The sequence below is a fragment of the Arctopsyche grandis genome, chromosome 9, assembly GCF_051622035.1.
Source record: "Arctopsyche grandis isolate Sample6627 chromosome 9, ASM5162203v2, whole genome shotgun sequence".
NCBI classification, from domain to species: Eukaryota; Metazoa; Arthropoda; class Insecta; order Trichoptera; family Hydropsychidae; genus Arctopsyche; species Arctopsyche grandis.
This window is the reverse complement of record NC_135363.1, coordinates 28,031,044-28,103,132: the sequence shown is the minus strand read 5'-3', so window position 1 is coordinate 28,103,132 and position 72,089 is coordinate 28,031,044. Positions and strand designations below refer to the sequence as shown.

The window sequence follows — 72,089 nt, the reverse complement described above, 5'->3', positions numbered from 1 at the left end:
AGAAACTTGTCGAATAAAAAACCCCTGCGGATTTTTCACCACAAGAGGCCAAGAACATGCCCGTGCCATTTGATTCAGTATGTTTTTGCCTTTACAGAGACGTCACCCTATGAAATAGGTTAAAGGACTTAGTTCACAGAGGTCATATATGAACTGAGCCCTTTAAAATTATTATTGCCCTATTTTATACTCTTTCGTGTTTTGTAATATTTCTTAAATAAATACGTATTCGGCTATTTGAGGTTTAGAAAACTTAAATAAATGTCGTTTTTTTAACATAGACTTAAGTAGTTGATTTTATTGTTTAAAAACAGCAATAAATAACGTCATTTTAAAGCAATAAATAATTGATTATGTATTAATCCAATTAAAATATATTCTAAAGTGCCAAATTAATACAGGATTAAAATGCACTTGCACTTTTTCCCCTCGTTCAGATGTGAAGATATTAAGTGATATCCACATTCAAAAGTCCCGTTCGACAAATGAAAAGAGAACACCGTAAATTAATGGTCGTGCAAAAAGAGAAAGCACTGCAAATATGAACGTCCGGGAAAAATGATAACCGGGAAAAAGGAAAAATCCGACGAAATGTTGAGCTTTACAGTCGCGTTGGCACAGAACAAAAGAGAACGGGCCAAGTTAATTGCTATGGAGCCTGGCGGGTGTATCTGCGTGCAGCATTTCCCAAAGTTTTTCACGCTTTTCAATTCGAACGTTAAAATGTCAAAACACATTCATAACTTTTACTTTCGTTTTTAGAAATATGTAAGTACATATGTATGTTCATTGTAGTTCAATTACAAAATGTTTCGCCATTGAAAAGAGCGATCGAAAGACATTTTTTCATTTTAAAATCAGCGAAGATGATTACATATTGTTACGTACACCGCGGATTAACCGAATAGAATCCCAGAGACTGTGTGACCGTTCAAGGATTATCTGTTAACGGATTAACTAAGTGCATACCGTGGGAAGACATATCCGAATACGCGACTATACAATAGGTAAACAGATTAGACGTCCTGAGAGATCAACCCCTTATAAGGCGGTACGTAGGCGATATCATGTCATTCTGGACTGAACACTACCAGTGCGTGTATCTCCTTAATCATCAATAAATGCTGTGAAACGACTTTGGCCTTTTACTTGGATCCTCCACCCACCCCTACGCAACAATATTTTATAAATTTAGTGATACTATCATTAAAAAAATTAAACAACCAATAATAATTCAAACACTGGATAAAGTTTAAGATAAATAAAGATTTTAAATATATGTATGTTCATATGTTCATACGAACTGATGAAAACCTCTATGATGTCACCGTTTCATTTCATCAATATTTTTCATAATACGAATCACCTGAAAAGTGATAAAATATATGTCACAAGCATATTTCTAATAAAAGTCCTGGTGTAAAAATAATAGCTGAGGTATCATCGACAAGTTACTACTTGAACATAACTAGAGGTTGGACCGGAAGTGTGCTTTTACCAGGAAACAGGGCGTTTTGGGTCTATTTTCCAGGAAACAGGGCAAACTAAAAAAGCTAGAGAGCATAAAAAAGGCTCATCATAAAAATGAATAAAGCACGGCGAACAATGAACAATAAACTGCGCAAAGTTGGTCCACTCTTTACTCATTGCATTCTGCTCTCGCAGACGTGAGTAAGGGTGAAAGCACACTGAGAGGTATACGGCACGTGTTTTTACTTTATCTGTATACGTATGTAGTAACAATAGATGAAGTTTTGAAATCATGCGAAAATTTGACCTCGAGATTTTGACTGATACGAACTCAGAATCGATCACTGATCACGTTTTCATGATCTAGAAAAAAATGTGTGTGTGTGTGTGTGTGTGTGTGTGTGTCTGTGTGTTTGTGTGTCTGTGGATTTTGGGGATTTTGTGTCTGTGTATTTTGGAGAGCACCGTTAGTGTTATCAAACTGAAACTTGGTATCGGTTACTAAAATTATAATCGATACGACGTAAATTTTTAATTCGACTGGAAATGGTACCTCCCCTTATAGGTGTCCTCTTTTTTTAAGTATTTGAATTAAATTATCTCCCAAACCGCTAACTGAATCATACTGAAATTATTTTACATGTAATACAATTTTTTATTTTTTTCTCAGAAACCTTTGGGTTTATTGAAATGAAATTTTATATCTAGAAGTTTAAGCTTAATACCAAAGTTATCTATAAAATTTGGAAAGCTTCCGTCAACCAAAAGTGGCAATTTACTCTTGTTCGATTTTTCTTCCACTATATTTTCGGGTTAAAGGCCGTGCGACAAAAACAGAGAGATTTTTACGGTACGCCTCTGATATATTATTTATACATATACAGGAAACAAAAAATTGTATATTAAAACATTATAAGTGAGCAACAATTGTAAAAATCTGATATATTGAGTACATTGACAGAGTTTTTCAAGCAGGAAAAGGACTTCTTAATACATTACCTGGAGATAAAAACACTTTATAGTACACACACATTTGTTTTAATTCCATCAGTTTATGCACCTTAGGTTCTGTACATTATTTTTTTCACATTCTCTTGGGGACTATTCCAGTATCAAAGATTCAAATGATATCCAAAAGTATTTCACAGCTCTGTTCCAAATATTAACGCCATCAAGCAATTCTACAAATATAAATATCTAAGAATGCAAATTAGAATACTAGCTTCATATAAAAAAATGTTAATTAATTCTACTGAATTTTAATCATAACTCGTTTTCTATTAGGCTGTTGTTGTTTTTTTCTGTCGTATTATTATATATTAAGTGGGTATGCGCTTTCCATTTTTTTGGATTATTTTGTCGGCAAATTCGAAAACTTGTTGCCGGAAAAACGTGTTACCGACAGATGGAAACATTTTACAACCGCAACACGAATATTAAAACGGCGCGCCATAAATCCACTCCTGCCCCGGGAAAATCCACTGCCGCACTCGGCAGCATTTTAATTTTCTTTTTTTTCACCCACCCAGTTTAGTTGCCGATATCTGCCGGAAAACTCGGGAAAGGGGACGTCGACTGAAAAAAAAATTACGACAAAAACTCGAATTCCCCGCAACAGGACTCTGGCAATAGGAAAAACTTGGAACGTGTTCCGGACCATTTCATGCACTACATTATTGAACTTTATCACGTCTTTATCATAACAGATGTTGCATGAAATATAATACATACATACATACATACATATATTTATGCAGTGATATTCTGCTTAAATTCTATCAACCGGCTCGCACTTTGGCAACCACCCCTCCCCCTCATTTTTATATAAATTAGAAAGGAAAAACTACAATTTATATATATTTTTATCATACATTACAAAATTATTTATTTACATTACATAAATTAATTCCAAATATGTAGTGTTTTGATTTTCATTCAAGACTTTAACCGTGACGGGTCTTATTCGTCTATCGTCTGCTGTGTGATGGTGACTTCTTAGCCATGATATAACGAATGGTGTAGAATCCCATGAAGTCAGTGGCAAACCTATCAAATGAATGGTCATTAAGTCTGATATGTGTCTTATACTTAAATTTTCCCTCTTTTCTGAACAAATGGTATTCATGAGCGAAAATCCTCGTTCCGCCTCTACAGACCTTATCTCAATTGGATTAATAATATTTTTAGCTTATCTGAAGTTCATCGCGACTATCTCTTGAAATATTATCAATATGATCTCTGAAATCATTTACATTTATTTTGAACTTAATAATTTCAATTAGAATCCTAATATTCTCTAAATAAAAAATAATAATTTAAAAAAAAATCCGTATTTTAAGAACCAGCTCTCCAAACCAAAATTATTTTAGCAACCGGCTCAAGAGAGCCGGTGCGAACCCATAGCAGCACATCACTGTATGTATGTATTGTATACAGCATAATATTTGTAGTAAATAGTGTTAAATTTCCATAAGAATACAATTCAATTACTAATACCTACATACATATACTATGATGGTTTTTATTGAATAATAAAACAATTAATTAAACGTCATTTTTTTACAATTCAGAATAATTCATAATCATATTGGATCGAAACATCGAGATTCTGCCGTAAGATGCCGTAATTTGTTAAAGTTTCAATGGTTCTGGAACATCTACAAGTAAATCCATTTGTCTACATATACTGCTCTACGGGCGAACTCAATTGAATTCGACGTCCGCCATAAGCAACATATTGCGAATAATGAAATAAAGAAGTAGAAATAACGAAACGTATGAAATTAGAGTGCATTTGGACGAATGAATGCCGTTAGTCATCAAAAATGCCACTGCCTCAAGACAAAGATCTTCGATCAATGTGTTTTGCCAGAGATGACGTATGGATGTTAGACTTGAACATTGAATGCCAAAATGCTGCATTAAGTCCAATGCACCCAAAGAAGCATGAATCTCTGTATCCTTGGCATGACGACAGGAAGACAGGAAGCGGAATATATGGGTGAGAAGTATGTACATATGACAAGGGTTGTGGATATAGTTAGGGCCGGGCCGCACCGTGCAACTTTGTCGGCCGACTAGTCGCGCGACACGAAAAAATGTATGGAAATGTGTGCGACAAACAAGTTTACGGGTGTGGCATGTACCATCTACCTGCATGCATTGGTCTGGTCGCCCTCAATCAAGTTGTTCGCGAGTTGAGCGGTGCGGCCCGTCCCTTAATAGAGTGAAGAGATTGAAATGGCAATGGGCGGGCCACGTAGCTAGAAGAATGGACGAAAGCTGGACAAAATAAGTACTAGAATGGTACCCCAGATAATGCAAAAGGGTAAAAGGAAGACCGCAGGGAAGGTGGGTAGACAAAATTATGAAAATGTGTGGGGTGCGATGGATGAGAGTTGCGCAAAACAGAGACGAGTGGAAGCATGTTGTAGAGCCCTTCATCCACCAGTCGATGGTGAATAGCTGTAGATGATAAAGATAAGTATATTGATAGCGTTTTCTAATAGTTTACCATATAGACATTTTTCACTGCTGTCAAAAACTAGCACAAAGATCATCGGGTTCGGGTGTTTTAAATCTTTAAAGCAACTAATTAAATCAGCTTCTTTTCATTTAAGAATCCTTTTTTATTAATGACTAATTGTATTTTCATACTAATATTTTAGAAATCGATCCACTTTTGTAGATACAAAATAAAAATACTCAAGTACAGATTTTTAGGCCCCTTTTTACAAGGATTTTTATTATTATTACTAGCCTCTTCTTACTTCACTTCTGACGAAATTTGGGTCCGTATCCGATCGTTTTCAAACTTTGCCATTTTGCTCGGTTTGGTCATCAATATACATATGTATGTGGAAATGACGTCCGCCATTACGATGGTGAAAAATAATCGTAATAGACACGTTTGAAAATACTCCATCATCTTTTTCGGTGACGTCTATCGTCCACATTATCGCATTTGTCCACACTGTTCCTATCGTTTTTCCCCTTTTCGCCACCATCTCGCTATTTCAGATTTTAATTGTTTAAACGCCTACATTTTTCTTTTTTCACTCTATATATATTTTTTGAGTTCACTCACAGTGTTATGGCCAAGCGCACCCGTCCGCTAACGGTATATATCAAATATTCAGTCGGATTTTTCAACTATTCGTTGTTTTTTATTAGTTGCAGTCACTCAAAAGTTCAAATATCGACCAATATTGTACCAACAATCTTCCCAATGTTGAGCCCATCGTGTAATATAAAAGTTCCCGAGCTTTTTGGTCACACTTCGCCCAGTCGAATGCTACAACGACATTGCTAAAAATTGGGTAATCGTCCAGGCCACAATGACTCACAACGACATCATAATCGTCATTACTCAATTGCACCACCAATTGATGCGACATAAAACTCGACGACACAAACAAACCGAGATGAGAAAAAATAGAGAGTAGAGGAGAGGGGGTGGGACGAATGGTTACAGGGTTGAATTGTGGCGATAGTGGCCATAAACTGGAATCCTAGAGTCTCGCAGATCGACAATAAAACGCGGTCGACGTGGCAAAACCGAACCGGGTGGGCGGCCGGGGGGTGGGACGGAAAAATGAGTAATAAAAAAAATGGTCGGGGCCGTTAGGGAGACCCCGGTTCGGGCCGGTTCAAGGGGTGGTTCGACTACTTGTTGCTGCCTCGAAGGGGTGAGGGGGAGGTCACCCCTTCCCAGCTCCCACCCACCAGACCGCGGTGCTCTTTAATACACATCCCATTGTGCGGAGTCCCGGTCGGCGTCTCTGTCGGCTCGGGGAATCGGCGTAATCCATTTATTTGTTTGTGACACGGATAAAGCGGTGCTTGTCGCGTACCTATCTCGATTTTATTTGCGGAACAGTGAACCAAGTCGAATATACTCCGAATGCATCAAATTTTACATCAATGGAAACTTAATTCGGTAAGGTAGGGTAAATTTATTCGGACGTCACTGAAAGTGAAACGATACACGTCACGCACTTACACATACGTGTCGGATTTAGTTTTCAAACCCAGAAAAGTGTAAGTTGGAATGTTTAGGTCTTGTGTATATTATCAAAATAAAAAAGAACGATACCGGTAATTTCGGAATTGTTTTGTAATTAATTAATTTTTAATAATAAAAAAATGCTTCCGATATCCCAAGCATCAGCGTTTCAACGTGTTTATTGAAAAATACGGGACTATCCACGTTTCTTAATGTATTATTATGAATTTGAATTAAAATACTAAACCAACAAAAATATAATATTGAAATTTTTAAGAAAAGGTATTCTGAAGGTATAAACGCGGCGATTTTTCCCAGAGTAAAAATGTTAACTCCTAAATATATTTTGTTTTGTTGTTTGTCTTACCTTTAAAGATATTTGTAAAACTCGTTTATCCTACGAAACAAATTGTTGAATAGGATTGCCTTTCTGTTACTTTCATAACCAAATTTCTTAATAGATTTTTTAAAATTATTTTATTATTAATTTTATTGATAAAAATATATAAATAAATAAATTATTTAAAGAAATTGTGATATTGAATGTCATATTTTCCACCTAGGGGAGCGTAGATTATCGGATGTTATTTTAACATATTTATCTGGTAACCTGCGCTCATCATTACTTTCTCAATTTGAATGTGATGTATGAGTGGAATCTTAATCTACTCTCTTCCATTTGGGCCTCGCTGTGATTTTATTTTATATTCATATTTTGTTGATTTATTTTACTTTTTCTTTCTCCTTTGTACATTTTTATGTACTATTTTAATTGTATTATTATTTTCCTTCTGTTACTTTTTTATTATTATTTTTACCATGTGTTCTGCTTTAATTTTTCTGTTTTTTACTTGTATTATCTTTGTTAAATGTAGGCCATTGTGGAGCATTAGGTTCTTCCTGTAATGCCACAATGGTCGAAAACTATTAATAAATAAATAAAATAATAAAATGCACCCCCCCACCCCCCGTAGAAAGTCATACCGTACTGGAAAAAAAATTTGCGAAATGACGTTCCTGCTCAAGAGTGAAGATTCACCACTGAGTTTGTCTCAATATTAAACGAAGTTAACTCTCGATTACCAATTCTCTTGAAATTATTTTAATAAGCTGCTATAGGAAAAAACTTGTAAATGAAGGGGACAAGAACACCATGTGGGTGGCCGATCCCCTTGGGATGGGTCTGGTCGAGTGTACGCTTAACACTTGCTGCACTGTGATGGATAGCGAGTGACCAAGACTTTTATTTTATTTTATTTCTCCAAATATACTGAATTCAGAGTCTTCATATTTTATGTATTCCCCGTCCAAACCTCTATGATTCGAATTATTTCATTACGAAATAAAAACACTGATAAATATCAACAGATTTTTTTTTTCTCGGGTAGCCCCTTGTATACGTGCGAGACAGAGAGAGGGGGAATTCAGTACGCCGCGCTCAACGGTCAATGTGAGAATTATATCCGCCTTGCAATGACTTGCTTCAGCCGTAATTTTTTTCATTTCTAGCACTTCTTTTATATGGATACCATTTATTGGCCCGGAAAAATAGCCCTATTTCCAGACAAATTGGGTATTTGTCACGACATTATATGTGAATGACCATGTCTAAAATATTTCGCCCTGCAAATAAAAAGTCAAATTTCCAGTAATCACCGAACCCTCTAAAATAAATCCAACTTCAAATGGGTTGCCAGTAACAAAAGTAAAATTTTAAAAAACTAAATACCGACCCTAACAACCTAATCTTAAATTAATAAAACCAACCATAACTTAACCTAACCTAACCTAACCCTTAAATAAATAGGTGTTGGCTGCTAAGATATTACGATGTGTTTGGATGGATATTACGATGTGTGGACCAAGAGGAGAGTAGGAATGGACAGGAGCGGGGCGATGTCCTATCATCCAACTGTCAAAAATGATAATTTCACTGATAGTGGTCAGAGAAAATGTAATTGGATATGATTTCACTGAACTATACCCAGTGAAAATGTAACTGGTTATGATATCACTGAAACGACAAGTTTTATTTTTGTTACTGGCAACCCATTTGACGTTGGATTTATTTTAGAGATATCAATTAGACATTAAATGTCGTTTTGACATATGTCGTGTAATTTATTTTACAGCCGTGCCAAAAATACTATGATAAAATGTTTTTTATAGTTAATTACAATAATTAAACTCGCAGATTTTGCAATATTTTAACTTAAAACACACAATTTCAACTGAACGCTTGGCATCCAGCACAGTGACAATTGCATTAAATGAACACCATTGTGATCTTAAGACGAAATATTCAATCTTGATGTATAATATGCAAGTATTTTTTAACAAATGTGTGTGCACGTATATAGCCTGATTTTGTATTCATTTGAATGATATCTTTGCAAATTTTTGTTCCCGTTAATTATTTCAATATTATAATCAGCGACTGGTTTCTACTGCTTAAAAATATCCGGTTGAATTAAAACCCGTTAACGATTGTTGCTAAATTGATTGCATAAATTAGTTTTTTTTTTACTATTTAAACAACCACAAACACACACACCCATATATAATATGAAGGTATATAAAAAAATAATCGTCTTGAATATTCATGAGTTGATTTTGAACAGATGTATGTAAAATGTATGTACATATAATATAAAAAGTCATCAAATAAAGTATGAACTCCCTGCTTATATGACAGTTATGATTGTTATGAAGCTGGGAACATTTCGGTGAAGATCAAAAAGCTCCAAGACTATTTATACGTATTAGCCACTTATGTACATACATATACATATGTATGTATAATACGTTTACTTCAGCAAAAACGTATTGCATAAGCTATACATATATGTAACACGCTGTTCGTTCAAAAAGTGGGAAGTCCTCACACACGGTTTTCGCACAATTCGATGAGTCATTTCGTAACGAACACTCAATTAAATACGATCAATCATGATAAAACACCTGTACTTTTGGGGTTGTCATTTCAAGAGCTTCTCAAATTGAATCAATGATTTTTAATAGCACACGGTAATGTGAAACATAATTTAGCAATTGTAGAGACCAACTACCTAAAATATTTGTATCATAGCTGGTGATTTTATTGCACTGAATTGAGAGATAAATCGCCCAACTTGGGTTGGACAAAATTTGTCGATTTAAAATTATTTAATCATATGCTGAGATCGAATCGACGAAGGCAAAAGGCGCTAACCGTATTAAATTTTTAAAATTTGACCCACTATTTAATAATCATATCTTTACAAGATTGGCTGCCTGCTATTAATTTGTTGGTTAGCACGAATTTTACAAGTTAGAACGATATACTATGTTGAGAAGTTGTACAATTTGTTGAAATAAGAATTGCATCATCCGTATTCCCGAAAAGATAATGTGAAACCACATATGAAAAAAACAGAACTGGATAATATATATGTATTTTTTTTATTTTTATAAGACATCAATTAATCAAGTATACTTTGTAAAGATAATGCAAACATGAAACCGCAAATCTTCTATCAACTTTATATAAAATTTTTCAAGAAAGTCCCTTAAATTTATACTGACTAACTGACTAATAATTCCGACTCCAACTTCATTGTATGATTCAACTACGACGCCGACTCCGACTACGACTCCAAATTCCGACCATATCACTAAAAATTGACATGTAACCCAATTTATTGAATTATTGGTACATATGTAGGTATAAATAAAAAGTAAGTCCATTCACAGTGTACAATATGTATGAATTTTTCGTCCACAAAAAAATCAATTTAATAAAAAAATAAGAGAAAAATGAAAATAAAAAATATATGACGGAGGAAACAATCTGTTTTGGCCACAACACATCAAAATGTGTGAAATTAGACTGTTTTATTCATATTGTAATTTAAATTCATGATTTTTATACGGAAATTACTAAATTTCAATTTATTAATGAAGTTGACACTACCGTAATACTATTAATTAAAGAAAATAATAAAAAAAGGAGTCGGAGTCAGTTGATTTTTTACGACTCTGGCTCCGCTTGAAATGCTCCTACTCCACAACTCCAGCTCTGACTTCACGGCCCTGACAAAAACCACAGAATAGTAAAAACAGTACTTTTATGGACAATTTTCCATGTTTGCATTTTTGTCTTCGGTTTTTTCGGGTGCGATTTTATTCGATCGCCATTGTACATAATTAATATTCCGCAGTTTTTGACAGACTTTGAAAGGAATCCGCAAACTAGATCGAAATTAGATTGGAAGTGGTACTTTGGAGAACGGTTTTGGAGAATCATCTTTAAAAAAAAACCATCTCAGCCATCCTGAATTTATAATGGGAATAATACTGTAAAATTTATGTACTCTCCAGTGCCACTAGTTTGGCGTACGCTTTCCAAGAATTAATTTCAGAATTTCAGTCGCCTAGGGCGAAACACACACACACACACTGTGCAAAGTTTGCAGCACGCATGAGTGGGTAAATGGGGGGTGCTTGAGGGGGAGGGTGGGTGAAACACGTAGAGTACACTACCCCTGGAGTGCTGTGTCAACATCGAACCGAATTGTAGAATCGGTTCGCGAAACTTAATCAGAACCTAATCAGCATCAACCCCTGTCGTTTGCTGATAAAACGCTTGTAAAAATATTGCTCTGGGGTTGATATCAATATTGCATTGATATCGGCCGAATTGAAGTGTCTGCTTGTGTTGACCGAGCAGAGCTGGGTTTGTGTTAGATATGAAAACTTACATACATACATATCTACATATGTGTATACATATATATTCACAATAAATCATTCCAAATAAATTCATATTAACATATGTATGATATGAATATGTGGGATTCGATCGGTGAAGGGAAACGTGTTATGTATATATAATATTTCAGTGAGACTCTTCTAGGTTTGATATATAATACATGATAAGTCCTACAGAAATGTATGTATGTATATACATTCATATATCTATGTACATGTCTACGTACATTTACTATGTGTTTCTAAACACTAAACTTTAACGATTTTCTTTATTTTTCATTTCTAGACAGACTCAAGGTTGTTTTATAATTTGGGTTAATATAAACATAAGCCATTAAAACATGATCAGGGATCGATATTGAGTACAAGTCTGATAAAAACACTAAAACAACGGATTTTGGCATGCTTGGGTCAAGCGTATGTGCATATATGTAAGTTCATTTCGAGTTATAAACATGGTTCAAATCGTTAAACGGGGTCTCGTTGGCTTATATGAGACTCCGTTTAATAAATATTGATTTTAAATTTGGAAGATAATATTTAAATACACTAACCCTAATTTTCCATATATTCTAAAAACAACAAAAAGCTTATAAAAAGTTTCGCTTCCCCCCCTCCCCCTTAAAGTAATCCTAACTACAACCGTGCATATTGTCACGTTTCAATGAAAGATTAAATAATTTTTCTTTTTTAAATCTACTTGGTTAACTAACCAAGATTTCTTTATTATTATTAAAGCGTTACATATATCTTATTGGTAGAATTAAATTATGGAACGGAGAATTTAAATGAGATACGTAGAACTGTTTCACTTAAACTTTGCTTCACTATAACTTTGTTCTGCTGCTGATGTGTTGACTGCTACTCTTGGAGTCTCGATGGTGATGACTACCACTCTCGGAGTCTTGATGGTGATGACAAACTTAAACTCTAACCGTAATGAATTTATATACTCTTCTTTATAACAATGAAGTGTTGAATACACGTGTCTTACAATTTTGGTTAGTCAGCGTTTAAGGTGTGCTATAAATCAATGGTGTTACTTATTAAATTAGGTGTGCCACAAATCAATGGTGTGTCTTATCCCTACTGGTTAGTCGACTACATTGATAAGAGAGGTACATAACAATATATGTATATTTAAATATTGATGGCTTAGTGCAAAGATATTGTATGTCCATTTTTGATTTTGTATCGACTTTTTAGTTTGTACATTCTGTTTGTAGATATGTACATTGTGTGATTTTCACAAGCACGGAACTTGTGAATTTGTCCTCTCTCGCCATCCGATTCTTCGACATTTTAACGATATGCGAGTGAGCGATTTGGCGGAGTTGATGCCACAATTATATTTCAAATCTCGAAAGGAATTTTTGTTTTAAAAAAGAAAAACTTGCTTCTTTCTTTCTTCAATTTTTTTATTGTGACTTCCACCATTATACTTTTTTTTCTCGGGTATCGGGATCTCGGGATCTTCGGACGCCTGTATGTATGTACATATAGTCAGGGCTATGAGCTATGTATTTAATCCGATGAAAGAAACCTTGCAAATTTCTAGCCACGATGAACTTTCGCGCGGTCAAAATGAAAACGTGCCACTGTCTGCCTAATTGGCTTTTATTAGAACAATTAAAAGCCTCTGTTCGGTAATTAGCGCGACGCGTTCAATTAAAAAGTTTACGGACTGCAACTTATACTTACTTATTATATGTCAGACTAATTTATTTTATTTCTTTTTCCACGCACTACTTCCGAACTCGCAGCGGAAAGGGACTCCAGCACGTTTTCTTTTCCGAAGAAAATGTTATTATAATTACACTTGTACAGCATAAGGTTGTTAATTATTGCCAACAGCTGTGATAGAATAGTATGCGAATTTTGCACACTCTTATAAATTTGAAAACAGCCCAACTCAGTAGTTAGCACATTCGGCGGTTGATTAATGTACATATAATAGATAGTAGCAGGAACGTCTCGTGGGCATACATAGACGAGTAAAGCAACACCTAGGGGCGGCACACTTTGACGGGGGCAAATTATGTTGGATTTTTATTATTAAGTACAATTAAGCCCGTATAGTAATCATTGACATTGAAAATATATTTAAATAATTTGCCATTGAAAAATGAGAGAGAGCCAAATCAATACTTACTTAATGTGACCCACTGAATTAAATATGAAAATGATTTTTGTAAGCTTGCTCTCGTTTATGAAATATGAATATTTAAAATATTGCAAATTTGTAATTATTTTTTTTTTTGTAGTCCTTGACTCTAATATTACATACTGGGCCAAAATTGAGTATTGGAATCAATAGTCGGATATTTTTGTATTGATTTCGAATTTTAATTTCTTTCAAATACCCATAATTAATTATTTAGTGGATTTTCAAAGTCAAAACTATATTTTTTTACACATAATTTGCTAGATAATTAATTACAAGTAGTTTAAAGTAATTAAAAACATCTGACTATTTATTTCAATTCTCACTTTTGGCACAGCAAATACTAGATAAAAAAACTGTAAAGACTGCGCACTTTTTTAAACGCTCATGTAATATATTTCGAAAGAGTATCTGATAAACGAGTGCAAGCCAGCAAAAATCATTATCAAATTTGAGTTTAGTGGATCAAACTCGGGCAATTTTTTATGTTGCTCAATGCTATCAATCGATTTAGATGAATGCATCCTAATTACTTCCATTAAAATTTCCTTACTTCGATTTTGAAAGATTTGGAAACAGAGCATTCCCCCTCAAAAATGTTTGTGGCAAACGCAGATATTACACTTTTAGTTTTGATTAAATGTAATTGCTCCAAATTAGTTTCGTTAAATTTGGTAAATAAGTCAGTCATATAAGCTATGTCAATTTTTGAATTAATTAAAATGAGCCGCAAATTATTGTCTTTACTTTCCAGGAATTCCAACACTGAAAAAAAAAGTGCATATAAACGATCCAAACATGCACTTTCAGACAACTAACGAACTTCGGTGCTAAATAGTAAACGAGCATAGTCTTCATTATTTTCATAATAAAGTTATTATTATGAAATAACAAACAATCTCACAGCTCCTTTTAATTTTATTAACTGCTCTAATGACATAATCTAATGAGCTATGCAAGCTTTCACTACGATTTTTGGGGACTAAATGGAGTCGACGAATGACACAATGTACAGATATTTTTGTCACAAATATTTTTTTTTATATTAAACCTTTCGCGGACCCCCAAATTATTTTTAATTTGCCACAGACCAACTTAGTGGTCACATGGGGGATCCACAGAAACCACTTTGGGAACCACTGATATACATATACTATTATAATTATGAAAAAATAACGTGCAATTTATACATTAAATATATTTAGCAAATTTTTTACAGATTTTATACAGCGTTTTATACAGATGGATCGCCCCCTGTTAAGTTTTGCCTATTAAATGTAACGGTGTACATTTTTACTTTCAAGAAGGCAACGGGAAAGCACTTGATAAAAATCTCTTCCAATGATACTTCATTGTGTGTATAGAAAATTCTAGAATATTAACAACTATGCTCAAAATACGAGCGTGAAATTTAATAAATTAATGAAAAAAATATTTAAAAAATATTAAGTTATAAAGATTATTATTTCAATTACATGTAAAAAAATTTCAGTCCGATTCAGTTAGCGGCTTGGGAGATGATCGAATTCAAAAACTTAAAAAACAAGAGGACGCCTATAAGGGGAGGTACCAGTTCCGGTCAACTTAAAAATTTGAAAAAAATTGATGTCGTATCAATACGAATTTCAGTAACCGATGCTAAGTTTCAGTTCGATAAGACTAACGGTGTTCAAAAAATCCCCAAAATACACAGACACACACACATTTTTTCAAGATTATGAAAACGTGATCAGTAATCGATTCTGAGTTGGAATCAATCAAAATCTCGAGTTCGAATTTACGCATGATCACAAAACTTCATCTATTGTTACTACGTACATACTCGTAGATAAAGTAAAAAGGAGATGATAGCATAACCCAAGACTGTAGAGCTAAAGTCGTCAAAATATTAAAATTTGGTATTACAATACATCTCAAATGTGTCTAGATACTCATAAAAGACTTTCGGGGTGCTTTGTGGCTCATACTTTTTGTATTATTTCGAAAGTCCAACTTTAGTGAAGGTAGGTTGTTCAGACTGGACCAAAGGGATTTTTTGTCATTTCGTTCTTGGCTGTAGTTCCTCCGGCTCTAAAACTGCGGGGGAGTCCCTTTTGTTTGGTGCCCGAAACTCGGCACATTTCTCTTCGTACAGGGGAGGCTGTGAAGGGGATTTCTCAACCCACTCCACCCCCTTAGCAGTGTGTCGACCCGAGTACGCGCACGTCCCCTTCTATGTATGTCCGAGACCGGGGTCCAGTATCGAGCGGACATTCAGAACTGGAAACCAGATCTGGTTTTCAACTCGAGTCCCACTGGGTGCCACTCGAAATGAGTTTTAAATATACAAATACCCTAATTTTGTTCGAACGATACTGTTGTCGTATGAGTATTAAATAATTTTCTTAGAGAGCTACTCAACCATTGATGTATAATACACTAGATGGGCCCAGACGTGTTATTTTGGTCGGAGATCTTGTCTTCACTAACTGAGGGGTGCGGGGGGTTTAACTACCGGGGAAGTTGGGTTTTTTTCCCTACGACGCAGCGGTACCTTCCTACCTACTTAGAGAAACTGTGCATGCGCCATGTATTTTGCATGCGCCAAAAGGGAGACAAGTATAACACGTGAGGGTGGATCTAGTATATACTAGATCTATGTACTCAACTCTCGAAAAAACAAGACTTATCCCAGAACTTGTTATCCTCAAACAAGTTGTGTGTAAAATGATTGAATATCCCTGACTGCTGTATAATATAATTAATAACAATAAGGAATTCATGATAGTGTTTACAAACAATTTCCTTCTCTACGTGTAAGTATACATATTTAAAAACTTGTTTGTCATCTTCATATATTCATCATTTATTATATACAGCATGCATCCAGTTAATAAGGAGTGACCATTATCCAATTATGAAGATTATATGAATCTTTACGGTTTTTATTGAAACCAGCATTATTATATGGTGGCCGATATCGTAATTACAGTGTTCTTAAATATAAATGTTTTATGTAAAGGTAATTCATATAAGAAACACTGAGCGTTTTAAAAATCAAGCGTCATCGATTAATATTTTTAAGACTATAATTTATTGATATAACAATATCATTTCTTTACAGATACATTACCTTGAAATTGAAACGCAGGTTTTGTTTCATAATTTATTACGAGTATATACATACACATCCACAAACATATATACTGTCTAGGTAATTAATTAATTTGTTTCATAACTATGGCATACGATGTGATGGCTTCGATAAATCCATATAAATATTCGAAATCACAATTGAAGAAATTGTATATTGACAAATCAATCGATTTTCGAGACAAATACATAATTTGATATTTTTGTTATTTCAGTTGCATTCTCAGTATCTAAAAATAATTGTCAAGTTAAAAATGTATTGTGTCGTTTATTATGTTATGTGTTTAACATTTATTTTTTATTTCGTAATTACTTATCGCACCCATTCTCAGTGTTGTCTATTCACTAGACGAAATGACACTGTGTACGCTTAATTCTGGATTAATTTAACACTAATTCAATTAATTCATTTCATTACAATTATTTTTTAATGACATTGTGTACCAGAATTATCATATAAATTCCATAAACTATTCAAATTATTAATCGTAATTAACTAATACTTACTATTTATACACGCAGTCAACTGATTACGCATACCCTTGCAGTAGATTCAATTACCTCAATAGGGTGTGCGAAAAAATATAAAATATTCACAGATCGAGCCCGTGGCCTATAAATGTATGTGAAAATTTAAATTTTTAATTCGAAAAATATATATAAAATAAACAATGATCACAGGATTACTATCTATTATAATAGGTTGCTTTATAGATACATAGGTCCACAGTTTGATATTAAAACACAAGTTTAGTTTCCTGATTTATATACATATGTATGTATGATTTATATACATAGATATATTATAGATGTATTACAATACTTTATTTTAAGTTTGTAAACGGCCATAGTTTATATATATATATATATATATATATATATATATATATATATATATATATATATATATATATATATATATATATATATGTATTTAGCCATCAAAGTTCATAGTATACTTAATTCATTTGCATCATAACTATAGCATAAGATGTGATGGCTCCGATAAATGCATATAAAAATTCAAAATCAAAGTTGAAGAAATTGTATACTGAAAAATCGATTGATTTTCGATACAAATAGTTTGACATTTTCATTATTTCAATTGCATTTTCATTGTCTAAAAGAAATTGTCAACATAAAAACTGATTGCGTGGTTTTTATTTTAATGAATTAATTAATTATGAACACACCTGTCATGCTAAGTTTTATTCTAATTTTTGCAATGATTACTTTGGTATATTTATATTTTGTTTTAAATTTCTGGTTTACGGAAAATATCAATGTTATAAAGAATACGCTGTGCAATATCCATGAAATTAATTCATAAGTTCTATTTAAATTCTGGTTTATAATATATTGTGTATATTAAATTATTGATTGTACTTACATATGCATTCCAAATATTTTTCAACGAAAATTAGTATAAAACTTACAGTTTTTCCATGAAATCATCGATAATCCTATCTACTGATAATATTGCGTTCAAAAATTTATTTATAATGAAAACCAGTATCTAAAACAAATGATTATAAATTAATTAATTAATGAACGCATTTTGATGTATTTCTTTACAAAATACTTTTTTTTACTATAAAATTCCAATTTAAATTATTTAAATACAAAAATCCATAATACTTACGGGCATTTTATATATATTATGTACAATATCCACAGTATCTATGAGTTGTATTAGAGCTTTTTTGATGACTTTAATATCAGGTTTTTTGTGTCTCGTTACTGAAATTAACATTTTTTTCTTGTAAAAATTGTTAGATATATTTAACATATTGCAAAATATTTTATTTATTAAATCCAAATAGTAAAATATTACAATTAAATATGTGACGTATTATATTATTTTCAAATCAATGATAAATATCAATAAAAATATCCAATGTATAGAACTTAAACGGTATGATAATGCCGTGAAATTGAAAAATATTATATTTGCAAAAATTATCCACAAAGCTAAATGAAAAAAAAATTACACAAATGTATGTATCTTTTTAAAATTTTTGGAATATTCGATATTGTCCTGTAGGTTGTCGAAGATTTTAAAAATTCTCACAGTTTTCTTATAGTAAAATAAATTCGTGATCCAAAAACTATTACTAGATATCATCAAATCTGGATATAATAAGCAGGCGACGAAAGTTTTAATTCCCCACTAATTTTTAAAAAACAAAGTTTTGAAGAAACCATCCAACAAAACATAAGTCATGAGTAAAATCAAAAATAGAAAATGTAAAATCTTCCAACTTTCCACTTTTCTGATAGTTTTTCCATGCAAAGTGTAAGGTTTCTCGTGCAATAAAAATGGCGATTTCAAATTATGTTAAAAATCGATCTATTTTTTTATTTTGTAATTAGATATTGCATTCATTCTTAGTGTTGACTATTCAGTAGACAAAATGACACTGTTTTTGTCTACTGAATAAATTTTATATTAATTTAGTTTATTATCAATTTAATTAATTTTTTATACTTCAATTATACATACATACATATATAAAAGTGTGTATTAGGATTATTAAATTGATAACATGTACATATGTAGTATTCAATTTAATTTACGTAATCATCTAATACGTAAATACATATTATAATTACTATCGATCTATGTATATATATATGTATGCATGTTGGTTAATTTGAAACCATTAATTCCATTTTAGATTTAAATTATGTACTTATTTGGCTGACATCTATAATGTAATAAAATTGTTTAAAATTTAAACTGTCAGTTAGGAAAACAATTTGGCGAATGATTTTAAAAATATTGCAAGGAAGGTTGAATGAAATGGAGAAATTTTGTATCCCTGCACTACCACAATTTTTAAATTGTGTTGGTCTCACTAGAATATTTTTAAAAATGCAATTATGCAATAATAAGCATTGGGTTGGGCTTCGTGCAAAAAAGTCATTAACATTCATGATTTGTGGCATAATAAATGTAAAAATTAATCTGATATGCACACGCGTAACGCTGCATGCCACAAAAAGTATATAAAACTAATATATTTTATTACATAAATTCATTTCCATGTAAAAAAAATATCTAAATGTAACATATACAACATACATATGTATGTATGTATATTCGATATTGAACGGTTCCGTTTTTATCATGACGAACATTTTAAAGTCTATCACGAAATTTGGAATGTGTAACTAACCCTCCGTTGATTTGTCGATCCTTCTTAAATGTATTAAATTTGAATAATGTACATACATACTTATATCAGAAGTTGACAACAGAATTTGAAAAAGCAAGGTTTGAATAAGATTTACATAATATTTAATCACAAAATTCAAAATTCAGATCTTTAAATACATATTATATATCTACGTATGTACATATGTATTAATATACATATAATCTAACTTCGTATTGACAAGTTTGTTATGTTTGTATGAATATATGTAATTGATAATGTGACTATTATCTAGTTTATTAATAGTCACTAGCTGAATCCGGCATGCGTTTCAATGCAACAATAACGCATGCAATTCCTGTTCCTGTTCCCGTTCCCGTTTCTCGATGTGTTTCGATAAGTGAATGTTTCAGTTTTAAATTAATACTTAATAATCAAATTAAATTACAGTAATGATAATTTGTCGGAAAAACGCAGGCGGCGAATAGCCGTGTTGTTAGGCGGCGAAAACCGTGTCGTCATAAACCAAATGGTAACGTGATTACCAATGAACACATTTCCTTGACTATACAATGGCGCTTCATACTTTCGCGTCGGTAAAATCTTAATTATGAATATTATTATTTAGAGGTTTTTTGCCATTTTTTTTTTCACAGTAATCTTCCCGGACATGCATACAACAAATCTTGTAAGTTCCATCGTAATAGGTTCAGTGGTTTAGTAGCCTATACGAGACAGACAGACAAACAGACATTCATTTTTAAAAACCTCCTTTATGTTTGACTTACGATTAGGATTACAATTCAGGAAAAAAATTGCCTCTTATCCGATCGTTTTCATACTTTGCCATATTGCTCATTTTGGTCATAAATATAAGTAAATGGATCCTCCGCCGTTACGATGGTGCAAAAATATCGTGTGAGACGCGGTTAAAGTTTGCAAATTTGAAATCTAGGTGACGTCTATGTAGTCTTTAGTTTTATACATAGATGGCGGTAGTAAAATAAAATTATTGGTATTTTTATTCGAAATAATAATTTATTATACATATACATACATACATTTGTAGATATGAAATTATTATTTATGACTTCAGCTGGAATGGGTTAGACAGATCCGAAGTCGGAGTCGGAAATATTAGTCGGACTCCTCGGTTCGCATGCACCACTGGTCCGTGACATGGCCGCAGATGTACCCAGGCACCCCATTCACTGTATGTACATTAAAGTTCAGGTTGATCCCCAAGAGTCTCCCCGACCTTAACAATAGTGATATTGTTCCTGAACAATACTATTCTAGCTGGGCGACTTTCGTTGGTCTGGCATTTGCGACCCCATCCGAACGAGTTAACTCGTTCTGGGTTAATTAAATGCATTCCTCTCTATTTAACAGAATATTAATTCTAATTCCCCGTTGCGCGAGTTCGTTACACCTTTGCAAGTCGTCCATTGTGCGGAAAATTCGCTCATTTCCATTCCGCATAATATTTCACGGACGCGAGCCGCGAATTAGGTGTGTATTCTTTGTGTTCCAAAAACACATGCGGGCACAAAGGGGTCAAAATCCAAATTTTCACCATAGCAAAACATGATTTTCTAAAAGTTTCCAAACGCTAAAACCAAGCTCGATACATACAGTGATTTTAAATGTCACAATATTTCCAAATCTTGGGTCTACGTGACGAGACAGAATGTTAAATTACAGAAAACACAAATATCGGAAGGCAAAGATCGAAAATTGAAAGATCTTAAGTCGAAAAATAAAAAATAAAAAATAGTGCATGGTAAACGGTACATACTCACGTACATACTCACTTAATTTGCGCGAGCAGGATACAACAGGAACAAGAGGAACATGCTTTTCCTCCCGTATTCTGCGCGCGCACAGAAAGGTCTAACATGTAATCCCCAATGCACTTTCCTAGCCAATTACAAACATTCAGCATTAGATGCTGAAGAACACGGAATTAACTATTGATTATTTAATGAATTAATCCATAGAGACATCTATAGATTTTAGACTTGTACATAATTTTTACATATTGTACATAAATCAAATTCAGATATTGGTGACATAGTGGATAGGATGGTTTTTGCCAATTTGATTGAGGAACCGTTTCAACAATGAAATCAGATAAATTGACAAACTCTGATAGGAAGCGATCGACTTGAAGTCACAAATATCCAAGTGTGACCAACACCATTAAAACCTCTCGGTGCTTCACATAAGCGCAACCGCCGAGCCATACTGCTGGCTACATATAACTAAATTTGGATTTAACGGAAAAAAATACCGGTCAATTTTGAAAATTGTAAAAAAATCCGGTAATGATTAATGAACAGCCATTTTAGAATTCTTGTCGGGTTTATACTCCGATTATTCTTAGCCCTATCTATCGTATGTATACAGTATACACATATATAAAAAAGAAAGGATGTATGAATGTTCTTTCGTATGAACAAGTGTGGAGATTTCAAAATTTTCGTAGGTATTTTTAAAAAGTTAATCTTAATTTAACGGGGAACGATGACTTATATTTAAAATATGGAAATATGAAGAAAAAAATGCAAAATTTTGAACAATACAACTTGAATTTCATTCTGCAGACGAAGTTTAAAAAAAAACATTTCTTTTTGGTAAATTGCAATATTTAAATTATTTTGCCTAGTCTTTTCTCTTTCTGTGTACACGAAATGATCAACCTATTTTTGATAAAAATGCAAAGGAGGTATGTAAAAAAATGACTATAATTACAATTCCAATTAAAATTTGACTGCAGTATTTTTCCATTTATCAATTCCATAATTTATTAATGTCATCGAAGGGTCGCCCTACTTGTGAATTAATTTACTTAGTATTGAAAATGTGGTACATGTTATGTTTAATAAATTTTTTTACACCAATATTTGCCGCGCCCCTAAATCTGCCACCCCGGGCTGCAGCAGTTTTTACGCGTGCCGGCAGATTACTTTCAGCTATAGCGGACACTCCCTCACGAGAATTATTCTGTTAAATAGAGGTTTTATTGTACTATTTTTGATTTTTAAATGTTTTTATTATTTCTTTAAATTATATTCACAATACATCTTATGTCTATTTTAATAGCTACTGATCTACTGATCATTTTCTATTTTACAATTTTAATTTAATTTTGTTAGTAATCATAGTATTATATTCTTCTAATGTTAATATATAGCATAATAGCAAAAATAGCTCAAAAACCTATTGTACACAACTATGAATGATTTTGCAAGTATTGAAAGTGTGTTTAAAATATGTAACATGTGTAATTTTATATCAAGTAAAAATAAATTGCTAGGTGTGCGCAGGCAGCTAAGCGATCCACGCAATTTTCTAATTTCGCATAATTTCTCCCGTAATTTCAGGTTGTTGCAAATCGTGTCTGTGTCGAGACTATTGCGTTTTCTCGATAAAATACATAATTTAACCTTTTGACGATACATTCATCACTTGTTCGTAGGTGATTACTGATTACAGCTTCTCGACAATAGGTGCGATTAAAATTTATCATATTTAATATTTATCAAGTATGTGGTTACGAAAATAGACAAACTCCTGTTAAGTTGTACGAAATGAGGCAAAGTCCAATGTGGATATGGCCGATAACAGAGCAATTACGCTAGAATTCAAATGACATTCTATACATTCTTGCATTCTAATACACTTATTTTATTTATTGTTTCATACTTATATTATTTATACTTCTTTACATACATATGTATGCATAGTAGTTGGTTTTTAATTAGACTTAATTAATCAATAATAGCAATAGCTGCGTATTACAGTTTGTACCTCTCAAAAGAAAAATATAATAAATAAATGGCATACGTATACGTGATAAACAATTAGTTTTTTTTTATTATTTATCATTTTTCCAGTTTATAACTACTGATTTTTTACTGAAAAAATTAAACACTGTTACAATACAAGAGAGATTCTTAGCAGTATGTTCTTTTCAGGTCAAAAACAGAAGGTCTCCATAAATTACAGACAATTCCATTTGAAATACATAGTGTAGCTATAAGACTGGACTTTTGGTCAGAATGTTAATTCATTCAGTATCAATATTTATAAATCGCTTATTTCGTCACACTGACGATTATTCGTACATATGTTATATCGACAATACGCATGCGCATCGTTTCACATCTCATCATTTGACAAAATTACACCCAACATTTGAATTAAGCCTAAATTCCTATAACGCGATTAATATCTTTCTACATATGTATGTATGTATGTAGAAAAGCTTTTGGTTTCCTGGTTACTAGTTTCAATATATGCAAATGGTTATTAGTCTAAAGCCCGGACCCAGAGGGTGCCGAGTATTGTTCAAATGTTGTAAATGCATTGTTAAAGGTTTGCTGAACCTTTTTTACAAAGGATTTACAACAATGGAACAATAAGCTGCACCTTGGCTATCCTACCTCTAGTTATTACTAGTCACCGGAGCCTGAGGGGGCCGTGTATTGTTCAAAGGTTGTAAATGCATTGTTAAAGGTTTGCCGAACAATGGATAGCACTGTGACTATCCTACCTCTAGTTATTACTAGTCACCGGAGCCTGAGGGGGCCGTGTATTGTTCAAAGGTTGTAAATGCATTGTTAAAGGTTTGCCGAACAATGGATAGCACTGTGACTATCCTACCTCTAGTTATTACACAGTAACCACATATGTAAGTATGTGTAATGGTCGGTATATCAAAAAAACCTAAAAGTATATTGACCAAAAGCATTACAAATACTGACCATGTTAACATGCACACTGACTGTTTCACTTAAATAAGAAATACTGACAATTTTGTTAGTAATATTCTGACGATTAAAATTCATTGTCGATACATATGTAATATAGATTAAAATACAAAATTCTACATTTAGTCATTTCTTAAAAAAATTTCCATAATGGTAATCGTTAGTGGAAGTAAAGAGAGGTTTGTAAAAATGCACACGAACATAAAAATGAAAGTTTTTGAGATTTTACTGTAGGATATAGGAGTCTTCCTTTTTTTCAAATTCAAAAATCCATTCGAAAATTCAAAATTGGAACGTTCTCCGACAGACCGCCTGGACTTGCTTTTTTATCTTCTTTTTTTTTCTTATAAGCTCGGCGGACAGGCTATGCAAGTATAAGTTTCGCTTGTCAAGTTCGGCTGACGGGACGAGAGACACGGTCGAAACTTATAGTACAAGGAAACGAAGTATGTACAGACTCGCCGCATGAAGTATTTGAATTGTGGAACGGCTGACAGCAACGTTTCCAACTCCATACTTTATAGAACGATCAGCTGTAAGCTAGATAAGGAAAGGACTAGAGGAAAGGCATGGTTATAAACTTATACCGTGTATCATCACCGTATAAGTAATAAAATTATCGCAAGCTAACGGTACCATTCACTGTCATATCACTCATATGATATGACTCATATCATTTGAATGCAAATAAATGTATTACTTTTTGAGTTGTATTTAAAATTATTTCATATATCTTTAGCTCCTGGGTTTTCATATACATATTTGAGTTACGAAAAATTAATTTCGGTGAAATTGATTTTGACAATTTCAAATATCTATTACTCATTACTAAAGAGCGGACCCAGAGCACGCCGTTCATAGTTTAATTGTTGTAAATGCTTTGTAAAAAAGGTTCGGCAAACCTTTAACAATGCATTTACAACATGTGAACAATGAACAGCGCGCTCTGGGTCCGCTCTTTACTTATCATTGTTTTTACGCCCGTATTCCGCTTCCTGTCTTTTCTCGTTATATCAAACATATAGTGTTTCATACTTCTTTGAGTGGACTTTGTGTAGCATATTGACGTTCTATGTCCGAGTTTCACATCCATACGTTATCACTGACAAAACACATTGCCGAAGATCTTTTTCTTTAGGCAAAGTGGCATGTTAGCCGAAGAAGGTTTTTGCAAAACACTCTCAAATTGAATATCTTCTTATTGATGTAAACGCAAACGCGAGCTCTAATAACGAACTGCCCAATATGGTAGCATTAAGTATTTTAAACATGCAGATTTGCCATTAAGAAATTTTACTTGTAAATAGGTTTTTGAGCTCTTTTCCTATTATGCTTTAGATTAACATTAGAATAATATAATACTGTGATTACTAACCAAATTAAATTAAATTGTAAAATAGAAAATGATCAGTAGATCAGTAGCTATTAAAATAGATATAAGATGTATTGTGAACATAATTTCGTAATAATAAAAAGCATTTAAAAATCAAATTAAGAAATTTTATCCATCAGTAAAATTTTATTTGCAGCGGCTTTTCTTTCCCTTCCGAAGACGACGAATATAAATGGAAAAAAAGGTAATATGTAGGTTTTAATCTGAAATTACTCACTTAGCTGTGTCCTTTATTATAGATACAATATTATATAATTTTTGATACTTTTATAGGTAATATTAAAAAGCCTTACAAGCACGTGCCCTTGTAAGACTTTCTAATATTTTGAATTTTATATACATATATATATATATATATATATATATATATATATATATATATATATATATATATATATATATATATATATATATATTATTTTTTTTTTTTTTAATGTTTAAGATATTTTTCAAACTTAAACATTTAAAAAAAAATATATATATATATATATATATATATATATATATATATATATATATATATATATATATATATATATATATTTTTTTTTTAAATGTTTAAGTTTGAAAAATATCATGGAGAGTTGTGTAAAACAAAGAACATTTTTATTTTTTCAATAAAATAAACTATCATTGTACCTGAAAATAATTAAATCACTGACACACCCGTAAATAAGTGTTAAAACTTCACGGGAAACTTCACTACTTACCCTGTTTTTTGAGACAAGGCGTTCTATCGTATTTTTTCAAACTACATGTATACATACATACATACACATATTTACATATTAACAAAATTAATTAAATCGATTCATTCTTCTTTAGTATTAAATCTGATTGATAGTACAGGTACGATTCTACGCTCCTCGTTTTACAAATCGGTTATCTGACGATAAGCATTTTTTTCGATAATAAGTGAGTCATCCAAGAAAATATCATTTGTTATGTTATGTTCTAGATAAAATTGTTTACATATTTATTCTATTTTAAAGCTATGCCTTTCCTGAGACGCGAAGAGCGAGAGAGAAGATGGCGCAGTCGGTGAAGTGCGATTGAGAAGAAAAATCGTCAAGGAGCGATGCGTGCTTGTTTGTGTAAGTGAACGACGTTGGCAGCACTGGCTGTGCCTTTACCGGCTATACGTGTAGCACTTGACATAGTTACTCAAACTTGCCCTAACTAAATATTTGACAATTATTTTACATTAAATAAATGGCGACATCATTCCGAAAATGTCTCTCAGTTCTTTTTCAATGGACGACTTTTCATGCTCGTCACAATTTTACATCGCTATATCGAGTTCGACCTACCAAAACTTTGAACGCACATTCTAATAAAATATGTACATAAGTATTGTTTTAAATTTCGGACTTACATTCTGAGTACCACTTCTGAGTACATCTTTTTTATCATTTCATTTATACCATAGTTTCATGACAGGTTGCCCCCAATCGATACTTATGCCAAATTTGTACATGTACTATTATTTATATTTGAAAATTATATTCAATTTACCCGGCTTCGCTCAGCATTTGTAATATAAACAGCGTAAATTTGGCGAATCTAATAGCAAATATTCATATGTTTTTTTTATTAAATTTATTTGAATCGAAAAAAATAATGTTCAATCAATCGAATCGTCGTCATAGAAACTTTGACTTGTTGTCGATTCCCAACCAAAAATATTTACGTACAAAGTCTCTTTCGAAATTATTTATTAGATTGGACGGTGGTCACAAGAATATAGGGTAGGTAACCTATTCATGAAGAACCGTTTCAACAGTTAAATCAAATAAATTGGCAAACTCTGATAGGAAACAACCGACTTAAGTCACAATACTTTTCAATAGAGGTTTAACCAGATCTCGAGCCCGAGACCTCCCAGTCTTTAGTAACTCATGCTAACCATTGAAGTATTCTGCTGGCTTTTTTTATTTTAATTTAAAATTTAAATTATTTAAAAACGTTATAAATTTGAGAAAAAATGCCCCTCAGACATTTTTTTACATAAAAACGAATAACGTAGCAAGACTAGGAGGGGGGGGGTGGGGAGGAAAAGAAGTAAATATTTTACGTTAGGCTCTATGTATATGCACTCTAGTGATCACTGATCACTAGAGGTAGGATAGCCAAGGGGCCGCTCATTGTTCCATTGTTGGAAATCCTTTATAAAAAAGGTTCGGCAAACCTTTGACAATGCATTTACAACATTTGAACAATACGCGGCACGCTCTGGGTCCGGGCTTTGAATTCACTGATCACTGATCAGTGATCAGTGAATTCAATATTTTTGCGAGTAAGTGATCACTGTAGAGGTAGGATAGTCACAGTGCTATCCATTGTTCGGCAAACCTTTAACAATGCATTTACAACCTTTGAACAATACACGGCCCCCTCAGGCTCCGGTGACTAGACTGATCAGTGATCACTTACTCGCAAAAATATAACATACGGTTTTACGTAAGTACATATGCGGCCAAATAATACCAAATTGTAGTCACTTTCTATGGTTTCTGTCAGGTAAGAAAAAGATTGCGCGATCGAAAATCGCAAGTGCATATAGGGCCTTATAGTAATGGGTTAGGAAAATAAATAATAATTTTTGACATACTTCTCACCCTTAGATACGTTTATGATTGTGTTTCATTGGTAAAACATCGCCCATATATTATACATTACCACTATGTAATTTCCAATATCATTTCACACTCCCAAACAAAATCCCGAAAACTCCTAACAGCTTCCAGTTTTATCTCCATACATATATGTATGTATTCTCCAGAAACGTCAGAAAAATTTTAGCTGTGCTATGATTTCTAAATTTGGATATTAAATAATATAAAAAGATATTAGAAAGTTGCGTATAATAATTTTTAAATTCGATACTTTTGGAGCTATTTTGGTTATTTGAAAACTATTTTGATTTTTTTATGATTACACTGCATTTTTAATGTTTTAATTGAACCATTGTGGAAGGAAATAATAAAATTTCGATGATTTGTTTTAGAAAAAGACCACATTGCACACACCTCTGGCGATAAATGAAAATAAATAAGGGACATATCGTATGTCTAATTAAAAATATATTAAATGTACCATTCCATATCCCTATGCATGTATAGAAATTGGAAAAAATTGAATGGATTAAATTATAAAAAAATGGTGGGGTATGATGGAGAGATTCGCTCAAAACAGAAACGAATTGAAGTGTGTTGAAGTGGATGTTGAATAGCTGAACGATTTTTAGATCCTCAACATTAATCCAATCTGCTTTACATACGACATAGGGAATGTGTATTGTTTCGCGTGCGAATGTTTGGGAATATTAGCACAACCCGCTTGCATTATGTTTATGCACACGTACTTATGCGACATTACAGTGCAAAACTTGGTTGTATGTGTGGGTACAGTACGCCAAATTTGGCTGTCATTGCAACCGCGTGGGCAGAGTACAGTCATTCGAAATCGTCATCAGTAGCGCCACACTTGCACGTAATTAATTTATTTATTAATTAAAATTTTGTATTTAATTAATTATCGACTCTGGTTAAATCGGGTCCGAACCGAACCGCAAACAGTTACGAATCTCAAACCGGATGCAAAATAATATTAAAAAAAAATCGACTCGCAGCAAAATCAACTAACAATTAAATATATATTATTTTCTAGAAGGTTCTTTTGACGTTTAAATACTTTTATATTTTAGCTTTATACAAGGTGGGGCGGAAAAATAGATAATTACATAGTAACTTGAAAAAGAATACTTTAATTGAAAAAGTGAATATACCCTTGCTAAATAAAATCAAGCTACGTAAGATAGCATTATGATCTTTGATCAGGGCTAAAGGAGTAAAAATAGGGAGGGGGGAAAGGAGTAAAAATCCTGGGACCCGTGGTATTTCATTCTGGAAAATATCATAACAAGAATATATTTTTAAAAAAATTAAAGCCGATCGAAAATAACGAATCCATCAACACTCGCTCGTTATCTCACATTGAAATCTATGTACTATATAATTTCATAAAAGCTTTTTTTATACAAAAAATTCGCTTTCTTTTAAAAAATTTGCGTGTCGTGCAATTTTATCTAAGAATTTGTGATGGTATTTTATTTATTTAAATATTTAGTTGGTGTTGATTTTGATATTTAAATAATATCTTAAATATGCATTAAAAGTCTTCAAACATTTTTCTTCTTGTATTCAAACAAAAATTTAAAGAATATAAGGTATTATTCTGAAAAATATAATGATCAATGTAACACAACGTGCCAGTCGTTTACCTAAGTACTATCTTTAAACAATGACTTTATAGCATAATTATACCCCACGTAAATAGATTTTATTAGCTGGTAAATATAATATTTTCTTTCAAAATAAAATATTCACTTTCAAGATTCTAATCATCGAATTGTTTAAAATTCCAATATGTATGTTCTATTTTTAATATAAACAAATGATTACCAGATAGAGTTGAATTCAAATATGTAAGTAACGGAAGTTTTTCTTAGTTCTTTCTGCAAAAGGAATTTTCTACAATTCAATAATATATCCAAATGGATAGTATTCCTTCAAGTGAATAAAATATAAATTTGCTCTATATGTACATACTTATTCATATATTCTCAGAAATCCTTGTGAATATACTTTAAATAGATTTGCATGAACGGCGTAAATAGTTCATATTTTTCTATTATACATTCATAAATAGTCATAAACAACACGAAACGTGCATAAATTGCATTGGCATGCATGACATAGCTTATTTTCTACTTCACTCGAAAACATAGATGATAATGACGCTGTATTGGTATACCGTTGCATTATTTTCGATGACATACTTGCATTATAAGCGCAGCAGTCTTTTCATAATAGACGAATTTGTTCAAGTGTTTTCCTTGAACGTGGTGCAAATTTATTCGCATACAAATGCGTATTCCAAAAATACAATTTTGTCAATGGAATGACCGCGTACACTGGATTAAAGCCTCTGTTTTATCATGTGCGTGTTGTATCGGTGGGGCTTTAAACTGAAAATTTCGAAAACAACTTGTCAAGTGTCAGGAGTTTGCTCTTGGGGTGCGCAAGAGTGGGAAACAGAGGGGAAAAACCTACTGGCAAGTGAAGGGGAACTATTTTCTGTTTTTATTTTACCTGTGCAGTTGTGAATTTACTCGGAAAAGTACTTGCATAATTTCAAACATGAATAAACACCTGCAAAAATTATCGAATATACGTACATATATGTATGTATATGTATGCACCCATCGGGGATTGCAATTTAAATTGTCAAATTTCATAAACCGGTAAACGGTAAATGATTTTCCACACTACCGGTATACCGGTAAATGAAAAAATGGAATAATTTTTTTTCCATGGATTAGATAACTGTATGTAATTAATTTTCCCAAAAACGCTATCCTTGATTGAATCCTAAATAATTAAAAATAAATCTCAGGTGGCTAATGTTATGTAAAGTGCATTAAAATAAATTCGTAACAATAAATAAATTTAATTTTTTATTTTTAACCAATTATTTTAATTTATTTAAAGTTAGGACCATTTGAAAGTTTCGGTCATAATCAAAACAGCCGTTTGATCGCATTTATTACTAGTTTTTTGGTTGGTCTGTGTTTCCAGTGAATTTATCAATTGAAAATTGCCATAATTAATACTGAATATAAACAAATTTCAGACAACCTAATCCACAATTCGTCATTTGCATAGATTTTTAATTGCAATAAAATATTTACCGGAAATAACCGGTAAATTTTAAAAATTTCCGGTATTTACCGATGGTGAAATTTTGACAATTTACCGGTAAACCGGTATTGCAATCCTTACAATACCCACATTTCTAAAAAAATCTCAGATTTTATATGTGTTGAACAGACTTAGGCGGCCAGGATGCCCACAAAAATAGACACTATTGTCACTGATGATTAAGGGACGGTGATCAGTAAAGAGTGGACAAACTTTGCGCCGTTCATTGCTCATTGTTCGCCGTGCTTTGTTCATTTTTATGATTAACCTTTTTTATGCTCTCTAGATTTGTAGTTTGCTCTATGTCCTGGAAAATAGACCCAAAACGCCCTGATTCCTGGAAAAAGCACGCTTCCGGTCCTACCTCTAGTGATCAGGTTGCTCGACAGCTAAAAAATGGTTCACTATTGTCAATTTCTATTTTCAACCATTTTTTTTGTTGCTCACCTGCTTTCTCGTACAATGAAGAGGTCTATTGTTATTTTATGGCGGAAACCTGACCGTCGCTCTTTACTGATGATTAAAGTCCGGACCCAGAGGGTGCCGCGTATTGTTCAAATGTTGTAAATGCATTGTTAAAGGTTTGCCGAACCTTTTTTACAAAGGATTTACAACAATGGAACAATGAGCGGCACCTTGGCTATCCTACCCTACTGATGATTGAGTGATGATTCATCACTGATGAATATTCTGGTCGGATGATGAAGTATCACGACTTGTCAATACCTGATTGGTTTTCGATTGACGATACTACTATTTTATTTAACTACTTTATGTTTACTGCCTCGTTAAAAACCTTCAAATGTAGAATGGGACAGTAAGCAAAGTAATTTATGTACATGACCTGAGACAAGTTTTCATGAATCAACGTTTCACGAAGCGTACAAATAACAGTTTTCGCGATGGAAGTGAAAGGGTTAATCAATTGCGTATGTAAATGTAGTCTTTTATTTTTATTTTCGTCGAACAAACGAAAGGTGCAGTTGAATTCGAGAATACAGATTGCACTTTTACGAGCTACACGATTGTCGATTTAAAAAATACGGTTCGTGTCGATTTTTATCGCATCTTTTGAACTATACCCTTATCGAGGATGCTCGTTTTCGTTCGAAGGAAGTGAGCCCACAGTTTTAAAATTAAATTAACAACACATTCGGGCTTAAAACGGAAGCTTGCTCATGCAATTATGTCATCATAGTTTTGACGGGAAATTTGCGGCTTAATTTTGTTTGTATTACGCCTAGTTTTTATACTGACCGGTAAACGGACTGATAAAGTGCAATTTCATGACAGACTTGTGTATGAGTTTATTTTTTATGTATTTTTGGGGCCTTGTCGTATTTTTGTATGCAAATGGAAAGTGAGGGTGGGCAAAATACAAGGCTAGGGAAAAATTCTGGGTTGCGTGCGAAATATTTTGTCGTTGTATGACATCTGCTCCGTATCGGATAAAAATTGTAGCATATGGCCAATGTGCCCAGCAAACTATGCTAAGTGCAGATAAGAAAATTGTGTGAACCGGATCCGAAACGTCCACCATCTTCCCTTATTATTTTTGGGCACAAAATAGTATCGTGGGAGGAGTGAGCTGCCAAATTTGATAAAAGGTTTCGATGATTTTGAAAAATATATAATATAAGGATATGATTTTTATAAAAAATACCCAAAACTATGTACTTGAGATACATATCAGTTGTAAAATCACATTCTCGTTTGGTGCTAAAAATATATAAAACGTCTTTTAATCTTTGAAAACATTTAATCTTCGAAATTTGAATTTTAAAAATTTACACAAAGCAATAGATAGTTTCAAGAACCAATAAATAATACATTGTTTCATTTTTAACATTTTTCCTTTAATTCACTTTCCGATGGCATCAAGACTTTTCCTTATTAGTTTTTTGTAGCTATCGCATCCACCACTCAACCCGCGATGGCCAATCACATTTCGTTTCTGTTTTGGTCAAAAAATATAATACAAAAATATATAGCTGTCGGTAGAATTTGACTTTTATTTTTTGTAAGTTTTGAGTTCGTGTTTCGTGTTTTAAAATATATACATAAATATAAAAATTTGAATATAAAATACTGAAGTTGTTGATATTATTAATTTATTTATGGAATATGTGTATACTTTATATTAATGGAAATTTATATTTTTTAGATGATAAAAGTAATTGTTAGAGGTAGGATAGTCACAGTGCTATCCATTGTTCGGCAAACCTTTAACAATGCATTTACAACCTTTGAACAATACACGGCCCCCTCAGGCTCCAGTGACTAGTAATTGTCAACGTCATGTTATGGACAGTAAAACTTACAGTAATATTACAAAAGACCTTGCATTGAATTATATTTTGTATTATATTATAAAATTAAATAAGAAATAATTTAACAAAAATAAAGAAATTATTTTACGTCCTTAAAATGTTAAAACACACTGCACGAACTTGGTTCGCAAAAGGGCGAAAACACACAGCGACGAATGTGGCACGTGGTTTTTTTTAGATAGTTTTAAACGTGCGAAAAAAATGTGGCGTACCTTGCACAGATTCATTGCACGCCCAGCACGCACCGTCCCAAAATTACTCCCTGGAGTGTTTTCGGTAAAATTCTATTCTTGCTTAACATGATCGATAACGGCATATCCCATATTTGAAGAAATATAGGAGAACTTGTCGACGTTCCACGTCCCACGTTCCTTGCTGTGTGTTTTCGCACTAAGTCGCATTGGATCAACCATAGTGGTAAACATTCGTCATATCAAGGGAACGTTAAATAAAAAAAAATAATTGATTTTAAACAACGTCCTGTACCTCCAACCAATCGATTTATCGTCTGCAAAACTTTTTGATTATTCTGTGTTCTGAGTTACAAATCTACAATTACACGCGTTTTTCAACTGCTGTAGCAAACTTTTGGGTATCATTCAAATACCTAACCGTCGCATTCTCCTTCTACTCACCTACATGTGATTCTCCTTCTACTCTCCTTCTACTTCTACTTCATTCTCCTTAGTTCATTCTTCATTCTCATTCTACTTCATTGACTTCTACTCAATCACCTACATATGCAAGTTACATGTCCTGCCCATTGTCACTTAACCTCGCTCCACAATGAGGGTAACCGCAGCCACACTTTTTACGATATTCAAGCAAGTGATAAAGTTTTGTAACAATCGTCGTTCGAATTTGTTTTTGCATCGCTCGCACGGTTTCTGGCATGGTTTTGTTTGGTTTTTCTGCGTTGCCACAAGTGTCGTGGGTCTGTTTGGTCTGCGGTCAGCCGTTTAGCTGGCAGAATGTCACACACATGAATATGCATGAGACAGAAGACACGAAACCAGATCCGCTCGGGCAACAGGTTGTGCTCTCCTCCTACTTTATTTCTCCGCGAGCCCGTGCCTCGCTCCGCTTCGACAATTCGAACAAAAACTACCTACTTTTTTTTCCCCAGGACACACGGGGTTTTCGTGTGTAAAAAAAAGTGCATACCGAAACCCCACAAGTTACGACTGTGTATGTATAGTAGTATACAAATTTACTCCACCCAGTATGTTTCGTCTCTTTGAAAAATAAAAAGAAGGCGAATAAAAATAGATATACTGTGATTATGTTTTACATATTATTTACATTCATACGAGAGTTCTGTATAATCAAAAGTATACATACATAAGATATAGCCATTTTGAAGTGGGACAGTTTATAAATAAGTATTAAATATTTAATTTATTTTAAAAATTGGAACACCATTTTCTGCTGCTCTCGGATTTCCTCCATGTTCAAAAGACTGTCTCACAAGCTTGATACATGTAAATATATGTTTGATTTTAATAAACAAAATTAAAACGAAAATTATTGTATTATAAAATATTTTAGCTGGGGAGACGTATACATTTATACCTATATATTGAAATTAAAAAAAAAACAACATTAATTTATCAACAATGATTTCGAGTCCCAATAAAAATTTCTATTTATATAATTAGTCAAGAAGTACATACATATATGTATGTAATTATATATTACATTGTGATATTGTTTACATTTATACAATTTGTCTTGAAACAATGCATGTATGTGACATCTCTTCATTAATCATTGGTCATTAACTCATTACTATTGATGGGTGAGAATTTCATATGTACATATTTAGAACAGTTTCAAAACTTGTCCACTTGTCAAGAACATCTGCTTTTACTCAATAAAAAGATGTTATTTTATTTTATGTAAATAGCTTCGGATGAAGCTGTATACTGCAAATATATTGATTTGAAGATTGAAATGAATTTATATCAATCTGTCCACATATAAATTAATATTTTGGGGAATATTATTAAATGTTGACCCATTTTTGCACACCTATTACGGCTGGTATATAAGTATATATAAATCGAGCACCATATTGATCATTTAAGATTATTACATCTCAGCGTTATTAGCTTTCTTTCTCAGTTTGATTTCAAAGATAAAACTCAAGCAATTTATTTAAGTGATTAATTCAATTTATTGCTCGACAGAGTTTATGTTCCGACTTCCGAGCACACAAATGATAAAAAACGGTCTGTTGGATGAATCCGAAATAAAGTTCAACAGTTATTAAAAAGTCTTGTGATTGTTAAGTTTCTTCCTTGGGAGTTAACTTCATTGTTTACTGTTCGGATATTAATTAAAGTAACAAAGAAAAGGTTTGTGTTAATTTTATCTGTAACAGTTTCACTCGTTCTGTACAAAAGCTAAGGATTAATATGCAGTTAAGCACATCTCTCGAATGTTTAATTGCAAAGTATTCTGAAAACAAACATATTTTCAATCTATATAATCATAGACATTTTGGAACGTTTGAGTTGAGCTTGTAAGACGGTTCCAGTGGTTTGTGAGGAAAAAAATATTACCTGGAAAGACGAGAAACTGTACGATGTGGGTCTGACAGGCTCTGCACTCGGTCCACTCCTACTACCTGCTTTTGCGTCTTTGAATCTTTGGACTCGTCCAGTCCTTTTGAATTTCCTTTATTTTTCCTAGAATTCTTACCTCGTGTTACAAACAAGTTACAACATTTTCGAAGAATGTGAATTGTCGGATTATTAAAACACCTTCGCGTCTATCGATCTGACTACACGTGAATGTAAATATGCACACGACTAATGCAGCCACGTACAGGTTATTTTGCGTATTACACAGTATTGATTAGTGCGGCTATATGATAGTTCTGTAGACATTTACAATTTCGAAATTAGAGTTGGAGATACCTGAAGCGGAACATCTACCTGCTTCAAGCATCTCAACGTGTAGGGTTGGAATGCGCCCCATCTTCCTCCTCCCTCTTTATCCACGAAGGGGAAGAGGACGCATTCCAGAATTTGAGGACTTTTGCAGACTTGCGAGCGAATATTATAAAATTTTGCAATTTATCAAAAATTGGTAAAGATTGTAACAATCAGAAATAAGATTTAAAACCGTCCAGTTTCAAATAAAATAAAGTGAAAATTCAATTTGACATACCCAATTCTACACAGTTCAATACTAACGGCAAATGTGCAACTTATTCAAATACTTGCAAAATATACAATCAATCTTCCTATAACACGGCAAGTATGAATTTTAACTTTATTAGCGATCAATAAATGTAAAAAATCCAACATCTATGGAGGAAATACATCTCGTTGATAGACTACAAGTTTATGTATGTATGTAATATTATTAAAAACACAACAGAGAACACTTGTTTTATAATGTATTTATTAAATAGTTTGCGGGTTATGTTCAGTAGTCTATAAGTTCAATGTGTGTACTTGTAGCTGTGTTCAGTTGTCACTGAAAGAGATACATTCATGTTGTCTAAATTTGAAATTATACAATACTTTTTCTATTGCTTTCATTTAATCAATTTTATTGGTTATGTAAATCTTGCAGGTACATACATATATGTATATCATGTCTTATGAGTTTTATGAATTATGAGTTATGGATAAAACATTTTGTATTTTATCACTGCAAACACTACTTTTTGGCACATTCAGTTTGACGTTTTTGTTTGTTATTAGTAGAGGTAGGACCGGAAGCGTGCCGTTTATTGTTCAATTGTTGTAAATCGTTTGTAAAAAAGGTTCGGCAAACCTTTAACAATGCATTTACAACATTTGAACAATATACAGCTCCCTCAGGGTCCGGGCTTTAATAATTAGTAGACACCGGATAGTCAGTGCTTTTTCTAGGAATCGGGGCGGTTTAGTTCTATTTACAAAGCTAGAGTCCAAAAAAAACCGTTCGGCGAACCTTTAACAATGCAATGAACAATACACAGCACCCTCTGGGTCCGTTTTTTTCAAGACGGCACCTTGGTTATCTGGCCTTTAGTAATTAGATAATCATACATTTGGCAACAATGTAAATCATAGTTTTCAATGCATTTTAGAATACTTTCAATAGTATCCACAGAAAGTCTATTTCTTTCATCTGTCATCGACGTTTTTTTTCATTGTTTATATTACATATTTCTGAATTCTGAGTTAAAAACTTCTGTAGGAATTTAATAAGTAGTAAATCGGGACATTTGGGCGTCCCGAGAGGTTTCTTCGGGACACCGGGACACGAAACTTAAAACTGGTGACGATCCCGATTAATCGGGACGCCTGACAACCCTAGTTTACAGTTTTTTTGTTTGAAGTAAAAGGAGGTATTGATTTGTCACGAGTTTGTTTATCATTTGACATGAAGCAATTCAGTGAATTTATAATATTTTTTCTGCATATTTGCGTAATCCTGGAGGACAAAACGTCGTACGGAATGTCCATTTGCAGCTGGCAAAATATCCGGACGTTAAGCGTATAAAATAAAATAAGTAGAGGACGGCAAAGCACTCTACCCGTTTTACTTACCGATGAACGAGACCGGTTTGACCCGGTCCAGGACACTCGGCAGAGGTGATCTCCGCCTTCTGAAAATGTCCTGACGTACCACATAACCGGTCGCATATGAATACCACTGCTAAAATCGCAACAAACGAAAATATATACCCCGACAAATCCATAGGTAGAACGCACCTTTAATGCTAAATCCACAAAACCAAAATCGAGCTTTTGAAAAATTCGAAAGGAAAAGGCGAATAATAACTTGGACCCGCCCGCTGTCCTGCCTTTGTACTGTATTCAATTTGAATAGAAAAAAAATTGTACTGTATGTATATGTATTGTGTGTCTCAATTTTCCATTTATGTTCACATAGGTGTACGTAGGTAGGCGTCTTTCGAAATCCATCTCTTTGAAGGTCCACAAAGAAATCTGATCATTGTGTGTCCCCTTTGTATGAAGCTTTTGTAGGGTGGCTTATTGAAGCAGGTACATGAATATACTTGCACGTGCAAGTTTCTGGTTCCCGCAAAGTGTATAGACCACGTCAATCATCAGATGACGATGGTAGGTATCAATAAAAACCTCGTAAAAACGGCAAAATCCATATTGTTTTATTCTAAAAGATCGCGGGACAACTCACTGATGGATTTCATGCAAATATTAGTACTTTTTGAATTGAATATTGAAACTTTTATTCGAATATTTGGAGCAATGATTTTTTGAATCATTCTTTTTATTTAATAAAATTAATTGAAAACTTTCTAGCTTTCTTTTTATCAATAAAACAGTAATATTTTTATTGCCGTATGTATGATTCATTAAAAAATAGTTGCATGAAATCTGTCGGCGAAATGTCCTAGAATCCTAAAAAAATTGCTTATAAAGATTTGTTCTGTACTAAATGGTTATGGTTAATTCACTGTCACATAATCTTCATTAAAATGTGAATCAAACTATTTATTTCAAATATTAAGTTTTAACTTTGCTTCTAAACTAACTAAAATGCAATAATTAGTGCGATTAATTTATAATTGAAGTCGGGAAATTCATTTATGACGTTTTAAACACCTATTTATAAGTAAAGTAGCAAGTTTAGAAATGAAGGCCAGATGAATGGTTATGGTTAATTCACTGTCACATAATCATCATTAAAATGTGAATCGAACTATTTATTTCAAATATTAAGTTTTAACTTTGTTTCTAAACTAACTACCATGCAATACTTAGTGCGATTAATTTATAATTTAAGTCGGGAAATTCATTTATGACGTTTTAAACGCCTATTTATAAGTAAAGTAGCGAGGTTAGAAATGAAGGCCAGTAGATAAAGCACTGGTATTTGATATACAATTGAAAATAAATAGTTTATTTCGCATTTTAGTGATAAAATTGCCGATTTACAATTATGTGACGGATAATGCACGTACATATATAATTAGGATAGCCGTTTTTTACAAGGCTTTTATTAAGTTTATTTGTTATTAAGCCTTCAAAATGAAAAATTGTGTTTTCTTGGTGTGTGGACATTTCAATAATTTAATTGAACTTAATGAACTAATCTTATATGTAAAATGAATGTGTAAAAAGGTAGAAAAACATTTTGCAAATTGTAAACTGGCTAATGCCTTTATTGAAAATAACAATGTTATGCAACTTTTAATAATAAATAGGCAAATGTGTATGTGTGTGTGTTGTATTGAGGGATTGTTTCATAGAATAAAAAAAAAGAAATACACTTTTTTTTAACAAATAAAATATTTATTTGTCGTGTATGTAGATAGTATGGTATCCAGCGAGTGTAATGTACGCCCGCTTGGTCAAAAAATTTATAATCAATTTTTTCCTACCTATATTTAAAATCGTACATTCGTTTCATTGGCCTATCTAAAAGCTACAAAATTTTACATTATACAATTTACAAGAATCGAATCGTACATCATCCACTTCCTTCGTCGTCGGACTTAACAATAATACGATATAATATTTACAAAATAATAATCATAAAAAAATAATGGTCACAGTAAGTCTCATCGTATATACGTATTCTAACATTGAATTAATTAAAATATTCAATTAATTGAAAAAAAAAGTGATCAGACTTTTAATAAAAAAAATTCAACGCGCACAGTTCGACCCGAATAATCGTATACATGATTTTTTATTAAATGAGAATTTTACCAACACGTTTCACACTCCAGCTGAGTTTTAATAATACATATGTACTCTGCAGGCCGTGACTAGAGATCGTCTTTAGCGCAAATCAATCGCATGAAAGCTGGCCGACAAGGGGTTAAAAAAATAGCGTTCGGGTTTTTTACAATGCGCGAAAAATTTATGGCACAAAATTTATTGCTAACAACAGCAAATTGATAATAATCTGATCGATTAATTTTGACGAGACAAATAATAATAAAAAAAATTATGTTTATAACTTATATCACCCGAATGGTGGTTGATGAATGAGATGCGTATACAATAGCGATTTTTCATATTCAATCACAAAATATTGTCGTTTTTTTTTTATATAATTTCAGTTGTTCAGAAGATGCTTTGGTTTCACAGTCATGCATTGTATATCAACTATACAGAACAATAAAGTTTCATAAAAATAATAATCAAGAAAATCAAAATTGAACGTATCTAATGGCGCATTCGTGTATAAAATCAAACACGTGTAAATTATCATGACGAATATTTCTACATTTGATACGTTCAATTGCACAATAACGTATATAATAATAATAATAAAAACAGAATAAAGTTAAACGTGAAGAAAAATAGTACACAACGATGGTGTCATCGAAAACAGTAGAACAAGAATTAATAATTAGAAAAATTGAACAAATTTTCATATCACATACATAAACAGATAACAGTTACAATTCAATACAAGTCATATAGTAAAATGAGTAACAACAGAAAGAGGAATAATAGTAAAAATTGAGATAAAAACTAAAAATAAACGTACATAGTAATACAACGTAGACGCACGCAGCTCGTGCGTATATCAATGTACTAGATGCGCGTGCAAAAAACCCGCGAAAAGTCCCAAGTTTAAAATGCGATCTGGGATATTTTGACGTGGAGCAAGGGGCATAGTCAGATGATGTTATCAGTCGACATGGCCGAGTTGGAAAATGAGATTTGCGCTTTTTTGACGACGACGATTGGCCGAATGTCGCAACGGAGCACCTCTCGAGTGTCGTTACGTAAAAGCAACCGCGAACCGGTCTTTATACTTGTATATATGAATAAATATATGCGTCCGTCCAGGCAGGTTTGCATTGGGTCTCAGTTGACACCATCTGTATATAACTGTTCATTTGGACGGTGAAGAAAACCGACTAGCACTAAAAACATTCAACTTATGCTCATTTTTCCCCGAAAACCCAAGAGTAAATCCAAAATATTGCATGCTATCGAAGTGACTTTAGATTATAAGTTAATTCAGTCACCATGGCACTTAAGTGAATTGAGAGTACATATGTAAACTATATTTCCAACTGCCAAAATGTATAGAACTTTGATCGAACTAATGAATAATGGTCAGTACTATATAAAGATTTGTTTATATAGTAATTTTAGGTGTCGTTTGTATGTAATAAGTTATTAATAATATCACCGAGCAACAAAAAAATCACTTTTTTCTAACTGTAGCAGAGACTAATCAATCTTTACTAAGTTTGACCCACTAAATTTGAATATGACAATGGTTTTTGTTGGCTTTGTGGGGATATAAGCGTTAAAAAAGGGCAATTTTTACAGATTTGAGGCTTTTGCAGTCAAAGTTTAGTATTGCTGTGCCAAAAAACGTGTGTATTTGAATCAATAGACATGTTTTTTCTATTGCTTGTAGTTTTTATTGCTTTAAAATACTTTAATTAAATACCAAGCGAATTTTAAATCAAAAGTATACATATTTTCACATTTTTTCTCAAACTATCATGAATTTATTGGATCAGTTCTATATATACATATAGCAAGGGTTGATTTTCAATCTCAATATGCTTTTGAACGTACTAATTCGAACGGTAAATGATTTTAAAGTAAAATATGAAATATTTTTCGGATGAAATATGAAAAAATCTAACATCGCTCGTAAATTTCGGTATGTAAACGTGATCGAGTGAGATGGAGTGATGCGCTCTCCATTCTTGATCTCGCTCTTGACATACGCATACGATCTATTCTTTAGCTCAATTTAAAATCATTTACCACTCGAATTAGAGCGTTTATATATAAAAAAAAAACTAATCCTTATAAAGTGATAAATTAGCGAAATAAGCTTATTACGGGTAAAAATGTGCAAGAAAAAAGTAAATTTTGATAGTATTTTAAAGCAATAAAATTACAATCAATAGAAAAAACATTTGAATATAGATTCCAATACTCACTTTTGGTATAGCAATACCAAATTACTTTTAAGATTGAAAAAGTCAAAAAACTATCTCATAAACGAAAAGAAGCCAACAAAAATCATTGCCATATTCGAAAGTTAGTGAGTCAAACTTAGTATATATTGATTAGTATTTTTGTTGTTGCTCAGTGTAATCAGTGTTCTATCGTATTCATTTTTGCTGGGCGTGTCGCCCTGTTTATTTTGTTAATCATCTAGCTAGTATGTACAATATTATCTTGGGGAAAAGGCTAGTCGAAACTCTTCGTTTATTACTACCTCTGATTATCATATGAATCATGATACTACTAAATTGGAAGAAATCACCGAGGAAAACCCTGATATTATAGTAGAATATTGAAAGCGCAGACTTATACGAAAAGTTGAAAGGTTAATGATCGAAACGACGAAGAGTTACGGGGGTAGTAAAATCGGACAATCAAAAACGACACGAGGGAGAAATGAAGTGAGCTCAGAGCATGGTAGGAGGAGAGTCGTACGTACGCAGATACGTTACGAGATTGATCGATACGTCGATGGTAATTTGGGTACATTTGAGGGCCCCGCGAAGGGAGATTTTATTGATGGGTTTTTCGGGCTGGCAGTAAATCGCGTAACCCTTACGGTTTGATTGCGAAAATTCGACGTCTCCACCGTCCACGTGTCGAGGGTGATCTTTCAGAATGGGTCGTGCATATATTTTTTATGACTTTCCGAGGGGATTGAAAGTGCACAGAGGGTGAGAGTGAGAGACGTGGAGTGTCGTCAGTAGGGGAGAGCCTTAAAACGCCCTCCCCTTCTTGGCGCCACCCTACTTGACAGTTCAGAGGGGGGACCAAGAGTTATTGTCCCCAGAGTGGGACAGTCGACTGGCTAGCCCGACGGTATTTTCCGATTAATGAAATTTTGATGAATGGACGCCGCCGCCGAGGGGAACCACCGACTTCAAAATGTTAATATCGACTGAGTCCCGTCTTTCTCACCTATAAGTTGAATTGTTTCAGGATTGGATCGCTACGAAGCGACAGGTCAACCTTTCAGAATAACCATATACATGTTGGTTAAAAATGAAGTACATACCAATACAGCTCACGGTTAAATATATATATATACAAATTAGCCGTCGTATTTGAAAGTGGCATAATTCCACTTTTCAACATTTCGAAAAACATTTGATATAATATTTTGCTTTTAACAATATTTAAAGTTTATTCTGATTTTCCGAGATTTTGGACATATCGAATTAAAAAGTGATAACAATTTGTGAATTAAGTCAAAGAGAAATAGTGTCTTTGGACTTTCAAATATAACTTGGGTTGTTTTAGGTGGGTAAATAGCCCAGCTGATTTTACTGACTGTTCAGCTAAAATCTGAAACATTGCCGAGTGTAACATATTTACTAGGTTTTGCCGAATCTACATGTTTTAAGTTAAGTAAAGGAATGAAGAGTACAGCAAAATGCCTGCTATTATATTACGCTGCTACTCATCTAATTTTTTCATAATTGGTTTTATATTTGAAGTGAGTCGACTGGAGAAAAAAAAAGAAGAGTTTGAAAACTTATTAAACGGAACTTTATACAACAAGGATACGATGCATAAAATGACGCAATTGGAATTCAATGCGAGTTCTTGAATGGATATTTTGTAGAAGTTTCTATTGAATTACGTTATAAGATTGTTGTGAAAGTCGAGCTAAATAAAAAGTATTTTCTGTCCAAAAGTTGCATTTATCTACTGTATTATTGAATTCGTCATATTTGGGCGAATATACTATTTGATAACTCTAGTACGGAAACGGAACCGGTTGTTCGGATAGCGAAACCGTAGAATCAGCCAACCGTCGTCAAATCATTAAACAAAAAAAAAAACCCCAGTTCCTATGAAACATACATAATAAATATAATTTACATAAACACCATCCGATCGCAAGCGAAATAGTAAAAGTGTGCGCAGTTTTGGGACTGTTCGCGAGCTTCCCGTCCGGTGGAACACGCCCGGGGTCCTCAGCTGACGTTGAGACCCAGATTGAGGTCCTGCAGGTGCGGCAGAGTGGACAGCCTTTGAAGTGCGTCCGCGGTGATTCTGGGACATCCGTACAGGTCGATGCTGCGAAGCCGAGTCAGACCAGCGGTGACGTGAGCCAAACCGCGATCCGAAACCCGGGAACACTGTCCTATGTGCAAAGACTCCAATTCGGGCAGAGCCTTCGCGACGCGGTCCAGGCCCTCGTCCGAGATGCGACAGGCGCTCATCGAGAGCGACCTCAACCGGAACAGACCCTGCGACATGTGCGTCAGAGCCCTGTCTCCTATTTTATCGCAAAAGGAGACGTCTAGAGAAGATATCCTGGAGCCGCCTTCGGCTAGATGGGCCAATCCAGCGTCGGTCACGTTATCGCAAGCGCGCAGATTCAGCTCACGCAGGGAACTCATGCGAGCTACGTGCTTCAATCCACTGTCCGTGATCGAAACGCAGAAGGAGAGATTCAACGAGGCCAAAGCGGGCAAACCGGCCGCAGCGTGACGCAAAGCTTCGTCCGTCAACCGCTGACAATCCTGCAAACCCAACCGTTCCAAAGCGGGAGTTCCGGCAGCAGCATCGCGATCCAATCCCGCCAAGTGTCCGATTCCCCGATCGCTGACGTGCCAGCACGACCGCAGATCCAACCGCTTCAACTTACACAAACCCCAAGCGACGAGCAGCAATCCCGTGTCCGTGACGTTGCTACATCCACCCAACTCTAGAGTTTCTAAATTTTTCAAGTGCCTCGCTATGTGACCCAGCGAAGCGTCAGTGATCTGCTTGCACAGAGACAAGTCCAAGGAGCGCAGCCTGGGTAGATCGGCCGAGAAGGCGCTGGAGAGACCCGTGTCGGTGACGTTGTAGCAACCGCTCAAGTTGAGCGATTCGAGATCCGGAACCCCGACGACGACGTCCCTCAAAGACCTCCGCAAAGACAGCACTTGGACTCTGCGGATGCCACGCCGGACCAAAGAAGCGAAGAGTCCAGGACTGGGTCGCCTTAGATGCAAGCGAGCTTCAGCCCCGCGCCATACGGATCTGGAGTAGGCGGCATCCCTCCAAGCGCGACAGGTCTGAGCCGCGCGGCCGCGATCTCGCACGGGCAGGCGGGAGAAGATGAGGGCCAGGATCTCAGGGTAGAGCCTGGAGACGTGCGTGCCGCGTGCTTGGGCCTGGGCTTGCTGAGGCTGCGTGCTCCTGGCAGGGCCCAGGGGAGGCCTCCAGAGTCTGGGCACGCACTCCCACCTGGCCTTGTGGTCGTCGTCAGCCAGCCTGGTGGCTCTGTCGGTGCGCCGCTCGCCGAGGGAGGCGGCGGCGCGCACCGTTTCGTACGCCGAACCAATCTTGCCGGTTTGTTTACATCTCGTCTTGGAGACGTGCACGTGGTGCGAGGACACGCCGCGAGGGCACTTCAGCCTCACCGCATGCCACGGCAGGAGGAGGTCGGCACTCACTAGCACTTCAATGTTCGCCGTGGTGGTGCGCGTGGAGTACGAGTGCGCGAGTAGTCGCGGTCGCGTTCGCGATCGCGCGAGACTTGGACAGAGCGTGTGACGACGGAGGAGCGCGCGACCGTACTGGAGTGCGCGCCGAGTGACGACGCGAGCGCGCGCTCAGTTCAAACTGCGCGCCCTGCGATTGGTCGATCGGCGGAGAGCGGACAGCGGAGAGGGTAGGGGAGGGGAGAAGCAGCGCACGTGACCCGAGCCGACCGCTCCGCACTCCTCGCTCGTATCGATTCGGGAGACTGCGGCGGCATTTTTAAGTTCGGGCCGGGGGTCGGGGTGGGGCGGGGTGGGGCGGCCGGAGCGAGGGGGACGCCGCTATCCACGCGACAGAGACGCGCCCGCACTTGCTCCGAGGGGGCGGAGACCTGTCGCACGCATTTCCAATTCAAGGCTCGTGGGCCAAACGCAGTGTGCATTTTTTTTTCATTTATTTTAAATCTAATATATAATTTGGATTCATTTTTTCTCCTATTCTATTTTTCCAATATTTCCATTATTTTTATACTTTAGTTTTGTTATGTAATGTGCTATTTAATCATATTATAGCTTTCATTCTTTTCCTTTTCATTTGTTTATTTTGTATTTACCTTTTTCATTTGTTTTATATTTGTATATTTCAATTTCTTCTTATATTCTATCTTATAACCTTTTCCAAATATTTTAATACTATAGTTTAATTATGCAATGTACTACATATTTTGTCATGCCTTTATTCTTTACTTTTTAATTTGTTTTCCTTATATTTATCTTTTTCATTTTTGTAAAAATCTATTATTGGACTCGGATGTTACATATATTTTATACCTATCTCTGTACATCCTGTCTGTTGATTTTTCAATTAATAAAATAAAAAATAAAAAAATATGTATGTATGTGTGTATGCAGTGGTGTCACCCTAATGGTTTCCATGGGTTTCCGGAAACCCGTTATTTAATCTAAAAAGTCATATAATTTTTGTCAAAAATTATGCAAATCTTGAAAATTCAATGAACTTTCATATAATAGTGCATTGGACGTAAAAAAATGTATGCATAATATACCGGTCTCTGTGACGAGACAGAATGTTAAATTACAGAAAACCCAAATATCGGAAGGCAAAGATCGAAAATCGAAAGATCTTAAGTCGAAAGATCAAAAAAAAAAATGGTGCATGGTAAACGGTACATACTCACTTAATTTGCGCGAGTAGGATACAACAGGAACAATAGGAACAGGCTTTTCCTCCCGTATTAATGTGCGCGCACGTTTTCTGTAATTTAACATTCTGTCTCGTCACGTAGACCCATTATATACATATATATATTTTCAAAATAATTTTATTGATGAATAATTTGGAAGCCCGTTGTTCCAAAATTGGGGTGATACCACTGTGTGTATGTAATCTTCGTTTGTTGGTTCGTAGTTTTTTTTTCGATTCAAAAGATTCGAAGTCCCCGGGGGCGCAGGCGCCGGATTCTGGTATACATATAATTTCGAAAGAAACTTACTATATATATTTGTTTGTTCGTGACAGTCAATTTAATAAAAAAACAAATGAGTATTCAAAAAAATTTATATAAAATAAAACTATTCAAATAAATTTAATAAAATGTTTACTATTAGATTAGTCATGTTTAAGCGGTTTATATTACAAATACCGAGCGAAGCCGGGTAATACAGCTAGTACAAAATTAAAATACAATAAAAGAGAAATGAGTGAAATATAAAAGAAAATTCCTATTAAAGTGAGAACCGCATGGTAATATATGCAAGTTATGAGTAGAGGTAGGACTGGAAGCGTGCTTTTTCCAGTAAACAGGGCATTTTGGGTCATTTTTCCAGGAAATCAAAGAGCAAAATAATATACAAAGCTAGAGTGCAAAAAAAAGGTTGATCATAAAAATGAACAATGCACGGTGAACGATAAACAAAGAACGGCACGCTTCCGGTCCTACCTCTAGTTATTTAACTTAAGTAAGACCTAAATGATGTGGATGTATAATAAAAGCGTTGTGAGTGATGTGATTATGGATAGGAGACAGGTAGAAGTAGTAGATAATATTAAGTATTTAGGCATTTATTTGGATTGTAAATTAAGTTTTAAGGTGCACACATATTATATTATTAAAAAAATGGAAAAAATAACTTTGTATATTAAGTAATTTATTAAGTATAAAAAGTACAATATTGATATATAATTGTATTGTACGGCCTCATACTGTATATTGCGCTACAGTATTTAGTGGATTGTGTATTAATAAACTGCAGAAAGTGCAGAGTAGAGCAATGCGTGCAATTTTGAATGTGAAGAAACGTAAGAATGTTAGAAGTATGTCAGATGAATTGAAATGGTTGGATATTAGAAATAGTCTTAAATTAAACAGTTAAAAGCTAGATAAGAATATATATTTCCCAAATATTTAAGTAATCATATAGTTAGGAATATACATAATTATAAAACTAGAAAGAGGAATAAATTAATTAAAGGTAGAGTTAAAAAAGCAAAAACTGCAGGAGGTGTTTTCCACAGAGGTGATCAAATATACAATGCCCTTTCTGAGAGCATTAAAGGTGCTAGTATAGCACATTGGTGCTTTCTTGAGGGGTGTTAATGTATACCTCTGTGGAAGATGACGTAATTATATATGTAAGTTTAATAATATAATGTTTGGAATTATATTATATTATTTTAGAGTTACTAATTATAGTTTTGTTAATTTTGTTAACTATGTTATATTATAGTTGTCAGTTTTAGTTTAAAATTGTTAATTGTGAAATAATTCATTAGCAATTTGCTATTTAATAATAAATAAATAAAAGCGTGTGCCAAATAGAGCGACCAAATATAATGAACCTCTTAACGTACCCAATCACTAGTGGATCCAGAAAATGGTCAAGGAAGGGGGCATTTTGGAATTGATATTGGCCTAATTGAACATAATAAATTAAAAATGTGATTTTATATTAACATTGTTATGATAATAATAAATAATAGTTAACATGATACAAACTTATATACTTGTGTATTTTTTAAAGAGAAAACTATTCTGGTATCAAAAAAAGTATTGTAATAATAAATTAGAAGAATGTGGAATTTTAATGAAAAGAAACGTTTCATCGTGTCTCGATTTTATTTCAATTTAATTACATACAACATACTATTTTTTACCTATATCAGTTATTTCTTGTATATTAGATAGATTCAACTTACTTCGCTTTCGATTTTTACGTCTGATTTCGTCTGACGAAATTTAGGTTCTTATCCGATCGTTTTCAAACTTTGCCACTTTGCTCGGTTTGGTCATCAATATATGTATGTGGAAATCAAGTCCGCCATTAAGATGGTAAAAATAATCCTAATAGACACTTTTGAAAATACTTTTACTCGGTGACGTCTATTGTCCACATTTCCGGATTTATCCACACTATTCCGATCGTTTTTTCCCTTTTCACCACCCTCTCACTATGTCAGCTATTAATTGTTTAAACACCTATAACTTTTTCTTGTTACACTATGTTTTATAAAATTTATTTTATTGAACATGTTAATTCATGCTGAATAAATATAACTTTCTACCATATATTGAAATGTAAAGAGTAGATCTAAAATAAAATAGTTTGATTTTGATTTTTAAATGGTTTTTATTATTACTAAACTATAATCACAATACATCTTATATCTATTTCATGAGCTACTTATCTACTGATCATTTTCTATTTTACAATTTTAATTTAATTTTATTAGTAATCATAGTATTATATTATTCTAATGTTAATGTACAGCATAATAGGAAAAATAGCTCAAAAATCTATTTACAATTCTTATAAAATAAAATAGTCGAGATCATCACGCCGTTTGATACCTTTATTTAATACACGAAATATAATAGAAACGGCCCACGAGCCTGGTGATACGATTGTGTGGTGGCAAATGCTTGAGTTGCCACCAGCGTCACGTGTGCCACCTGCCACTCGGCACTGGTGGCTTGCCAAAGACTGACGCTCACCTGTCAATTGTCAACTGTCATCCGAAGCACTGCACTTTGCCATTTTTTTTTATTTGAAAATTATTGCAGCAAACGGAGGAAAACAATAAAAGCATTGGGCAACAATAGAAGGCCGACTTATCGCTAATCCATTCGAGTACATTGCGTCAAAGTAACGCGTGAGTCCAACCGTGTCCGATACAAATAATAATATACACGAGAGCGCTTTATAAATTATAAGTAAAGTTTATTTACCCGGTCAGTGGCTGCTGAACTGTGACGGGTCACTTTTACCGTACAATAACAACACAATATGGAGAACGCTTTGATATTCATAAAGCAAACGCGATAAGAATACATTGTTGTACAACGCAGAGCTGTGTGGAGTCGTTAAAAAAACACGAATCCGACTCCGGAATTTTCGCACAATCCGACTCTGATTTTTAATATTTAAAAATGTAAAACTTTATTTTTTCCCATCGGGTTAGTGTTCTAACATTTCTCGAGTATCAATTCAAGGTGCCGCATATACAGTTAATTGATTTGTATAAATCATTGACTTTGAATAGACTTATTTTCTATTTTTCCTTTTTTTAATGTATATATGTAGTGAAAATAAAATTTTGTGATCATGCGACAGATAGACTTCGTGATTTTGACTGATTTGAACTTAGTTTTATTTATGAATACATTTGTACATGAACTGATAATCTGTCAAATATCAAGAATCCCCTCGATTTGACTCCGGAATTTTCGCACAATCCGACTCTGATTTTTAATATTTAAAAATGTAAAACTTTATTTTTTCCCATCGGGCTAGTGTTCGAAAATTTTTCGAGTATCAATTCAAGGTGCCGCATATACAGTGAATTGATTTGTGTAAATCATTGACTTTGAATAAATTTATTTTCTATTTTTCCTTTTTTTAATATATATATATATATATATATATATATATATATATATATATATATATATATATATATATATATATATATATATATATATATATATATATATATATATATATATATATATATATATATATATATATATATATATATATATATATATATATATATATGTATATATGTAGTGAAAAATGAAATTTTGTGATCATGCGACAGTTCGACTTCGTGATTTTGATTGATTTGAACTCAGTTTTATTTATGAACACATTTGTACATGAACTGATAATCTGTTAAATATATTATTATCTCCTCGATTTGACTTCGGATTTTTCGCAAAATCCGACTTCGATTTTTAATATTTAAAAATGTAAAACTTAATTTTTTCCCATCGGGTTAGTGTTCGAACATCTCTCGAGTATCAATTCAAGGTGCCGCATATACAGTGATTTGATTTAAATCATTAACATTAAATAAGCTTATTTTCTATTGATATTTTGTATTTATACTTTTTTTTAATGTATGTATGTATCCAGGGCCATGAGAGGGGGGGGGGGAACCGGGGTAAAATTCCAGGGCCCGGACTAATTGAAGGGCCCCGATTCGGAACGTCCGGCTGACGAATATTGATATTTTATATTATTCTACATAAAAATACATAATATATTTATTTAATGCTAAATGTGTATTATTTTTCGATCCGCACATTCTTTGTGTACAAGTGAAATCGTGCCTGTTATATAATACTTTCTTATTCAATTATTTAAAAAAATAACAACCAACACATGAGCCGTTATATTTGAAGTGGCGGAAGTCCAATTTTTGATTCCAAAAACAATATTTCTGTTTGACTTAATTCACAAATTGCTATCAATTCTTTTAACTAGATATGTTAAACGCAAAACTTTATATTAGTTTTGCTAGATATTTCTTGAAATGAAGAAAAGTGGAATTATGCCTCTTTCAATTATAACGGCTCATATAAATAATTTTCTAATAGTTCTGATATCTAATAGGTCTGGTATTTCTCTAGCTGTCCTGTATTTATGTATGTACATACCTACATATGTAGTGATAAATGAAATTTTGTGATCAATGAATTGTCGCATGATCACTGATCATGCGACAATTCGACTTCGAGATTTTGACTGATTTGAACTCAGTTTTATTTATGAATACATTTGTATTATACATGAAGTGATAATCTGTCAAATATCAAGTATCTCCTCGATTTGACCTAAGTACGAGAAAAAGACAAAGATAGAAACACTGTGTTTCAGAGTAGTACTGTTTTTCAGAGTAGTACCAATCTTAGTAATTCAAAATTTATTCATCTAATATATAATTTCGAAAGAGACTTTGTATGTACATATGTATGTTTGTTTAGTTCGTGAAATCCGTGACATTCAAATTAATAAAAAAAGAAATAAATTTATATAAAATAAAACTAATCAAACAAATTTAATAAAATGTTTACTATTATTATAGGTTTGTATTACAAATACCGAGCGAAGCCGGTTAAAAACACTATATTTAATAAAAAAATTGGAGTAGGAGTTTCTTTAATTTTTACCGCCTTCAACTACAACAAAATAGCCATAACTCTTCAATTCCGACTCCGACTCCATAGCCCTGAATGTATGAGACGTTCTTCTGCATCACTGTATTTTATGTAAGTATAAAATGTTTAGGTCCTAATTTTGTCTGCTGACAATAAAAAAAACGGAAATTTTGAAGAAGGTAATACAATGAATATAAGTATATGTAGATATAGAAAACGTTTCTGTTAATTCGGTTTTTTGTATATTAAAACAAAAAAAAATGTTCTTATAGAGATTTCTCAGAAGGATATAAATATAATATCAAAAGAGGATTCTTAGAAATTTTACCTGAACTTTATGTTTGAAATAGTTTCAAAGTTTAAATGCAAATATATGAACATACAATACATACACATAATTACTAATTAGTATAGTAAGAAAATTTTATTTAAATTGTCAGTGAATTGTTTTGGGGTTGGAAGAAGATTTTGGTATGAAAATAGGAAGATGGACGTTCGTAGATTCACATTTACCAAATTTACGAAAGCAATATATTTATTTATGGGGGTACAGTTGGAAAATTGTCGAGAAAAGTAGAAACGTAATAACACCAATATATTTGGATAAATTTTTATTACAAGCCCGATTCGGGGCTCGAAGAACCTTTTTCGGAATTAGGTACATACATATAAGAAATCAACGACTATGTATGTATGTATATAGGAAATATGGTTCTAAGTTATTTCGTAACCTGTCAAAAAGCTTATTCATATTTTAGGTTGTATTTTTATAAAATTGAAATGTGTTTAATTAAGTATAAATATTAATAACAAAGTTTAATTTTTAAACTATCGTTGACCAAACCGCACAAAATAACAACGTTTCAAAACGATCAGAAGAATGTAGGAATTTCACGTGAATCGTTTCTGAAACAGTCTTGTTTATAAGTTTATAACAAGTAATAAAAATATAAATGAAATAAAAAAGGGGGCCAACGGCACGCGGTGTTCCCAAGCGGTCACCCATCCAAGTACTGACCGCGCCCAATGTTGCTTAACTTCGGTGATCGGACGAGATCCGGTGTATTCAACGTGGTATGGTCGTTGGCGAGTGTCTTATATTTTTTTACGTATTCAAGCTGTAAAAATTGTTTTTAAAACACAATTAAAATAACATGGAATATTTTATTTCATTTATAATTAAAGATTTAAGATTTTATTTTTATTATTACTGTGTAGTTTTTTTTTATATTTTATTAATGTATATTAGTATTAGAATAAATTTATGAGCAGCACACTCGCCAACGACCATACCACGTTGAATACACCGGTTCTCGTCCGATCACCGAAGTTAAGCAACATTGGGCGCGGTCAGTACTTGGATGGGTGACCGCTTGGGAACACCGCGTGCCGTTGGCCCCCTATTTTTGAAAAAAATACCAATAATTTATTATTTTACCACCGCCACCTATGTTCAAAATTTAAAATGATTTAAAACAACTTTATAGCAGATTCTTTATTAGTTTTATTCAATACTCCATAGATGTCACTACATAGCTCAAACGAAAATTGTAGAATACAATTCAAACATTTACCGTAAAAAGAAAATTCGTACAAAAAATAAGTAAAGTTCAACCTCGTTTATTTTACGTTTCTAAAATAATTATGTTTAAATAGGATAAACGTAAAATTTTCAAGACGTAGGGCTGCCAGATTTATTGATATCCAAACCGGGACATTTTAATTACTATTTATTTATATTTGAAGGCTTGAATTATATTTGAAGGCTTTGGCCTTCTAGTCTAATAAAATAAAACGAGAATTAAAGAAGGTACATAGCCACAGATATTACAAGAATGATAAAAAAATAAAAGCGTAAACTTTTATAAACTAGTATTTCCTTTCTTTTTTTGCAGTTTATTTCGATATAACTATTTTAATATTAGATAAAATTAATTATATATTGCCAAAGAAGATTGAGAAAAACCTTGATTTTTATTTCAATCCCGCTTTTTAAGAGGGCTGGACACCAGCGCCTTGTCCATACAAACGTATTACACTTCTCCCTTCCTCAATTATGGCACTAGAGAAATTATTTTTTAATATGCTATGGATATTAACCATTGGCATGCATCTATGCTTTTATTTTTTTGATTAGTTATTTTTTATAGGAGCTAGGAGCCGCCAAACATCTATAAAATCGCCTCTTTTTTTTTACACCCACGAAAAGAGTCCAGCGTGCTTATTTAACGGTCGATTTAAAAAAAAATACGCGCACAGTTGCATAGAAAATATCTTTCTCATACCGATGATGAAATTTTTTTAAAAATTGGTCCAGTTTCGGAGGAGAAAATTGGAGAATACGAAATCTCGATTTTGTCGATTTAAAATATGTATTATCTCGTCGAAGCGCAAATGTAGCATTCAGTCAATATATATATTGATATATATATATTGTCGCATTCACTCAATATATGTATTCAATCAATATACGTATATATCGAAGAAAGGAACGGCAACAAAATTAAGGTTTCGGGTGTACAGCCCTCTTAACCATGGATGTGGATCTACGAGAGATTCAGATTCATGCATTTTTTTGTATCGGTATTTCTGAACAATCAGAGGTCAATAAGCAGTTATCTAAAACCGGGACATTTGGCTGTCCCGAAATGTCTTTTCGGGACGCCGGGATCAGAGGCGTGAATCCGGGACAATCCCGGAAAACCGTGACGTCTGATAGCCCTATACATATGTGTACAACATATGTATGTATACTATGAGAGTTTGATGCAATCGAACGTTATTTTTATAATACCAATCAGTCCTTCGAAACAATGATGATTAATGATCGACGTCAGATGTTAACATGTCTCCAATAAGATGTTTATCCCGGTACACGCTAGTTGCATTAAAACAAATCTATCGAGCGTCCCATCGTCCGGAAACGATGTTCGACCATTAATTTAATACACTACGTGTCTTCGCGTGTATAATCGTCGAGATTGAAAGCTTAAAAATTTATCAACAGACATGGTGGAACGTTGCGCTACGGAATCGTTATCACGACGCGTCGTTAATCTTATCACAGCTGTTTAGATTGGATAAAATGCGTGTTTTTTGCACTGTTGTATTCCACTGATTAATGCCGTCGCTTTAATTGAATTAATCAACCTTTTTGTTGAACTGTTGCACCGCATGCACGATTTCGATTGATTGCAGCTTGCACCGTGAAATATTAGATCGTGCACTCGCTTTAATGCTTAATAATTACGCTAATACCTCGCTTTACAGCCGTTCTTTGTATGACTTTTCGCTATCTATATAACAGCCTTTTTTTAATTTTAGCTCAATTTCGATTATACCTACGACAAAAATAAATATATGTATTTAAATCAGGAATTGCGACCAGAGGGTGTTAAAAGTCATTCTTGGAGATGACTGATTCTCTATCTAAGTAGCTGATAAACTTGGTTATGTGGATGTGAAAGTGGAAGATGATGAATTCGATTCACTAGATGTTGATAGAGAATTCTTTTCAAAAGGAGATCTTAAAAACAGGCTGACAAATTGAAGAGGAAGTGACATGTAGATTTGTCGACTGATAAGTATAACATTTGTGATAGTAAGAAATATTAATAATTAGAGGTAGGATAGTCACAGTGCTTTCCATTTTTCGGAAAACCTTTAACAATGCATTTACAACCTTTGAACAATACACGGCCCCCTCAGGCTCCGGTGACTATTAATAATAGAGTAATAGCTAGCAGAATACCTCGGTGTTTGCGTTAATGCTACCCACCGAGAGGTTCCCGGCTTCTAGCCCTGGGTTTCTTGGATATTTGTGATTCCATTTCAGACTTGGATATTTGTGATTTCAAGTCGATCGTTTCCTATCGGAGTATGCCAATGTATCTGTTTTAATTGTTGAAACAGTCCCTCGTCAAATTGGGAAAAACATCCTACCTACCAGTGGCAGCTCGTGAGAATTCACAGTTTGCAGAGATGAATTGGGTTGTAGTAGCTCGTTAACCATACCGGTGATCAAATGCAAACAAACATAGCATACATATGTACTATACTGGAAGGGCTCCTCATATGGGCATAAAATAGCATGAATATGGACTGTACTGGGAGGTCTGCAGCCCCGCAACCAGCAGTTTGGCTTAGTGGTAGCGTATATATTTAGCACCACTGAGGTCAAAGGTTCGAGTCCTCGCCACTGCTGGTTAGATTTGGGGGTTTTGTGACTCCAAATCGATCGTTTCTTTATCAGAGTTTGCCAATTTTATCTGATCATTGCTGAAATGGTTCCTGAAAATTGGTATTAGATCAAATCCTGTTGTCACAAAATCTGCCTGTGTATAATTTGTAATAATTATACAAAGTAATCTGAAATCTATAGATATCTCTATAGACATCTCTATAATTTCGTATTTATTATATGTATAAAAACTGTATACAAAAAAAAAAAATCTAAAAATAATCCATAGATGTCTCTATGATTATTATTTCTGATTAATTTTTATATGCTATATATTCTGCTTGTATATGTATGTATTACTGTATTTCTGATTTCTGATTGTTTATGTATTCTGTATTTCGTTAACGTACACCCGTCGCATTGGAGCAAATCTGTAATGGCGAGTGTATATTGATTTGTAACAATAAAATAAATAAATAAATATGAGCATAAAAAAGCATGTATATGGAGTATACTGGGAGGCCTGCAGACCTGCAGCCTATATGGACAAGCCGCCACTGCTATGTTTCACCACTATTTGAATGATTTCAAATTTATAATCTATAAATTTATATACATATGTAAAAGCTTCATAAATTTCACTCAGAGGTAAGCATCATAGAAAAATAAAAAAAACAATGTAAAACTCTCGATTTTGTTTGTGAAAATCTTTTTCTTAACAAAACGATATTTTGTTTAATGCGTTATTTTTTATAATGATTGGTCAATTATTTAATAATATTTTGGGTACTTGCAACTAGAATCATCCGATCAATTATATCTGTTTTGTAGACAAGTTGTTAGTCTTGTCTACACAAATTTGAGACTTTGGTGATGTTTGAAGGGCGGCGATTCGCGGATGCTTTTACAAATAACAATAGACAGCTCCATTAGTGCTCAAAGCAAAACAGCGAAAAAACATGATTTCTCTAAGAAATAGTGAACTATTTTTTGTGCGAAAAGAATCCACCCACCGCTGAAGACTAGTGATGACTAGACGTAGTACCGGAAGCGTGCCGTTCATTGTTAATTGTTCACTGTGCTTTGTTCAATTTTATGAAGAACCTTTTTTTTGCACTCTAACTTTGTAAATAGACCCAAAACGCCCTGATACCTGGAAAAAACACGCTTCCGGTCCACCCTTTAGACTGATGACTAGAGGTAGGACTGGAAGCACGACGTCAATTGTTCCATTATTGTAAATGCTTTGTAAAAAAGGTTCGGCAAACCTTTAACAATGCATTTACAACATGTGAACAATGAACAGCGCGCTCTGGGTCCGCTCTTTACTGATGACCAAATATCTATGTGAATGCTCACCTTTATTTGGTTTAATTAGTCCCTTTAACAAATCCCTGTTTATCAAACTGCCATATTTTACCGCAGTCATCAGTAGTCACCGGAGTCTGAGGGGGCCGTGTATTGTTCAAAGGTTGTAAATGCATTGTTAAAGGTTTGCCGAACAATGGATAGCACTGTGACTATCCTACCTCTAGTCATCAGAATATTTTGCATCTGTAATGTTGTACATAAATAGTTGTGTAAATGTGCATTTCTGTCTTTTTATTCATTGAATTTTAATATTTGCCTTACAAAAATGTATCCACATGCAAACAGTCATAAATATGTATGATACGGATGTCTTTATGTGCGTTCTAATGTTTTGACGTACGAAGAGTAGTACCCGGGTTTATAAATTACCGGTTGTCATCAACCCAGCGTGGCGTCCCGTCTTCACAATTTAAAACCGGGGATCCTTTTAAGGGAACGGCTCGTCATTTTTTTAATGGTGTCTAATGGGCTATTAGAAATCGATGCGATTGTACAGATACATCATAAAAACCACGGGAATTTACTACCGTGCGCATACAAACAGTTCTACTATCACACACCAGCTTGTACTTATATGCATTGAATTTGCCATTTATTTATTTAACCATATATTATTTAACAAGTTTAGTCATATATTATTTTTGCCATATATTATTTAACAAGTTTAAGTTTGGACCATTGTAGCGTCACAGGAGTCCCTAATGCGCCACAATGGTCGAAAAAATATAGAGAGATGAAAAAATAAAAACATATACATACATATATAGCCATACATATGTATGTATATATAAAAACATATACATATATAGCCAGCAGTTTGGCTTAGTGGTAGCGTATATATTTAGCACCACTGGGGTCAAAGGTTCGAGTCCTCGCCACTGCTGGTTAGATTTGGGGGTTTTGTGACTCCAAATCGATCGTTTCTCTATCAGAGTTTGCCAATTTTATCTGATCATTGTTGAAACGGTTCCTGAAAATTGGTATTAGATTTAATCCTGTTGTCACAAAATCTGCCTGTGTATAATTTGTAATAATTACACACTGTAATCTGAAATCTATAGATATCTCTATAATTTCGTATTTATTATATGTATAAAAATTGTATACAAAAAAAAATCTAAAAAAAATAATCCATAGATGTCTCTATGATTATTATTACTGATTAATTGTTATATGCTATATATTCTGATTGTATATGTATTTATTACTGTATTTCTGATTTCTGATTGTTTATGTATTCTGTATTTCGTTAACGTACACCCGTCGCATTGGAGCAAATCTGTAATGGCGAGTGTATATTGAATTGTAACAATAAAATAAAATAAAATATGTATAATATATGTACACAGACAAAAAATACATTTATACATAATCATAACAGCAAGCATTATAATTAGAGGTAGGACCGGAAGCACGCCGTCTATTGTTCCATTATTGTAAATGCTTTGTAAAAAAGGTTCGGCAAACCTTTATCAATGCATTTACAACATGTGAACAATGGACAGTGCGCTCTGGGTCCGCTCTTTAATTATAATAATAGTAGATAAAGTAAAAATATCAAACAATAAAATACAAAGTAGGGAATGTTATTCACCTATAGCCAGCACCAATATTTTTATTTTACATATTTAAAAAAATCAATACAAGACTTGACAGGTAGCCCCGAAGCGTCAGTTTGGTTTTAATACAAAGATAAGTATACATAAAACAAGAATAACGAAAATAGTAGAAAAATAAAAATAAAATAATGAAAAAATTAAAAGCAAGTAAGAAATATTTATAGTGAAAAACAAATAAATAATAAAGATAATTATATCGTGTTACGTAGAATATGTTTGGCCAACTTAACATATATAATATAACTGGCAATGATTCAAGAAGTGTGCCAGTAAGTTGAGGAGTCGAAGTAAGTTGAGTTCATGAGTACATTTGTTTTAGCCCTAATTGGCAATGAGATATCATGCTTTCGCAAAACCATTCTATTTAGCTACAAACGGACGTACATATGTTTGGAAATTCCAAATCGGCATAAAAAAACAGGGACTATAAGCTAAAAACGAAGCTACCTTTTCGCCATACAACAAATTTTGCTACTCTACTTGCATTTGAAACGATTGATAAGACTGTGACTTGATAAGTCAACAGTGAATATAAATTGTGAAACATTCCGTATAACGTTTATGTACTAACATTATTTGAATAAGTTTGAACAAGGCAAGGACGAGTTCTATTCCGCATCCAATCCCATCCATATGATATTAAAAAAAACTAAATCGAATCAGATAGTAATCCCTACCGAAATAACGCGCGAGCGCAACTTGAATCTGACAGCGGATTCTGGCGCGGTTTTGTCGCCGAGTGGTTTTTGTTGGCGCGGTTTTGGCTCTCGAGTTTTTGTCGCGACGCGGTTATGTTGGGGCGTTTATTGAATGAGCGGTTTTGACTGGACATCCGTTACTATAATGCCCGTTTCCGCTAATTTTTACAATATTGTAACTCAGGGTAAGCATACATATGTATACAGAAGATGGGACAGACGTTTGAGAATATTATTACAAGCTATTAAGCATATATAAAATTATGCTTAATACCGTGTACATAAACAAACTAGTTCATTTGTTAATTTATTCTTTTTTGTACACTAAAGAAACGCGGTTTTGTGCCGCTAGGTATACTAGCGCCCCGACATTACCGCGAGACGACAAAATCACGAGGTTTGAAGTCGAAATTGATACTTTTATTTTTTCATACATTATATTATGGCGCGGGTTTGTAGCCGAGCGATTTCTACTGGGCGGCTTTGTCGGCACGCGGTTATGTCGGGGCGCTTTTGTCCTTCTCGCTTAATTCGGGGTACCGTTAGAGATGGGCAAAAATGGGAATTTTGAACGAACGCGAAAAAACCGGGAATTTTGGGAAAAAACCGGAAACTTTAGGAAAATTGGAGATTTTTTTACATAGAACTGTATTTTTTTTTAATTGAGAATGACCAAAATAATGCAACATATTTTGGTACGGATGTAATAATTAAAGAAAGGTCACATTAATTTAAACATTTGGATGAAAATTTATGCATACAATACATTTAATATAATACAAAATCTTCTTTAATATTGAAAATTGAATGTAATTATATTTCAACAATAGATAAAGGACAGTTTGATGCATATATTGCTTTAGCAAATGCTCTATCAAGTTGATAACATTCAGAATCAGTAATATTGTCAGATTATGATTATATTTGCTTACGTCTTATGCTAGGCAAACATGCAGTAGATGCAATGCATGCAGATTCAGAAGTAGTAAGCATAAGTAGAGACTATTGCATCTAAATAAGTTTAAACTGGACGACTATTTAGAGAGATTTGAAAGCTAAAAAGTACTAAAAATGAAAGATAAAATACCCGACTATAGATTCCAATATTTATTTTGAACTGGAAATTGACAGATTTTGAGACATCGACCGAACAACACCAAGATATAGAAAAATCGCGCGATTTCAAAAACACATATACGTATCTCCGAATCTCGAGTCAATCAACATTTATTATTACCAGATACGTGTTTACTGGGCATAGATCTATAAGAAAAGTCATATCTAGTCTCTGAACCATTTTTCGTGTCGAACAGTGTTATCAATGCAGTTTTTTCTGTCTTTCATATTCTATCACTAGTCACCGGAACCTGAGGGGGCCGTGTATTGTTCAAAGGTTGTAAATGCATTGTTAAAGGTTTGCCGAACAATGGATAGTACTGTGACTATCCTACCTCTATCTATCACACTCATAGCGTATCATAACTAAACACCGGCTAGACACAGTGCTTTTTCCTGGAATTGGGGCGGTTTAGCTCTATTTACAAAGCTAGAGTTTAAAAAAAAACGTTCAGCGAACGTTTAACAATGCAATGAACAATACGCAGCACCCTATGGGTCCGTTTTTTTCAAGACGGCACCTTGGTTATCCTACCTCTAATCATAACAATTCCACCTTTTTTTTGGCAAGACCATATACAAACGTTTTTATTTTTAACTTTAATTTAACCTTTCCAAACCCACCCGTTGAAATGACAACGGACAAAGCACTAGTAGGAACAAAAGTCAACGAAACTTACAATTGAAAGACAGTTTACTGGAGTACTACATATTGCAATTATCAATTTTAGTAACTATAAAGATTAATTGGTTCTTTTGGACATATCACCATTGAGCTCGAAGGATGCGATTTATTATATAATATAAATAAGATGACCACACATCTAGGTGTTATCCTTGGGTGGCACATCTCCGAACCGGGCACGACGAATTGCTGAAAACCCAGTCAAGCACGAATGGTTTCCAAGCGATCTGTGCACACCTTTAGAAGTCTCAGTGCAAATTCCAGGTATTCGTTTTTTCTCCAAAGACAGACAATCGCGAAGAGACAAACGAGACGGCCGAGCGAAACGAGCGTGACGATACCGGATTTGTACGCGAAATCGAGCTTTTATGTGTGTGCGAAACGTCGAGGGGGTTGATGTATAGCGTGGCATTATTTTAAAGTATGAAAAATTTTGCACGACACTTTCTATCTCCTCCCTTTCAAGCCCGTGTAAAACATGAAAACACTCGCAAACGACGTACGGACGATTTGCTGAAACGTTTATGTCAAAGTCAGTGCTGCCGAAAATTTTCTCGTCAATATATTATACTAGTGATAGACCCGATGAAAATTTCATCGGGTGTATTATCAGTAAAAACTGCCTACCTTACATATAAACAATATAAAACAGCAATAGAAAAAATAATTTATTAATAAATTAATTTTCAGCAGATGGCGCTAAATTCTTGTGGCACTATTTTCTACGACACTAAGAAGAAATATTGATAGGAAACAAAACATATATATATACACAGGTTTTTTTTTTATTCTACGAACCAAAACTTATATACATATATAGATACAAAGTCTCTTTCGAAATTAAATATTAGATTATACTATATCTATGTTAAATAATTGAAACTGCTATATGTACATATGTCCTGGTGGCACGACAAATCAGCGCAAACCAACTTGGCGCCGACCTTTCGGCGCAGACAACTCAGCGCAAAGACAACTCAGCGGATGACAATTCAGCGCATGGACTATTCAACGCAAAATCAATTTTTTTCAATAAGTTTCAAATGTGTTTTCAAAAATAATTACTGTATTGAAATTGTCGGTCATATCTACGTGATAATTTCATAAATGCGAATACATTTAGTTGATACTCTTTGTGTTTGATTAATTTATTTGATACCCTAACATGTTTTTCTTTTTATTCAATCAATCATGCACACTCGTTATAATAGATAGCTTCATCGCGACGAGTATGGTATACAGATTTTTAAGAATTATTAATTATATATATACAGGTATACACCCATACAAGGTAAATACCAAAAATATTAAATCTAAAAAAAGTGCCTATATCCACAATTAATATCCACAGAGACATCTATGGACAAATTTGCAGCATTTATGCAAATCAGCTAAATTTGAGATGCTGAAAAACTGGAAACTTTGCGAGAAAATTGGTAAAGGTTGCCAATTTGTTAATTAAGATAAATTGACAAACTTTGATAGGATATGATCGACCTGGAGTCACAAACCCGTGGAAATTGAGCCCGTGACCACTTTGTTCGAAAGCATTATATAATAATCACTAGTCTATGCTGCTGGATATAACGAGAAGAGATGGTAAATGGAGTGCGTGGGCGAAAACTGAGAAGTATGCCAAGGGTAGTTGATAATATTGATAATTCATAAACATACACACATATTTAATGGAGAGAGTAAAGAAATTGAAATGGCAATGTTCTTCTAGCTGGTCAAGTACATAGCTAGAAGAACGGACAAAAGGTGGACACAATAAGTGTTGAAATGATGCCCGAGAGAATGTAAATGAGTGAAAGGAAGACCACAAGGAAGATGGCATGAAATTAGAAAAATGTGTGAGGTAAGATGGACAAGAGTTGCACAAAACAGAGACGAATTGAAGCGTGTCGGAGAGGCCTTTATACATCAGTGGATAGTGAATGATTGTAAATGACAATGATATACATTTTAATGTATTGTTTCCTCTTCTTTGTCAACATTGTTGTACTACCTACATATCTAAGCTTTTTATCCCTCTTATAAAGCTATTAAAAACGACTCGAATATCTCAATATGAGAGACACCAAAATATTTGCATGGAACATTAATTACGTCATAAAGTCACAGATGATTTAGTACTAATGTATGTAGTAGCTCTTACGACGAAAGTGTAACGCGGACCACAGTTGCAGGATTCCCATTGCCTAGATAGTTCAAGAAGGCCACCCGTTTGTTTGACAAATACAATGGTGAAGTTTACATTCCGCAAACCCTCCCGTCATGCACGTAGCAAATCGTCATCTATATTTCTTGCCGCAACAAAGAATCGTTTTAATATCGCACCCTCGGGATAAAGGGAGGAAAGGGCTTGAAACCGGCACGAAATTAAATATGTGCAATACCGAATTGAAGAAATCAAACGCATAATTGAAAGGCAATCATATTTATGTATACGTAAGCATCGATTGATTTAAACATATGTATAATTGTTCACGGTGTGGCCGCGGCATTATTAACCCTCGCGACTCGTCGACGGTGAAAAAAATTGTTTTAAATTTTTACTGAAAGTTTATTCACTATTTATATCAACTATCTCTTTGCAGCGCTGTTGGCCGCGGTAATAGGCCATCAAAAATAATATTCGCTCGTTGGCCGGGTGGAAGATGAAGGGTCGCCATTTGTGGTGCAGAGTGGTTCAAAAGGGAGATTTATGTCTTGTCTACGACGTCCACAAGTGGCTTCTCCTCTTCGCCCATCGACTCCTCTTTTGCAAGTTGCAAACCCCTGCAAACGACGGCCCTTGCACCTTCGAGTGCCGTCCCTGTCCTCTTCGACCCTTCGCTCCGCTCGTGAAATTTATTGCAACGAAAATATTATGATCCTAATATGTTCTAGAATGGATATCTTTTTTTTTTAATTTTTAGTACAGCCGATAGTTTATTTCGGTGGCTCTTAACCTTTTTACATACCTCTTCTCAGCTTGCAAACGATTTGGTCGTGTGACAAGGTTTGGGTTTTTATCCGATCGTTTTTTTGTTTATTTACCTTTTATGGAAACTGGCAGAAGCTATTGATTATTATATGCACTTCCTACTAAGCATGTGCATAAAAGCGACTTCTTACTAAAGACTGATGAAAACTCGGCCCAAGACATGTAAATATAATATTACGTATGCTCGTGTAAAATGCCCCGCATTTGAAAATTTAATACCCATTCATTGAAAAATTTGTTCAATGGGATTCGAATGTTCTTAAACTTTCTAGAAAGATCAAGATCTAAAATGATGGTAAAACTGTTTTATTCTGAATTTGCATCACCTTTATTTATTTTCACACAGAATTTCTCAAACTATTTCTGTTGGATCTTAATGAAAAAATGTCAGTTTAATGTAGCTTTAATACATAAATTAGAGTATTGATTCAAATCTAAGTTATTAATGTTTGTATTTTTTAAATATGAAGGATTTTTTTATTCACATATTATATGTAATATGAGTGTGAAGAGATTGAAATGGCAATGGGTGGGTCACGTGTCTAGAATATAATACAAAAGTTGAATAAAATAATCTATGATGGTACCCCAAAAGATGTAAATGGATTCAAAGAAGGCCACAAGCGAGATGGGTGGATGAAATTAGAAAAGTGTATGGGGTGAGATGGATGAGACGAATGGAAGTGTGTCTTAGAAACCTTCATTTAGCAGTGGATGGAGAATGGCTGTAAATGATGATGATGATGATGATATCTGTAATAATTAAAAAAAAATCTGTTAATGCTATTCAATCTTCTTAACAGGGGCGTCATTTGGGGAGGGAGGGCTAGAGTGGGCAGCCGCCCCCCTAGATTTGAACGGGACTATTCACATTGTATTATTATGAATTAAAATATTAAAATACTAAACCAACAAGACAAATATCTTAATAGATTTTTTAAAATTATTTATTAATATTTTATTATTAATTGTAGTGATAAAAATATATAAATAAAAAAATGATTAAAAGAAATAGTGAAAATTCATATACACTATTTTTTTTTAATATAATACATCCCCCCACCCCCTAGAAAGTTATTTATTACTGGTTAAAAATTTTGCCCCCCTCTGGGAAAAGCTGAAATGACGTCTCCTAAAAGACGATGGAGAATTACTGGATAAAACATATTTCTGCAATCAAGTCACCAAAAGTTATTATTATAGTCGTGATAAATATATACAAATGTATGTATATATTTATAGGCTAATGAATTTCTTGATACAATTTTATATTTATTTAGAAAACAGTTTTTAGTGTTAGTTATTACATTAAAAACCTTCTAATAATATTCGAGGGCATCAACGTCAACAATCATCACAGTACGCCTATTACCCCGTTGAAAAATATTATATAGCTTTATAATACCTTTTGTTGCATTTTTTCCTGCAATTCAAAATCGCATTATACATACATAGAGTATGACTCTTTTGTGAATTCACCCCATGAATATTTCGCGTTGCTTCGACAAGTTGTATCCATTCACGGAGAACACTTTTGTACATGTTGTACATAATACATAAGAAAAAAAAACTTGGCTACCCCTGATCTAAACCCGCTTTGTGCGTTAGTATTATTCGACTCACGGTTAAGTATCGACTTCGGCATGTTAATGATATTACGTCGACATACTCGTATTGTAATCCCACCCTAATCGTATGCTAATTTGTTAACCCCATAAACTCGCAAAATACGCATTAGATACCTAATCGTATAATTCAGTCATTCTTAACCGTTGACAAAAATATAATATATTGAAAAAAAATGCATGCGGCACATTTCAAATCAGTGAAATGGATACAATGTAAAATTGAATAAAATACAGCGCGTTCAACCCTTTGTGTTTCGAAAACGCATTTTTCAGAAATAATTTTCACCTGCGGCGCATTTTGATATATAAATTGTACATTAATGCCCAAAATAAATAATACGATAGAGTTGTCGGACGTCCTGATTATACGGGATTGTCACCGTTACTAAGCCTCGTGTCCCGGTGTCCCGAAAATGTCTTTCGGGACGTCCAAAAGTCCCAGCAATATTAAATTCAATTTAATTAGCTTATAACTTTTTAGATACCTACCAACGTTTAATTTTAATTAGTGAGGTAAAAATATTTTTGAGAGATAATGAGAACCTATGATGCAAATTTTATAAGATGCATGCTATTGTGGCATGCGCTGCAATGCCACAATAACGCATGCAATTCCCGTTCCCGTTTCTCGATGTGTTTCGATAAGTGAATGTATATGTTTCAAATTAATACTTAATAATCAAATTAAATTACAGTAATGATAATTTGTCGGCAAAACGCAGGCGGCGAAAACATTTGAAATTATTCAATTGTTTTTTTTTTTTATTGGACCCTAACAACGCAGGTCGCGATGCGAAAATATTTAAAATTATTGCGTTGCAATGCCACTCATTCCCGTTTTTCCCGTTTCCGTTCCCGTTTTTGGGTGATTATTTTTTACAGTATGCTTCCTAGACATGCATATAACTAGAGGTAGGACCGGAAGCGTGCCGACTATTGTTCGATTGTTGTAAATGCTTTGTAAAAAAGGTTCGGCAAACCTTTAACAATGCATTTACAACATTTGAACAATGGACGGCCCCCTCAGGGTCCGGGCTTTACATATAACAAATCCTGAAAGTTCCACCGTAATTGGTCGAGTGGTTTAGGAGCCTATACGAGACAGACAGACAAACAGGCATTTATTTTTATATACATATATAGACTATTTCATTATTTTTTGGTTTTGTCATAAAAAATATTCATGATTACTTTTTTTGGTTCCTACTGATAAACAAATAATATTAAAGTTTTATTATTTAATATAAATTAAAAATTAAATTGAAGTTTAATATTGTTAATTTTTTCGAGGAATCATGTCCCGGTTTGACTTGCAAAATATCTGACAACCCTAAATGTGATGCACCTCAAAACAACAAGTTTGTTTGAAAAAAGTCACATCCACTTTATACACATTTACAAGCATGTGATTTTTTTATACAATATGTACATATATGAACAATTAACATTTTGATTGGAAATTAAGTAGGTACAGGTTTTTTCATCAGATGCACGTTTTAAGGTAAATATGTCATTAGGAGAATAAAATGTTGTAAGTCTCTGATATGATGAAGAACATCATATTCGAAAATTCTACAAGATTCTGTCGTTTTTGTTATACATTTAGTATAGTAGTGTAAATTTTTTATTTTTTTTTTAGCAATTATTTTTATATGATTTCTTTAAGTTATTTTTAAAATTACAGTTTTCGTTCAATATTTAATATGTTTTACATACATATGATCATTAAGGTGTGTGTTATTATTTAGTGCAATTAAAATATTTTTTAATATTGTAATTTATACTGTAATTTAAATTTATAATAGAGGGGATATCAGTTACGCGCCATATAGTCTGATTCTTATCGTCGAACTACTATCATCGAAATCGGGGCGGTAAAATGAAAGGAATAAATGAAGAAAAAAAAGCGTGAGATAATAGGCAAGGATACCTTGGCCAAGGCAGATCCTTGGCGTGTTAAAAACCGTCCGATTAATATGGGAATATATAAATAATAAAATAAATCCTTTTTTTTGTAAACACGTAGGTGGTTGACTGGCAACATTCTTCGTCACGGAGTTGACGCTAATGTGCCCTTTGTGTTTGTGATCTCTGGAAAACGGAACACGGACACCCTCTTTTGTCGAAATTTCATTTTAATTGGGGGACCCATTTTCAGGAAACGTTCAGTTTGTACCTGTATTTTTTTTTAATTCTTCTGTTGGATTTTATACCTGTCGGCATTCGGCGTATCAAAGCGTCGACGAGGCGCTTCCGAAAACGGCCATAAATACTTTTAAATTATTCATTCTCTGTTTAACGTTTGCAATTATGAAGGTGGATGTTGTCGTTTAAATGGTTAACGCACAGGTAAGTTTTACTTGTTCGATTTCGGTTCGCTTTGTTTGGAAGATCTTCGCATTTATGTATATCGGTACAGGTATGAAGGCCCAATCCGTTTTTTAAATAGTTATTTAATTTGGAAAAAGTTGTGTGTTGGTCTCTCAAAATTTTAATAATATATTAATAGGATCTGCACTTTTTAAACAAACTTATTATTATTATTATTATTATTGACAAGCATATAAATAAAATCCCCAATTGAAAAAAGTACATATGTACATTCAATGCATATATGCACAATGTAATTACAAATAAGTACACAATTATAAAATTTAAATTGTATTAATAAAAAGTCATGTGATAGCTATTTTATTTTTTAATAATTTGATTTTTTAATGCTTTTTATTATTACGAAATTATGTTTACAATACATCTTATATCTATTTCAATAGCTACTGATCTACTGATCATTTTCTATTTTACAATTTTAATTTAATTTGATTTTTAAATGCTTTTTATTATTACGACATTATGTTCACAATACATCTTATATCTATTTTAATAGCTACTGATCTACTGATCATTTTCTATTTTACAATTTAATTGAATTTGGTTAGTAATCATAGTATTATATTATTCTAATGTTAATCTACAGCATAATAGAAAAAATAGCTCAAAAACCTATTTAATTTAATTTGGTTAGTAATCATGGTATTATATTATTCTAATGTTAATGTACAGCATAATAGGAAAATGAGCTCAAAAACCTATTTACAATTCTTAATTTTTTAATGATCAAAATCAGGATCTGTATTAATTTAAGTTCATCATTTTAGGCTATGAAATTTTAGCTTCAATATTAAACTTAAACGGAATAGCATTTTTTAGCCCGTGTACGAAATAGAGTGAGCCACGAAAGCAAATGTTTTATTACACTTTTGAAATAAAGGGATGTCGTTATGACATTTTTTCACGTGTACATCCGTTTGAGAAGTGCCGCTACGGTTGTGTGCTTTTTTGCCACATAGAAATTTCTTGCACACCATAAATGGCAGGGCCGTAGAGGAAATGCACACGTGCATTTTCCCCGCAAGATAATAATACGAATAATTATTCAAATGCGAAACGGCTTTAATTAGCGAAGGATTTTTTGAATTCTTGCCGACGAATCGAACAATGTTACGATACTAGTGACGTTTTCTCCGTGTTGCAGGAGGATAATTGCCGATTTAAGCCGAGGAAGGACATTAGAGAAGGCCGCAAAGGTGCACTTATCCCAGAGACTATTATGTATACCTGAGCGACAAGCCATTCGAGTTGACCCAAATCCTACGAGTCCGTTGGAAAGTATAATAATAAAATTGTTGTTAAATATGTATATAATATAACTTATATATATATTTGTGAATAATTCGCATTATCTTGGGTTAACAATGTTGTGAGAAATGGGCATTGATGTGAGAGTAGATACGAACGTGTTGGGTCAACGTATATGAGCGATGTTGTGATGAATGGGGAAATCGGTCATGCAAGTTGACCCTAAATAGTATAGTTTTTATTCAGATACTATTGATGAATATTTTCGGTCAAAAGCTTTCTAAAACTAGTGTTCTTGTAAAACTTTTCACGAGATAAAATAAATATAGATCATTTGGAGAATTTGTTTCATTTTTAATTTACAAAAATTAATTAATTTACATTTTCATTTTTAATTACATAATATTTCACGTCAATATTGATTTTTATTGTAATTCAGTTTATTATTATTATTATTTTTTACTCTATGTATGTAATGTATTTACGCATTCTTTTAGATAAATGTAAATTTAAGATAAGTATGTTTTTAAAACTTGGATTTAAATCTGGTTGAGGAATTGTTGAGTTTAAGATTGTATGCAGATGTTTTCGTATTTCTATTTTGTATGTATTTATTTCTATTTCATTTTTCAATTTATGTCTTATGTTTATAATGTTTATATCTTACGTTTATAATGGTTATGTTTTTCTATTGATGTATGTACATATATTAGTAACAGTGACGCCTTGGAGTAAAACTGTTATGTCAATATGGAAGAATTGTAAATAATATAAAAAAAAGACTCTTTTGCATTATTTTTAAATGATCAAAATCACAGTGCTAAACTACGTATTATATATGCACATATGTATAATGCTTATTCTGTCTTGTTTGCTTATCTGTATACAAATGTATATACATATATTAGATTACCTAAACACAATCTGTTTTAGATCGTCTTTATAAGAATCGCATTTATAAGAATTGTAAATAGGTTTTTGAGCTCTTTTTCCTATTATGCTGCACTGTATTAACATTAGAATAATATTATTCTATGATCTCTAACAAAATTAAATTAAAATTGTAAAATAGAAAATGATCAGTAGATCAGTAGATATTAAAATAGATATAAGATGTATTGTGAACATAATTTAGTAATAATAAAAAGCATTTAAAAATTAAAAAAAATGTGCACCTGGTTACTAGTACGTGCATATAAAATGTATATAAATACATACATTAATTGCACTTTGCGTGCAGTATTTTAATATAATGTTATTTGAAAATATTTAAAGAATCCTCCGATCATTTAAAAAGTGGTTTACAGCTCTTCGGTAAATTCAAAACTACGCTACTAGTCA

At 33.4% G+C, this 72,089-nt stretch overlaps 1 protein-coding gene and 2 non-coding genes across 3 annotated transcripts; 1 reads left to right on the top strand and 2 right to left on the bottom strand.

Moving 5' to 3' along the window:
• Positions 1 to 43,007: 43,007 nt before the first annotated feature.
• LOC143917339 (F-box/LRR-repeat protein 14-like) lies at positions 43,008 to 46,640 on the bottom strand. The gene is made up of 2 exons (XM_077438820.1): positions 46,584 to 46,640; positions 43,008 to 46,458 (listed from the first exon to the last, which is right to left on the bottom strand). The coding sequence occupies exons 1-2, from the start codon at positions 46,638 to 46,640 to the stop codon at positions 44,863 to 44,865; spliced, it is 1,653 nt and encodes a 550-aa protein (XP_077294946.1). The 3' UTR covers positions 43,008 to 44,862.
• A 7,152-nt stretch (positions 46,641 to 53,792) lies between these two features.
• LOC143917501 (5S ribosomal RNA) lies at positions 53,793 to 53,911 on the bottom strand. The gene has a single exon (XR_013261065.1). It is a non-coding gene; the product is annotated as a 5S ribosomal RNA (ribosomal RNA).
• A 191-nt stretch (positions 53,912 to 54,102) lies between these two features.
• LOC143917512 (5S ribosomal RNA) lies at positions 54,103 to 54,221 on the top strand. The gene has a single exon (XR_013261074.1). It is a non-coding gene; the product is annotated as a 5S ribosomal RNA (ribosomal RNA).
• Positions 54,222 to 72,089: the final 17,868 nt, after the last annotated feature.

What these genes read in the sequence shown, in the direction of transcription:
- LOC143917339 (XM_077438820.1), bottom strand. Translation starts at nt 46,640, where the DNA reads ATGCCGCCGCAGTCTCCCGAATCGATACGAGCGAGGAGTGCGGAGCGG. An exon ending in GTGCGGAGCGGTCGGCTCGG is followed by an intron (nt 46,459 to 46,583) that starts GTCACGTGCGCT and finishes CGCGCACTCCAG; the next exon opens with TACGGTCGCGCGCTCCTCCG.